General features: G+C 41.2%; 1 protein-coding gene across 1 annotated transcript; it reads right to left on the bottom strand.

Moving 5' to 3' along the window:
• Positions 1 to 37492: 37492 nt before the first annotated feature.
• LOC147432707 (uncharacterized) lies at positions 37493 to 58535 on the bottom strand. The gene is made up of 9 exons (XM_086492556.1): positions 58030 to 58535; positions 56699 to 56786; positions 56505 to 56619; positions 56264 to 56373; positions 38367 to 38461; positions 38203 to 38279; positions 38049 to 38123; positions 37921 to 37983; positions 37493 to 37850 (listed from the first exon to the last, which is right to left on the bottom strand). The coding sequence occupies exons 1-9, from the start codon at positions 58402 to 58404 to the stop codon at positions 37712 to 37714; spliced, it is 1137 nt and encodes a 378-aa protein (XP_086348682.1). The 5' UTR covers positions 58405 to 58535; the 3' UTR covers positions 37493 to 37711.
• Positions 58536 to 72089: the final 13554 nt, after the last annotated feature.

Raw genomic sequence — 72089 nt, 5'->3', positions numbered from 1 at the left:
TGGTAGAGTCAGGTACCGGGCTTGTCGGTCCAATAGGAAAAGGTTAAGAGTGATCGCCGATGAGAGGCGCACTCTAACTGGGACATTCAAGGGATTAGTTGGCTAAGCATGGGCGCCCAAGTGTGAATGGGGTGAGCTCATATAAAAGCCAACTAAACCTAAAATACACGCATTCTCTCATTTGTGCAATGCAAGAAGAGTGCTCTTGCTCCATCTCCTCGTGTACTAGTGTGTGTGTGTGTGTGTGTGTGTGTGTGTACTTGAGAGAGAGGGTGTGTGGGTGATCGAGCATTGCGGTGGCACGACGGCGGTGAAGCGGTTGAGCGCGACGTAGCGGCGTCTCCTTCTTCTTCGCAGCGAGGAATCCTCCACGGCAGGAGCAGAGAACGGTGAGTGACACACCATTGCCCTCTTTTGAGCTTACTAGTTAAGCTAGTTGTGTGCATGGAGCCGTCTGTGGCTCACACACAGTGTTAGGCAAGTCCCTTGCTTCGACAGTGCGGCAAGGAGCGCACACACACAAAGACACAAATATAACATACACACACACACACACACACACACACACACACACACACACACACACACACACACACACACACACACACAGAGACACACACACACACTCACAAACACACAGACACACAAGTATAACACACACACATACACACACAGACAAATATAACACACACACATACACACAGAGACACAAATATAACATACACACACACACACAGACACACACAGAGACACACACACTCACAAACACACAGACACACAAATATAACATACACACACACACACATACAGACACACACACACAGCCTCTCTCTCTCTCTCTCTCTCTCTCTCTCTCTCTCTATATATATATATATATATATATATATATATATATATATATATATATATATATATATATATATATATATATATATATATATATATATATATATATATATATATATATATATATATATATATACTAAAGGCGCGCGTAGAGAGGCACAACTGGTGTGCATGTCTCTATGCGCGCCTTTAGTACTGTGCATCCACCAGTGTATGTGTTTATGTGTGTATGTGTGAGTGTTATAGAGAGAGGATGTAAGGCGGGGGAAAGAGAGAGAGACAGAGAGTCTTTCTGTTACCTTATACTAACAGCGCGCGGAGGTGTTTTTTGAGGTCAAAACATGCTCCACGCGCGCCGTTAGTAATGGGAGTCTCTCACTCTCTCTCACTCTCTCTTTAAATATGCTAAGCTATAGAAAGGAGACGGAGAGAGAGAGAGAGAGAGAGAGAGAGAGAGAGAGAGAGAGAGAGAGAGAGAAAGAGAGAGAGAGAGAGAGAGAGAGAGAGAGAGAGAGAGAGAGAGAGACTCCTCTATTTGTATACAGTGAAATGGCTAGAACAAAAGCCACTGCAAGGAAGGCAGGCAAGGGACCAGGATTAGCAGCTAAGGCAAGTAGCACATCTGCAACCCCAAAGAAGAGACCTGGAAAACCCAATAAAATTCTGAAATGTCCAAGGGTGAAGAAGTTACAAACCTGCATGGGACTTTTCAAAGAAATCAGAAAGGCACAGAAATATGTAGATTTATGCATACCAAAGCTGCCCTTTCAGAGGATGGTGAGGTCCATATGTGAAGAAGCTACCTGGGGCACCAAAAGGTGGAAGGTGGTGGCATTGATGGCTCTACAAGAAGCAGTAGAGTACTTCCTATTGGAGTACTTCAGTGACATCACCATTGTTGCAGCCCATGCCCACAGGGTTACAATAATGGACAAAGATAGTGAGACACTGAAAAGAATAAGGTGGAGGTATGACAAACTACTGGTCCCCAATGTCTGCAGGGATAAGAAAATGAGGGAAATTTTGTTATACCCCCCTGAGCTAGTGCCACAACTCACAGTTGTAGATGTCACACATGATGTGAATACAAGGGCAAGGGCAGAGACTATTGCTCGCCAAACAGAGGACATGAGGGAAGCAGAGCTTAAGGAGAAAGCAAAAGTAGCAGTGGAGTCCCAGAGGCAAACAGAATGCAATGTGACCCTGTCCATAGAGGCAAGCAATCAAGAAACTCTACTTTCAATAAAGGATGGTTTGCTTGCACAAATACCATTTGTAGATGGAGCCAGAAAGCTAGCTCTGGAAAAAGTGGACATTAATTTATTGCAGAATCCAGATTCTCAGATTTCAGACACAATTATCTATGCTTGTCTTAAGTAAGTGTTACTATCTTGCTAGCTTTGAAAACTCAGATAATAGGTTTGCTAACCAGGTATACTCTCTGCAGCTTGATCAAAAGTCAACTCCCACTGCACACCCACACGGAGGTGTTTCTTCTTGATCCACAAATGTCAGTGATTATTAGACAGAAGAACAGTCCATATGGGACCTTTGAGAGTTAGTGTCTCCATTGTGCTATGCTGGAAGTTACTGTCATCATCTTTCCATATGAGAACAACCATCACTGGAGTCTCATATGCCTTGATGTTGACCAACCAGCACTGTGGGTGTTCAATTCAATAAGAGGAACCCACCCTGAAATTAAGATGTAAGTGTTATGTATCAAAAAGTGTTTCTTATAGATATCCATGTAAATTTGAAGCATCAAGCTAACATCTTGATACTGCTTTGTGCAGTTGTATAAAGAGGTTGTTGCTTGCCTATGGCAAGCTATGTGGAAGGTATGAACTATACAAGGCCCCGATCAAAGATGTACCTGTCCCAAATCAAACCGATGGAAATTCTTGCGGCTGGAGATGTCTTCTCCATGCAGAATATGTCCTGCAAAGCTACTTTGCATTAAAACCTTTCATGACTAAGGTAACCATTTGGCAATGCATTCAGTCAGTTTTGGTTTAGTTTATAGAAGAATTCTCACCATGTGGTCTTTCAATTTTGCAGAGTGCTTTAAAAACCTACACATATGATTATTTGCAAAGATATCGGGTAAGTTTAATACAACACCTGCTTAGTATGTCTAGCCCCAAAGAGCCTGAAGATAGCGGCTTGGATGACCGCACTATTGATATGACAATACATGACGTGCCACCACGACAAACCCCTGCATCCGATACAGTGGAATCACAACGGGCCGAGGGGGTCATATCAGCAGAAGATGAAAGAGCCAAGGATGAGGAAAGGTCAAATGAGCATATGGAAGGTGCTAGTGTACAACCAGAGGAGACAATGAAAGAGCCAAGTCAGCCAGTGCAGGAGCCAAAAGAGCCAAGTCAGCCAGTGGAGGAGCCAAAAGAGCCTATGGATGAAACCCAAGATGAGGAAAGCAGGCCTATAGATGAGCAAAAGCATATGGATGAGGAAAGCAGGCCTAGGAATGAGCAAACTGATATGGATCAGGCAAGGATGGATGAGGCAAGGATGGATGAGGCAAGGATGTATGAGGCAAGCCGATCAACCGAGGCAGAGGAAAATACCTTGGAGGAAACCTTGAATGAGGAAGAAAGAGCCATGGGGGAGACCCCTGATGAAGATGTGAATGATGACTATGAAGATGTGAATGATGAAGCTAAAGCAGAGGAGAGCAACGACATCAACACTACAAAGACCCAGTATGGACCCTTGCTACCTGTAGATACGGTTGTTTCGGTAATGTCTATTCAAGTATGGCAAAATATGTTCAGCTTCTAGCTACTTATATGTACTTGTTAACTTTTATAAAGGTTGATTATCTTGGACCTCAATGGATTGCTGCTGATGTGCGTGCCTCTCGGTGACACAGAACCCTTTGAGGATTTGCAAACGTTTCGGATGGGAACTTGTCGAGTCGTGGTTCGTCCAGGAACCAAGGAATTTATTCAGTTTCTTCTTCCGCGCTTCAGAGTTGCCATATGGTCTTCAATGCAAAGGCAAAACTTGTCGCCACTAGTTACAATAGTTTGCAGTGTATGCGGCACTCACGCGTCAAATTTTGCCTTTTTGTATGATCAAAGAAAATGCATTACCGTCGAGGGCCACTACCACCCTAAAAAACCACACTTACCTCTTTTGTACAAACCGTTTAGCCAAATCGGTGTACCCTTTGATGCGACTAATACACTACTGATTGATGATACTCCTGAAAAGGGAGAACTAAATCCGCCGGGAACAACTATCTCACCACCTTCTTTCAAGGGGCATTCCTTCGATTTTTACCTTGAAGACATTCTGATTCCATACTTACAAAAATTGTATCTCAGTCCATTGTTCACGGACGAGTTTGTACTTTCTAATGAATTAAGATGACTCTTCTATCATGTCTTTGTGTTGTCTAACATTGAGAGAGAGAGAGAGAGAGAGAGAGAGAGAGAGAGAGAGAGAGAGAGAGAGATTTGACATGGTAAAGAAATGCATTTCAAGCACACTTAGTCACAGGGCACAATTGACAAATGAGCTCAAAAAACTTCATGTATTGAAAGTCATTTGTATACACTTGGGTTCACAAGAATATATGTTACATTGACACTACTTCAACCTGACCATCCAACTCTTTGCACAAAATATCTTTTTCCCTTCGCCGCATCACCTTACGGCCAGCTAGGAAAAAGGAAAAATCTGATAAGTCCCTGTCCATTGACTCTTCAATTATGTCATGCCGCAACTGCTGAAGACTGCATAGCTCCCTTATTGTAACCACCAACAGTAGGCCATGCTCTTTATCAATCACTTCCACATCCACAGTAGGATTATCTTCCAAACCTGCAGAAACCTAGTCCATAGGAATGTACTTACCATTGAGCATTTGTGATCGCATATACCAAAACGAGAGTAACAGTGATTGTCTTGCAATCATGTACTTGACAACTAGAGTATCAAGCGCAACCTCGCACCGTAAGCCAATCTCTTCCTTTACATACCATCCTCTGTCAAGAAGTTTGTCACAGGATGACTGCTGAAATGACTTGCACATGAACATAGTTTTCGTAACACGGATGTTGTAGCTATGAAACAACTCTATGAAGAGTGCAGCAGGACAAAAGTTTGCAATTCTAACCAGTTTGGTGGGAATAGAGCTACGTAGAGACCTCTGTATATCCTTGTAGAGATTACTTTGCATTGCCTCCACCATTGTTTCCTCGGGAACTGGCCAGTCCACAGTGTTCCAATCGGTTGGTAGAGGCACTTTCACCAACATGCCATTCTTATTCCCTGAGCTGAGTTGGTAGAAGTGGTCATAAAAAAATATTCCTTCATCAGCCAGGTTTTTGCTGCTCCTCAGTGAATACTATAGAGAACCAATGTGGGTATGAACAACAAGGAAGAGGCCTATTATGCACTCCACAGGCTCCCATTGCTCATAAGAAGAGGGATAAACATCTGCAATATATATAAGAAGAGTTAAACTAAGAGTATCAATAAGTAAAAATGACAAATCTAATGTAATTGATCTGTGAAGAATGGAGACATTGCTCATAAGAAGAGGGAGAAACATTGAAAAATATATAAGAAAAGTTATAATGAGAGTATCAGTAAGTTCAGATGTCAAGAGTACTTACAGATCAAATGAAGTTCAGATGTCAAGAGTACTTACAATTGCAACGTGGTTGATGTATATCTGATATATTTCCACCGTTTGCTATCACGTCTGGATGGGTAAACACATGCTGAACAAGAACTTCCTTTACATATCTTTTGCCAATTTCAACTTTGAAATCCAACACTCTGGCCTTCCATGCTGAGCGGTAAACGTTGATACCACTAGACCTCTTGGGTCTTCTTGGTTGCATGAGGACCCATGAACCTTTGTTTATCCTTTGTCCAACCCATTGGTTCTCTGCACTTATTGAAGTTGATATTGTAATTGAGGATATGCTACTACTTGGCCTTCTAGGCAAAGTGCAGCTGTTGGTTGTTGGTGTGAGAGACAGTAAACACCTGGAGCTTCTTGGGCGAGAAGACGTGGAAGCCATAGCTCTCAGAGAAAAGCTTTAGTGGAGGGAGATTCACTTTGAAATCATTCTAATGGAGGGAAAGTGTTTTAGAATTCCAATATCTTGTGCGGGCTTAATGGTCACCCTCCAGTACGTTAATGACCATAAGAGAATATCAGAAGTGGGACCACTGGCAAGCACCTAACAGCTCGGTAAAAGGAAGGAAATTACGATGCCACAATCCTAGATTCGTGAAAGTTTTATGCTATTTTCCTATTTTTTGAGTCTTTCCACGTACTTTCCTACGTAACGTAGCCTTCGTGCTCATTTGACGCGCTCTATTTTTCTCTCTCTTCATATGGCCCTCCAAATGACCTCCGAAATTTCCTAATGGAAAAGTGACCTCCAGCTAATCCAGCATGTGCTTGTTCTATAATGGGAATATATTCGTCTTCATTTGCACAAAGACGCAGATGTTTATCCTTTTCTCTTTGATACGATTCGCATAGTCCCTTGCTTCAGTTTCAATTGCTCTTTGGCGGCGTTTTCTCATATCCTTAGAAAATGTTTGGCTTGATAAGTAAGTAACTAAATAGTTACTCCACTTAGAAACAAGTGATATTTGAAACAATGTCACATGAGGTATGGGTGCTTGTTTTTGGCATTGATGAAAATTTGTTACAAATGAGTGAACATCACTTCTCATAGTTGGCCAAAATACTCCAAGTCTCAAGATCTGTTGCATAGTTTGGTCTTCCGCAAAGTGAAGTCCTACTATAGTAATATGTGCTTGACTTAGGTATTGGGTTTTCTCCTAAGGATTGATACATAAGAGTAATATTCCATCTCGATTTCTTTTGTATATCCTTCTAGCTAGTAATTAATACATAGCCGTTTGCTCAATTAATCGGATTGTAATAGGAAGTGGTATTTGCGAGTCTACTTGAGCTATGGTCATCAAGGATACCATATTTTTTTACCATCGAGGTATCATTTCCACGGAGAACAGATATGCATCCGGTAGATCATCGTCTACTCCCTTTGGTGGTTCTCTTGATATAATCCTTGACAAATGATCTGCTTTTTTGTGAGTGGTGCCCTTTTATGCAACTACAGTGAAATAAAATTCCAAAAGAATGATGAACCATCTCACTATTCTTCCTGTGTTGCATGGCTTGTTGACCAAGTACAATAATTCTTGGTGGTCCACAAAGAACACAAATTTGTTAGCTAATAGGTAATGTCTATACTTTTTTATGGCATAGATCATTCTTAATCCATCCCTTTCTGTGGTTGTATAGTTTTTCTCTGCCATATTCAAATGTCTACTAGCATAATAAATAGGAAAATAAATTTTTCCGTCTCCTGGTTGAGCTAGGATACACTCAATGGCAAAATTGGAAGCATCTACATGTATACGGAATATCTTATTCCAATCTGGTGCTTTCAATATCGGAGCTGAAATGAGAGATTGCTTAAGCTTCATGAAGGATTCTCACACTCATCAGTCCATTGAAAGAGTGTAATCAAGTTGTACATGGATTTTGCAATTATAGCGTACCTGTAAATGAATTGTCTATAATATCCACAATGTCCCATGAAAGCTTGAACCCCTTTGACTATTGTCGATCTAGAAAAATCAGCATTAACATGAATTTAATTCATATCAGTAGCTATGCCATTTTTAGACACTGTATGTCCAAGAATTTTTCCTTGTTTGTCCATAAAAGTGCACTTTTCAGGATTTAAGCAAATTCTTTAAAGTCTACATTTTTCGAATACCTTTTTGAGGTGTTCAAAATGATCACCCTGGATTGATGAATGTACACATAGATCATCCATATGTACTTCCAAGAAATTTCGAAGGTATTCCTTAAAAGCATGGCTTATCAATCTCTAAAAGGTGGCAAGAAAATTAGTTAACCCAAAAGGCATAACCCGATAGGCAAAATGCCCCATTCAGTTGCAAAGGCAGTTTTATGTTGATCTTTGGGATCAACCAAAAGTTAATGGTATCCCGAAAATCCATCCAAAAAGTTGTCAGCTTCTTTTCTTGCAACTCATTCTAAAACATGCTCAGTGATTGGAAGAGGAAAGTTGTCTCTAATGGTAGCTGCATTCACTTTCTTGAGATTGACACACACCCTTAGTTTTTTATTTTTCTTGGGTACTACCACAATTGGAGACACCCAATCTATGTGTTCAATTTCATAAATGAATTCGGCCTCCTTTAGCTTTTCAATCTCTTCTTTGATCTTTCTGGAAAATGTTTCATTATAAGTATACGGCCTTTGTCTACTTGGTTACGCATCATCTCTCATAGGTATGGTATGTTGACAGATTTTTGGATGAACACCCTTGCGATCCTTATAAGACCAAGCAAAGATATCTCAATACTCTTTCAGTAAGCTTAACAAAAGCTCTTCTTCTTCTTCTTCAGTCAAGTCGTTTGCAATTTAGACAGGTCTAGGCTCTTCTCTTGGTTTGGCCAGATCTATCTTCTTTGCGTTTTCAGGTCCTTGGTAGAACTTGCCCTCTTTTCGTAGTTCCCTAATAGGTTCTTCGACTATGATCTTGGAGAGTATATTTCTTATAATGGGATGGAACACTCATTACATCTTTACCTTCCTCCTTAGTGGTTTCCATTTCAATTGTATATATCTCCTTTAGAGCTTTCTTCCTTGTCCTGGTATTTAAGTTTTGCTTGAGTTTTCTTTTTCGTTTTGCTCAATATTTTTGATATTTTTTGCTTTTTGTTTAAAGGATATCTACCAGTGATTTTGTCTTTGATACAATCATGTGTGTCTCTTTGCATCAGAAACTGTGTTCTACTGGAGGCTGATGACAATGGTCTAGATTTCAAGTTTTTTGTGTCCCTTTTTCTTCTATACCATTTCTGTCTTCTTAGTTTCTCATTTGGAAAGTCAAAAAACTTTCCTTCCCTCCTCTCATGAGTAGTTTAGCTCTCACATGTTCTTTTTCTGACCCCAAATCATTTGAGGTAGCTGAATGTTCTTCTAACTCATCTATTGCATCATAGTAAAGGTCTGAAAAGACTTGTTGAGCCTTCATTAAGTCCTTGGATTCTTGAATTTTGTCTTCAATGTGAAGGGTTGAGATCATTTGTATGGGAGTCATGTCATAGCCATCCTCATTGAAAAATTGAGTAGTCATAGACGTATTTACACATATATCCATTGTTGCTAAAATTTGAGTCCACTCAAATGGCTCAAACAAATGCTCTGGAAGGGGGTTCAAGTACATAGGCTTCATTTGTGCAATCCCTTTCTAAGATACATTCTTCTCATTTTAAGCTCCCGTTTTTTGAGGCTCCGCACATCCAAATAGGTATGTCTTTGTTCAACCAAGATGGAAGTTTAGTTTCAGTCGTTAGTTTCAGTCGAAGAGATTGAGTCAAATTCTTGTATGGACATTTTCATAACATCTCTATTAGTGTGATCTTTTAGATTAACCCTTCTTATTGATCCCACTTGCTTCAAGTATAGGTAATTGTTTCTTCAAACCTGGATAAGTTGTACTTATCGCATGATTTGTCTTTTCAAGATGATTTCATAATTGAGTTTCTTTCCAAAGTCTACTATTGCAAAAGTGTGTTGATAATCAATTTCACAAGAACTAACTATCACTTTTTCAAGCAATCCTAAGGGTTTTTTGAAGTGTCCATCAGCCAATTGCAATTTCATTCGAGTTTGTTTAATGGCTGGTCTTCCCCATGATTCCCATACCGCTTTCGTGGCTATGGATATGCATGTCCCACTATCTAGTATTGCCATGGTTTCTATATCATTGTATCTCACTGAAAGGGTTGTGTTTTCTTTTTCCCCTTCGTAGTATTCTCCGACTTTGTTCATTGGAACGGATCAAGTCTCTTTGTTATCCATTTCGTGTTTCAACTTTTCCAAAATTTTCACAATTAGCCCTGTTATCCCTACCTTCTCTAGAGTTTTTTCTAGATCATTCCATAGATATGGTCTGATTTTTAATAGTTCTCCTAAAGTAAGAGTGCATTGAATGGTTATAGACATGATTGAATGGATGTTGTCTACCTTTAGGGTCTGTTCCGCTCTTTTTATTTGAGTGGTTTTACACACTATGGATTCATCTTCGTTATCTTCCAAGTACGAGGATAGTGTTTTTAGAGTCATTGGTTTAGACATTCCTGAAGCTTCAAAGCCGCAATCCCCATACAAGGATTGTACATCCATGTCTATATCAGGAGGTAGATTGTCTAACCAAACTTCCTCTATAGGAGCTGACTTCAAAGTTCGGCTCCCATCATTAATCTGTCTAAATTTTTCCCATAAGTGTCCTGGCCAGTCTTCTTCTACGAATGGAATTTCATCTAAGACATCTTCACTCTCAGGCACTATGAGTTCTAGCTCTTTTGTTTTAAGGTGGGGTTCTACCACCACTTTGGATTTTTCTTTACATATTCCTTCCACAAGCTCCTCAGGTTTTGCTTTACTCTCGAGCATGGGTTTTTGTTTTTCCAGCATCTCTTGAGTAATTCTTACCAAATTTTGATAAGCTTCAAGCTTTAGCTGCTTTCATATATGGAGAAGGATAGTTTTTTCATTTATTTTTTTATGTTTTGGTATGCTTTAAGTCCCGCTCGATAAGCTTCCAAGGCTGCATTGATTGGCTCAAAAATTTTGTCTACCAAAATTGATCCTCCAGATTTCCCTCTGGTTTCCTTGATTTCACTTCCAGTTTCTTTCACTCTTTCCTGCAATAGTTTCTTTGCTTTCTCCTTGATTTCATCCCTTTGTTTCTGTTTTATCATCTCATGCATAATCCTTATGCTCCTCTTGGTCTTTTGAGCGGAAATTTTAGTATTCCCGAATCATTAGAGGAGTTATGTTTATTTTTATTAGCCTGGGCTCTGGTGGTTACCTTGATTGGAACAATAGGTTCACTCTCCGATAAGCTAATAGGTATCACTTGGACTATGTTCACTACTGTTTTACCCTTGTTTAAAGGGTTTCTTGGACAATCTTTGGGGAAGTGTCCTCCCTTTTTGCAACATTGCATACAAAAAGCTTCAACTGGATTGATGTTCTTGTCATGCTCTGGGCATTCATTTTTCCAATGATCATCTGCACCATAGTTATGATAGTTTCCAATTCTTGGCTTAATCGTGGGTCTTACCATCGAAGGTCTAACACCTTGATTAGCTACATAGTACATTGGTGCAAGTTGTGGTGTAGTATAAGTCACAGGTTCTTCCATTGGTGGTGGATGTGAATTATATTAATCTCCTTCTACCATTACTGTAGATGGACTAGGCTCAGCATAGGGTGTAATAGGCACTAGTGCTTGTTCATCTATGACTCCCTCTGAATGCATGTACTTTACAGGCACTTCATTTTGTCCAGGATATGGAGGTTGTTGACCCAACACAAGTCGAGGTCTTTCCATACCCATCAGTGGTCTTTGAGCTGGGGCCATATTAGGCTGATATCTATACATGGGTTGTCCTCATGGACTTATAGGCACGTATTGAGCATTCCCATCATACTTTGGTCGGTAATAGCACTCATTGGTCTCATGGTTGGTCCATTTACCCTCAATTGCACACCATCTCTGCGGCCTAATTGGTTGTCCCTGTTGAGGTATCCCTTGCCCTGGTCCCCTCATAGGTGCTTTTTGCATGTCATTCATCCTTTTGAGCATGTCTTCTATGACTGTAAGCGGTACTACAGCAGCCGTTCCCACTTGTGTTGGTTTGGTGGATGTTGTTTTCTCACTTTGATTATCCTTAGGAACATCTTCTTCATTGAAAATATCACAATTTTCTCCTAAGTCAATAGCATCTGACACACACTCTTCTAGGGTCATATGCTTCTTGCTATACAGTATATCATGAAGTTCTCTGTTTAGCAATCCCTCTAGAAACAATGATACTAATCTTTCTTCTACAGGTATCTCTAGTTTTGGACATCTTGCAATGTATCATTTCATTCTACTTGCACAATCCCTAACAGACTCACCTTGTTTCTGTTTGAAGCTATAGATTTGAGCTACCGTATTATGTTTGATCCCCATTTTGGAACATGCATCTACAAATCCTTGAGCTAATGCATTTAAGTCCATGATTGACGTTGGTGGAATGTTTTGGAATCATGTCAGTGCTTTTCCTTCTAATGTCATTCCAAATCCCTCGAATTGAGTATAAAAATCAAATATGCGTTCTGCTCTTAGCACTTGTTTAAAGCTTGCTAAGTGGTCATATGGATCCCCAGATTCACTGTATTTTTTTACCCATTTTTTTGAAAATCAGCTGGTCTGACACGTCTATTTGGTTTAACTCCCAATCCCTTAGCAGTTGGTCCTATTCTGAGTCCTTCAAACCAATCTGTTGGAAATAGTGACTCATGTAGCCCTGGATTGGCTTTAGTGTCACCCCGTTTTCCTCGTGATGAGGTAGTTTCTGGTTTGTTAACATTCCTCTCAAAAGATCTCTCGTGGAGTTCATCTCTTGGAATAGTTTCTGGTCCTTGGTCCAATATCCAATCCCTTATGGAGTACCCTTGGCATTTGGTTTGTTCCACCTCCTCAGGACTCATCATAACAAAGTTACTATTATAACAATCCCTAAATAGGTAGGTTGGTAGATCTGTTGAACCCTTGTCTTTGATTTTAAAGATATAGTTGATCTTCATGGGTGTTAATTGTCGTGATTTGGCATGAGAAGTCCAGAGAAGATCTTTGACATTTCTATCCTCCCAAAAATAGACTCCAATCCTAGGATTATCCGTGCTAAGCCATTTCAAAGGCTTCAAATCAACTTGGTCATATCCCTCGACTTTTAAAGTCGGTGGTCCTTCTTTTGTTGCCATATCTGGAATTATGGTATTTACTTCTAATCCCCATTTGTCTATCACATCAAGGTTTTCAACTTGTAAATACTGAGTTCTGTTTTTATCCATATACATTTTTCCTTGTTTGTTTGTCCTGATTTCCTCTTCAAACTCTATGTCATGGTCATCAATGCAAATAGCATACTCTTCATTAGAATCCAGGTAAACCTGAGCTCCATGGTGATTAGTCTTATAAAAGGTGAGTATGTGCTTATAACGCACTATTGTTCCAGTTTTTGAACGAGTTGAATAGGAAGGAATTTCAAATGCTGATTCTAAAAAAGTGTCTGAGACTTCTTCAAAGATAGTGTCCAAGTGATCGCCTTGATTCACACTCTCTTCAGTGGATACTCTACTAGTGGTCTCTCCAAATATGCCTTGGTTTGCTAGTATATGATCAGATCTAAGGTTTATATAGACTGGTGAAGCCCTGGATAGAGTACTTATCGTCGGATTGACTTGTTATCAACTTCTTCTACTTGACTTGATCGCAACTTCTGTGAAGCTTTTAATTCCTTGTCTGCAACTTGATTCCTGTATCAATTTTAATCAAGTTAGCTAATCTTTCACAAAGATTGTATAATTTTTGTAAACTATTGCGATTGGTCTATGTGTATCTCTTCAAATTGAGCTAATTGAGTCAGTACTGAGACTTTCAGATTCTACTTTTGCAAAAAGCCAAAGGACTAATCTGCAACCTACAAACTGAGTGAACATGTACTAATTTGAATCAGATTGAACCCAAAAATTTCTGATGGCCTTGTATAATGTTGGTCTAACACTGTACAAGCTCAAAAGTCCAAAATGGTGTCTCTGTGTATCAGAAGTAAATAATCGTGATTATTTACTTTTTTTAATTTTTTACACTTTTTGGCTTGATTTGCCAAGTACTCAACTTGTTTAGGTCTCTGGACAAGTTTCATTTAGTTTGACAAAATTTGTTCAAGTTATCAACTATTTCCTGTCCGCACACTCAGTAACAGATGTAAATAATCACGATTATTTATTCTTCTTATTTTTATGCAATTTTTTTTCAGTATTTTGACATAGATTTGTTAAGCAGCTTAACTTAAACTCCCTAGCCAAGTTTCATCAAGTTTGGATAATTCCTATTCAAATGGTCAACAGTTTTGTGTTTGCAGACTAACTTTGCAAATTTGGCCCCAATTTTTCAATCCCTTGATCCAAATCTTACCAAATTTGATTTGTGGGCTTAGTATAACATGTTAAAACTGGTGGTATGCTGGGTTGGTCAAAAAAGTTGAAAAATGGGACAAAAGTAAATAATCGTGATTATTTACTTCTAGCAAATTTTTGCATCTTTTTTATCAATTGAGCATGTATACTTGTTTTACACATCAATATAAGCCTATGAGAACAAATTTTTTCAAATTTACACTCAAGTTCTCAACAATCAGTACAGATTCAGTTTCTACCAAGTTCTTGTTCAGTTTGGTGATCCAAATTCTATGGGCCTTTAAAAAAGATGTTTGTACACATGCATAGAGTCTCTAGTATCAACCTTGGTCACTTTTGAGTTGAAAGTAAATAATCATGATTATTTACTTTAGGCCTAAACTGAGCACTTTTTTCAGTTTTTTCACTGGACATTCTTTTTATGATTTATTTTAAGCCTCTGAGTCAAGTCAAAACTTAATTTGGCCTAAAATGTCGAGAAAAAGTAAATAATTTGAGTCTTTGCAAACTCTTGAAATTTTACCTCAAATGCATCCTTAAGCTTACCCACTGGTTCATACAACTTTTAAAGCATACTCTCCAATCGAATTCAATGGTGGACAATCTTCTGGTGCTATTTCTAGCCGTAGATGTAAAATTTTGCAACTTCACATAAACAACTCACAGTTGATTCTTTTGGATAGAGCAATGTTCTAAGGTTCCACCTCGGATTCTACTTACCCTACTCCTAGGTTCTACTGCAATGGGGTTGTGGAAAGTGTCCACAAACACTCGTTTTCTTAATTTTTTATGGTTTTCTGAGCCTTGATCTTAAGACTTGTCTTGTCCATCAATCATTCTCAAAATCATAATCTAATTCTACAGTTCTACAATCCTAGAAGATACTTAGCAAGTACAACCTACTTGCAAGCTACCTCTACACAGCAAAAGATGACAATCTTAAGCTATGCGATCTTAAAAAGAAATTTTTGACTCTAGGAGATCCTAGAGAAAGTTAAAGGATAACTTCACAAGGAGTTCGTGCTTTTCTCTAGTTTAGGTCTCTTCAATCTCCGACAGCGGCGCCAAATGTGGAACGGGTGTCTAACCTCACTCCTATCTTATTGCAGACATAGCGAGAACAACAAATATAATTGTCAATCCATGGTACGAAGCTGACTCGAATAGTGCATAGATGCTACAAGAGGTTGTCAATCTCTTGGAAAACAACAAACAAGTCACATCTAACTCAAACTACACTCAAATGACAGAAATCACCAAAAGCTAATCGCTCATCGGCAAATAAATCACAACCATTACAGCATCAAACGACATCCAAACGTTACAAAATTTCTAGGACATGTTTATAAGACCTAAGCATGCATGCTTATGGTCCCAAATTCACTTAGGTCAAGTGAAAAAATCACGATTATTAACAGCAGTGAGTTTTCGACCTAGTCGTTTTTGACCCAGAATGCATCTAACTGCTTAGCAATGATGTCCCAATACCCCGTCTATACTTGATTTATGATTTTGAAGCTTAAATTCCTACTTATGATGAAATTAGGCCGTGGATCGGCGACATCAAAGCTACGGACTACCATGAAATTCTTACATCAATGCGTAGAGCTCTTACCTGTGGTTGCAACAACTGACGGCACTACAATGTGACAACCGGAAAGGAAATAGGAAGCGCGAGAAGGAGAGAAGTGAGATCCATTAGCTCACACTGTGTTTCTATTATCCAATAACTTAGAAAATACTTACAAAAATTGGCTTTTATATCTTAGCCAAGGTTTTTGTGGTCAAAACTAATAATCTGGGAGCTCTAACTAAAAACAAGTTGATACAATCTGGAAGCTTGTAGCCCTGGCTCATCAATTACATTGTTTATCTGGAAAGTAGGAGTTACAACATTCTTGATTCATCAAAATAATAAGTGTTTTTACAATAAGAGCTCTGAAAAATGTTATCTGAGTTAGCTTGCTGCTAACAAAGGAGTCTACAAAGATAAGAATAAACTCTCTCCTGAAAGTTAGAGAGTTTTTGCAAAGACAACAAATGTTTCAAGTGCGGGGAGCAGGGACATGGCTATCGTACCTGCCCCAAATAAATACATGCAATGAGCCACCTAGGGCTTCTACGGTTGAAGCTCCAAAACAGGATACTCATTGCACAGGATCATCCCTTGTCTATGCTTGGGGAAATGTAAGAAGACATGATGCCTTTATCCTTCTTGACCCTGGCTCTACTCACAACTTCATATCAACGAAGTTGGCCTCTAAGCTAAAGCTTTTGAGATGGGAGAAAATGTGACTGCCGATGGGGATTTCAAGGGACAACACGCCTCCGTTACTCCCTTGATTGGAAAATTGAGGCTTCATGTCCAAAGCTACGTCGACAAAAGGAAGACTTTTTCATCTCCTCTCTCCAACATAAAGATGTTATCTTAGGGGCACCATGGTTCAACTGCATGGCTACCAATATGAAGTTCCCTGAAAGGAGAATTTATTTCAAGTATAGGAAAAAGAACATGTACATAGATGCTAATGAGTTGGACCGTACTATACCCCTTGTAAATACGCTTGCTTTTGATAAGTCAATGAAAACCTCAGTTTTCGTGTACATGATTTTTGTCAAAGAGTCCATAAATGATCCTAATGTTTTATCAAATCAAAGTGGTAGGAATCAAGAGAAATTAGAGTTATCTGATTTCCTAAATAAATTCCAAGATGTTTTTATTGTTGACATCCCTGGAGAGTTACCTCCAAAATGAGGGGATGATGACCATACATAGAGCTTCTACATGGGAGCTCACCGCCCAATAAGCCTCCCTATCGAGTTTCACAAGCGCAACAAGAGGAGATCATGTACATGAACTCGTTGAAAAGGGATGGTGAGGACTAGCTCCTCTCCTTTCTGTTCACCAGTTCTTCTAGTGCAAAAGAAAGATGGCACATACCACATATGTGTTGACTATAGGCCACTAAATAGGATTACTATCAAAAATAGATTTTTTGTACCACGGGTAGGGAGATCTATTTGATCAACTGGAAGGCTCTATCTACTTCAGTAGGATTGACCTTAAAAGTGGCTATCATCAAATAAGGATAGTCAATGAACATATTGTAAAGACCGCTTTTTGCACAACGGTTGGTTTTTATGAATATCTTGTCATGCCTTTTGGCTTGACAAATTCTCCAGCCACATTCAACCATTTAATAGAGAAATTTTTAGACCCTATTGCAAGTAAACTGGAGTATTCTTTGATGATATCATCATCTACTCCAATTCTCTCGAGGAGCATAACCAACACCTCCAGGTAATCTTTCAAGTTTTGAGAGAGAATAAACTTTTCATTAATCAAAAGAAGAGTGAATTTTGCTTGCAAGAGATTCAAAACCTAGGTCATATTATCTCTTGGAATGGCATCTGTATAGATCCAACCAAGCTAGAGGTAATAAAAGGATGGCCTAACCCAAGGAATCTACATGAGCTACGAAGATTTATTGGTATGTGTGCATACTATAGACGCTTCATAGAAAAATTCTCGCAAATAGCAGGACCATTACATGACTTAACAAAAAAAACGTTTACATGGATTGCAAAAGAGAAAAATTGCTTTTGAGAAGCTCAAAGAGAAGCTTTCCTCTCAACCTGTGCTTACACCAGCGAATCTCTCAAAACCATTTGAGGTCCAATGTGATACTTGTGGAGATTTCCTTGGAGCAGTCTTGCTTCAAGAAGGGCATGCCATAGCATACAAGAGTCAAACGCCATAGTATTGGGCATATAAAAAAAGGAGCTAAGAGTTGTTCTACATGCCCTTGACACATGGAAGCATTATCTTTTGGGGACTCCATTCATCCTAGAACACATCACCAAAGACTTAATTACTTCATGAAGCAAACCAAGCTCTCCAACAAACAAATGAGATAGACAAATTTTATGTTGGAAGCATTATCTTTGGAGGACTCCACAAACAGTTCACCAAAGTCTTACGTATTTCATGACGCAAACCAAGCTCTCCAACAAACAAATGAGGTGGACAAATTTTCCTTTGCAGTTTAACTTTCATATTGCTCACATTGCTTGCAAGCACAATTACGTGGCTAATGCACTATCACGACGACCAAGGGAAAATGCGGTGTCTATAGCAGCTCACAATGATCTATCTTCCATGATAGAGGAGTATGCTACTAAGCCCAATTTCAAAGATGTCATTTCATCCCTTGCCTTATGGAAGAAGGAGGAATCATTCACCTTTCAGGATGGTTATCTCCTCTATGGCAATAGGCTATGTGTTACTAACTCACTTTGTGAGAAAGTGATGTACGAATCTCATGCTCCTCCTTATGCCGAAATGTACTATGGGCACCCTCCGTTCCGATCAAGGGGGGAGGGGAGTATATGTCTCATGAATTTAATGCATTTTTGGCTAGTGGTGGGATAAAACACCAATGTACAGTGCCTTATACGCCTCACCAAAATGGTGTTGCTGAGAGGAAAACATGTCACTGACGTAAATGGCACGATGTATGGTCAAAAGTCAAGCTTTGCCGCATTCTTTTTGGCTTGAGGCCATCATGTGTGCCACTTATGTACTTAACAGGTGTCCTACGAAAGCTTTGCAGTCTATTACTCCATATGAAGCATGGCATGATAGAAAGCCTTCTATTGAGCACATGCGTGTTTTTGGCTGTTTGGCATATGCTTTGGTGCCACAAGTGCATCGTAGAAAATTGGATGATAAGGCTGTCAAATGTATTTTTGTTGGTTATAGTGCTAAAAGCAAAGGTTACAAGTTGTATCATCCGCAAACAAAATGTATTCTGGTTTTTCGCGATGTAGTGTTTGTGGAAGATTATGTTGAGCCCTTGCTGTCATGTACTAGAGGCAGTAATGTAAGCTCACAGGACATTTATGACACTTTGTTGCCTCTTTTCAGTGGTGGAAATACGAATGTAAGTTCCAATGAGTCAAATGTACAGCCTATGGGGGTTTCTGAAAATGTTTTAGATCAGCCTATTACTAATGCAGATGTACATGATGTACCTGATGAGGAAAGGGCTGAGAATGATCAGGCTAAAGGTGTGCCTAAATGGATGGTGCATACTTTTCTTGACAGTAAATTGGATGCACCTTTGTCTAGTTATACTCGTTCAAGTTCTCGCCATGCATCTTATGCATCAAATCATTATGCTTTTGCTATGTCTGGCTTACATGATGTTGAGGAATCTCTACTTTTCATGAAGCACAGAATTCAAAAAATTGGATGGTGGCTGCAGTGCAATCTGAATATGATGCACTTATAGAAAATGACACATGGACTTTATGTGATTTGCCTCCTATAAAAAAGGCCATTGGTACAAAGTGAGTTTACAAGTTGAAACGCAAGCCGGATGGTGAGATTGATCGCTATAAGGCTTGACTTGTTGCAACGGGTTATGCACAGCAGAAAGGCATAGATTATGAAGAGACTTTTTCTCCCACTTGTTGTATGACTATTGTACGTTTTCTATGTGCATTGGCAACTCATTTTTCTTGGGATGTACATCAATCTGACATTGTTATTGCTTTCTTGAATGGTGACATATTTGAGGAAGTTTATGTAGCGCAGCCTCACGGTTTTGTCAAGAAAGGACAAGAGGATAAAGTGTGCAAATGTAACAAATCTTTGTATGGGTTGAAGCAATCTCCTCATGCTTGGTATGAGAAGGCTCACACTCATTTGGTCAAACGAGGCTTTTGTAACAGTCCAAAAGAAAGCACATTGTATGTAAAGCATGAGGGTGATGTACTTCTCATTGTGGCTCTCATGTGGATGATTTTTTATCATTGGACCAAACGAGAGACGTATTGCTGAATTCAAGGATGATTTGAATGCTTCTCTCAAGATGGAATATTTGGGGTTGTTGCATCATTACTTGGGTCTACAGTTTAAGCAGTGTGATGGTGGTATTGCCTTGTGTCAGAAAAGTTACATATAGACATTGCTATGTAAGTTTGGACTTGAGGATTCAAAACCTATCGCCACTCACATGGAAACAAGTTTGAAGTTGAGTCTTCATGATGCTGGTGATCTTGCAAATGTCACTCTTTACCAAATTTTTGTTGGATGCCTCATTTATGTATGCAGCACAAGGTTGGATATTCAATTTGTAGTCTCATAGATCATCATATTTATACATAGCCCAGGGTCTAATCATTGGTAGGCTATCAAGAGGATTTTTCTTTGCTTGAGTGGCACTTTACATCTTGGCTTGTTTCATCCCAAGGGGGGATCATTGCCGCCAAACTTATATGCTTTTTCGGACTCAGATTGGGCTAGTTTTTTTGACACACGAGTTTCCACAAGTGGTTTTTGTTTCATGCTTGGCAGTTCATGTATATCATGGTTGAGCAAGAAGCAACCTACTATGGCCAGTTCTAGTTATGAGGTTGGTTATAGGGTAGTCTTCACAACTACGATTGAGTGTGTATGGCTCAGAGGCCTTATGGCTGATTTGAGTGTTGGACAAGACACTACCAACACTGACTACACTAACATTTAGAGTGCATTGGCAGTTGCGAGGAACCCAGTTTTTCATGCTTGAACAAAGCACATGGAGGTGCATTACCACTATGTCAGGGAGAGGCTCTCAGCAGGAGAGATCAACTTGGCCTATGTGTGAACATACGACAACCTTGCAAATCTTTTCACAAAGACATTGTCTCGTGAGAAGTTCGAAGCTTTCTGTAAATCTTTGGGCTTACTCCCCTTTGTGGATTGCGCATGTCCTCAAGGCATGGCACTTCTTGTTACTCTATGTGCCAGCTCTCTTTCACCGCAGTGACTCCAAGGGGCATTTGTTACCATGTAGTAGTGATGTGTGTAAACACACTTAGGACCGTCGGGGCATTTTTTTTCTCACTATGAGGTTTTTTCCCCCGTCATATTGTTTATGTTGAGATGTCGAGCTCTACATCTTGAGCTGGCATCCACTACGGGTCTTGGCCACTTACGGCATTTACTCACTGGCGTGTTGGGTGACCGACACGGAGGATCTCTGCCAGTGATTCTACAGCTGGACTACACTTATAGTGCCAGCCTAGTACGCTTCTAGCGAGTTCACACTTAGTGACCGCATGTACATATATGCTACTTTTCAGTTTTAGCACTTAGTCATTTTGTACTCTCTTTTCTGTGAGAAGAAGAAGAAGCTTTCCATCTTTGTGTGGTGTGTGCTTGTCTTGTGTAGCTCTCTTGCATCCTCTTTCTTTCCATGGTATCAGACCCTGGTGTAGGCAAGAGAGGCTAAGAGAGCAAGAGCATCACAATCCCTTCGTTCGCAATCCACGACAAGTTTCGTACAAGTACAGTGGTTTTTCGTACAAGTTTCTGAACAGGTCTCCAAAGTGCAGTACACAGAGATTTACTGTACAAGTACAGTGGTTGTATGTACACTTGATTGTGGACACTCGTTGAGTGTAGAAAGCGTTACAGGTACCACGATAGCAGGTTCAACAGATTTGCAGGTTTTTGCAGATTGCAACTATTTTGTCTTAGTGCTTCAAGATGTCTGACGGTTTCAGTCAGATTGTCATTGAGAAGCTTGAGAAAAATAACTACCTTGCATGGAAGTTCAGAATAACAAATTTCCTAAAAGGAAAAGGTTATTGGGACTATGTAGAAGGAGACAATGAAAAGGAACTAGAGATTCCCGAGGCAAATGCTACAGCAGAACAAAGGAAAGCTTTGAGGGACCGGCAACAAGGCCAGAGCAAAGTGATGTATTGGCTTTCTATGAGCATCACAGATGGCATGATGGGCTATCTACAGGATGCTGAAACCCCCGCCATTGCATGGAAAAACTTAGGCAGAGTGTTCGAGGTGAACACCAAGGCCAGGAAGCTTCAACTAAAGTCGGAGCTAAATCAGGTTAAGAGGAACAACCTCTCAATCAATGATTATGCTTTGAAGATCAAGAGTATCATTGAGGCTCTTGGATCTATTAAAGTCTCAGTGGAAGACGATGACATTGTCCGTGCATGCTTGGATGGTCTAGGAGATGAGTATGTACATTTCAGGTCTTCCATGAATACAAGAGACGACATCCCCGTGTTCCAAGATTTGATTTCTATGCTTATTCTTGAGGAGAAGAACCTTGACACATCTTCTTCTCATGGCAGAAATAATTCTGAACAGGCCTTCTATTCTAACTCCAACAGAGGTAGAGGTAGAGGTCATGGTCGAGGCCCAAGGGGTTGCAGGGGCCAATTTCAAGAAGGTCAATCAAATCAAAACAATATAGGTGGCAGGGGAAACCAGTCTCAAGGCAGGGGGAGACAAAGAGGTCGTGGTACAGGATCAAGCAGGCAGCAACATACTGCAGATAGCAGAGAATGTTGGGCTTGTGGTGAAAGAGGTCACATGTCACGTGACTGTCCAAAGGGAAAAGCAAGTGGAAAGAGAGAACGGGGCAACTATGCATCTACTAGCAGAGATGCAGATGACAGCAAAAACGAGCGCATGTTTGTTATGCAGCATGTAATGAATACAATGACTGCAGAGAATTCCACCCAAGATGATGTTTGGTATGTGGATTCAGGTGCCTCTAATCACATGACGTCTCGTGGAGAGTGGTTTAGAGATATGCGCAAACCAGATGTGTCAGGCTATGTGCAGACAGGAGATGGCACAGCTCACCCCATTGCTCATGTAGGGGACATACCTCTAAATACGAAGAGTGGGAAATCAAAGTACTTAGCAGATGTACTTCATGTCCCAAACATTACAAAGAATCTTGTTTCTGTTGGACAAATGGTTGAGCAAGGTTTGCAGGTTCGCTTCAATCCAAATGGCTGTTATGTAGAAGATTTCCAGAATGGCTATAAGCTGATCACAGAGGGCAAATGTGTGGGCAGAATGTTTATGCTGAATGTAGACATGCCTGAGGTAAAAGCTGCATTATTTGCACAGGACACAGGTGTTGTGGCTGATGTTGACATTTGGCACAAACGCATTGGCCATGTCAATGAGCAGAGATTGCGCAGCATGCAATCAAAACAGATTGTAAAAGGTTTGCCCAAATTCAAGGTCGATGGTATGCATAAAGTGTGTGCAGCATGCCAGTTTGGAAAACAGTCAAAGGGCTCATTTCCACATGAGCGCAATGTATGTAAAAAGCCACTTGAGGTGGTGCACACAAATGTTTGGGGTCCAACTGATACTGCAAGTATACATGGTTGCAGGTATTATGTTTCTTTCATTGATGACCATACAAGGAAAGTATGGGTCTACTTCATGCGTAACAAAAGTGAAGTGTTTGGTCACTTTCAGGACTTCAAAGTCATGATTGAGAAGGAGACAGATATGCAAATCAAGACATTGACGTCGGATGGAGGGGGAGAGTACTTCTCCAATGATTTTTCAGATTTTCTGCGAATGCATGGTATACACAGGCAGTTTACATGCAGATATACTCCACAGCAGAATGGGGTCGCAGAAAGGAAAAACAGGCACATTGCAGAGGTTGCACGTGCATTGATGAATGAGAAGAACATGCCTCATCATTTCTGGACTGAAGCTGTAAATACAGATGTGTATATTATGAACAGGACACCTACAGCTGTGGTGCATGATGTAACACCTGAGGAAAAGTTTACAGGTACAAAGCCTGATTTGGCACACTTGAAAGTGTTTGGCTGCATAGCTTACGTGCATATACCAGATGAGTTGCGTAGGAAATTGGATCCTAAAGTAGAGAAATGTATTCTTGTGGGATATTCCCTTGAACAAAAGTGGTACATGTGCTACAATCCTACTACACGAGAATTACGAGTGAGCAGAGATGTAGTCTTTGATGAGATGAGCAGCTGGTACAGTAATGCACATGGCACTATTGGGGCTGATGTAAAAGATGATGTCGTTGTACAAAATGTGAGGCCACAGTCACAGGTTTTGAGTGGACCACAAGAGTCCTCTTCTCGTGGCTCTTTTGAGAAGCCATGGAATGGTAGACTACGTACGCAGGTTACTCCACCAGTAGGTACAGGGAATGTATCACGAAAAGGAAAGGAAAAGGTTGATGAACCTCCCTTTATGGCTAATGCATCATCAGGTTTTTCACATGTAGACATGGATTCAGATGGTTCTGAACAAAGTCTTGATGAGGAATTTGGAATTCCGGATGTCAGGACACCTGGTGTAAGGAAAGTACAAGAAGATGCTAGAGGGCAAAGGAGTGACCCAGGACCGCGCAGATCTAACAGAGTCAGAATTCCAGTTCAGAAATTGACTTATGATGGGTATCTAGCTCATCACCAAGCCTACATGGCTAAGGTGATACAGGATGTGGAGTCCACATGTTTTGAGGATGCAGTTGGAAATGTGCATTGGGATGATGCAATGAATGAAGAGATGGCTGCATTGGAAGCAAACGACACATGGGAGTTGGTGCCATTGCCAAGTGGAAAGAAAGCTATTAGCTGTAAATGGGTGTATAAAACTAAGCATAAGGTTGATGGTAACATTGAGCGTCACAAGGCAAGGCTGGTCGCAAAGGGTTATGCACAGATGTATGGCATAGACTATGAGGAGACCTTTGCTCCAGTGGCAAAGATGACCACTGTGAGAGCTGTCATAGCAGTGGCTGCATCTAGAGGATGGATTATGCATCAAATGGATGTAAAGAATGCCTTCTTGAATGGTGAGTTGCAAGAGGAAGTGTATATGGATCAGCCACCTGGTTATGTCAATCCAGGTTACCCAGATTATGTATGCAAGCTTCTCAAAGCTTTGTATGGTTTGAAGCAGGGCTCTAGAGCATGGTATGACAGGATTGTCAAGTATCTTGTCAGTATTGGGTTTAGGAGAGCTCATGTTGATCATTCACTCTATGTACGTGAGAGTGATGTGGGGATTGTGGTCATTACCATATATGTAGATGACCTTATTATTGTGGGTGACAATGCTATGGAGATTGACCATGTGAAGGGTCTCCTCAAACAGGAGTTTGAAATGAAAGATTTGGGCGAGTTGCGCTACTTTCTTGGCATTGAGGTGATCAGGACTCCAGAGGGTGTATGGTTGTCACAGAGACAATATGCTTTGGACATGTTGTCAAAGTATGGTATGGCTGATTGTAAGCCAATTTCTATTCCCTTGGATGTGAATGCAAAGCTGAGTGCAGAGAAGGGTGATGTTTTTGAGGATGTCAAGATGTACAGGAAGATTGAGGGTAGTCTAATCTACTTGACTATCACGAGGCCAGACTTGAGCTACACAGTAGGCTTGGAGAGTCAGTTCATGCAGCTTCCAAGGAAGCCACATTTGGATGGAGTACGACGCACACTTCGGTATGTGCAAGGGACTCTTGACTATGCATTGTTCTATGTAGCAGATGTGCCATTAGCATTGTATGGGTATACAGATGCAGATTGGGCAGGTAGCATTGTTGATAGGAGATCTACGAGTGGCTTCATGTTCTCTTTTGGGAGTGTTGTTGTTACTTGGAGCAGCAAAAAGCAGCCTACGGTTGCTTTATCGAGCACAGAGGCCGAGTACAGAGGTGCAGCAGTTGCAGCGTGCGAGGTAGCTTGGCTACGCACATTACTTGAGGACTTGGGAGTGCAGATGGACCAGCAGATTGTCATCCATTGTGACAACCTCAGCAGCATGCAGTTGGCTAGGAACCCAGTGTTCCATGCTAGGACCAAGCACATAGAGGTCCATTACCACTACGTTCGAGAGCGAGTGTTGGCGGGCGACATCGACTTGGTCTACGTCAGCACAGAGGAGCAGATAGCGGATATCTTTACCAACGTCCTCGGAGCTGAGAAGCTTCGACGTTTCTGGACTATGCTTGGACTCTACGACATGCAGAGCTCGAGGGGGAGTGTTGAGATGTCGAGCTCTACATCTTGAGCTGGCATCCACTATGAGTCTTGGCCGCTTATGGAATGGCGTGTCAGGTGACCGACACGGAGGATCTCTGCCAGTGATTCTACAGCTGGACTACACTTATAGTGCCAGCCTAGTACGCTTCTAGCGAGTTCACACTTAGTGACCGCATGTACATATGTGCTACTTTTCAGTTTTAGCACTTAGTCATTTTGTACTCTCTTTTCTGTGAGAAGAAGAAGAAGCTTTCCATCTTTGTGTGGTGTGTGCTTGTTTTGTGTAGCTCTCTTGCATCCTCTTTCTTTACAGTATATACGCCCATCATTCTATGGCTACCTATCTTTCTATTTCACACTGATTAATACACTCTCTGTTGTGTGCCTTGAGCTTCCTTTGTTTTCTCCAAGCTGTGTGTGTTTTCTTGAAACCCTAATTCCAACAATAATATCTACTATCCCAAATGATTTTCTCATATTAAACTGATCATTTAATGTGGGAAAATGAATGGGAACAAGAGTTAGAATATATATATGTGCTTTTAGATCTATCTCGGCATAAGACCAAAGGGACAGAAGGCTATATCTCATTGAGGGTCTAAAAAGAGATGGTCTACCAAAGAGTAATGAGTAGATAATGGCCCTTAAAAGAACTTAGGGTTAGCTTCATTGAAGACCTCCATGCTAAAATTCCTTAGACCTAGGACCTTTAGGTACTTTAGACCTTAGGCAAGCTAAGCATGTGCTTGAGGTGCTTGAGCTAACTAAGGTGCTTGAGGTGCTTAATGACCAAGGTGCTTGAGGTGCTTGAAAGTCAAGAAGGTGACTACAAAGGAGTGGGCAAGCCCTAAGAGTAGGGGATGAGAGAGAATACACTCCCACACACTCAAGAGTCACCCTTTCCACAAGAGGCATAAAGAACACATATCAAGGCCTTAGCTAGGTTACCATCATAGTGTGCCTCAATCCTATTGCATGGCCTTTAGTGTTAAGTATGGAGCCTGATTTACCCTTGTAATTTTCTATGGTAAAAGCACACATTTGTAAGGCCCCCATTATGAGGAGAAGCCATCGTGCGTGAAGGAAAATCACTCACCGGAAACCAAAATTTTCACAGACAAGAATCAGGGGCAACTTTAGAGGCCTCGGGGGCGGAGGCCCCCGAGACTTTTTTTTTCGCCAGAATATTCCTTTTCGCCGGAATATTATGGCCGGACGGCGGTCGGAAAGTGGTCGGAAAACAACCGGTCGGTTGGCTGGTGGCCGGTAGTCAATGGCCGGTGGTCGGAAGTCAATGGCCGGCGGCCGGTGGCCGAATTCAAAAGCGGACTTGTCTTCTTAGGGCGGCCACACATGGGCGGATTGGAGGGTCCGATTTGGACTTATTCACACAAGGGCGGCTACACATGGCTGTCTCTCATAAGAGAGGGAAGCCCTTTTGGCCTATAAAAGGAGGCCATTTCTACACACATTTTATAGTGTGAAGTTGATGCAACAAGGTGAGTGTGAGGTGGTGAGAGTGAAGCAAGGCGGGATCTCTATCAAGGGTTTAATCCCTTTGTAAACTACTTCTTCTTTTGAAGTGCTAAAGCCATTGAGTGGCTGCTTTCCCGTGGACGTAGCTCACATTGGGTGAACCTCGTATATCGTCTGTACTCTCTCTCTCTCTCTCTCTCTCTCTCTCTCTCTCTCTCTCTCTCTCTACTCTATAATCTCTTGTGTGTGAAATCTATCTCTCTCTATTAAGTAATCTACTCAAAAATCTATTTAGCTACGTCTTATTTCCTAACAACTGGTATCAAAGCAAGGTTTGCTCGTAGCTAAATTATCTCAAGGAAAGGATTCCTTGAATTGAGTGGGAGTTATGCCGGAGAAAGGGAAGCTCAAGATTGAGAAGTTCAACGGCAAAAACTACCAACATTGGAAGATGCAGATTGAAGACTATCTCTACCAGAAGGACCTCTATTTGCTACTAGGCGGTCTTGCGAAGAAGCCCGCAACAATGGCAGATGAAGCATGGATTGTCCTTGATCGAAAGGCACTGAGAACAATCCGGTTAAGCTTGGCGTCAACGGTGGCCTTCAATGTTTCGGAGATGAAGACCACGGAGGACTTAATGAAGTCACTTGACGACTTCTACGAGAAACCATCGGCATCCAATAAGGTATTTCTTATGAAGCGCTTGTTCAATCTAAAGATGGCAGAGAATGGTTCAGTTGCAGAACACCTAAATGACTTTAACACAAACATAAGTCAACTTCGATCAGTGAAAATCAATTTCGATGATGAAGTGCGAGCTCTCCTTATACTATCATCTCTACCAGATAGTTGGGACAGCCTTGTGATGGCAGTAAGTAATTCTATCTCTGGCACAAATACTCTTAAGTTTGATGATGTTGTGGGTGTTCTCCTAAGCGAGGAAATGCGAAGGAGAAGCACAGGAGAATCATTAAGTGCTGCACTATCAGTGGAAACAAGAGGAAGGCCTAAGGAGAGGTTCAAAAACCAAAAGGGTTGTGATCGCTCAAGGCGGAGCAAGTCACGCACAAAGTCAGTTCTTGAATGTTGGAACTGCAGCAAGAAGGGCCACGTCAAGAAGGATTGCTGGTCCAAGAAGAAGAAGGAGACAGAGTCTCAAGACAACAAGCCAACATCGGAGGTCAATGTGGCAGGTAAAGTAGAGCAAGATGCTCTAATTCTCTCATTAGACAATGTGTCTAATTCCTAGATAGTAGATTATGGGGCTTCATTCCATGCGACACCACACAAGCAACATTTCCAAGACTACACCAAAGGTAATTTTGGGTATGTATACTTGGGAGATGATGAAGCTTGTGAGATTGTCGGCAAAGGTACAGTTTCAAAACTGCTAACGAAAATGAATGGAAGCTTAAAGATGTTAGGCATGTTCCTTCTCTTCGCAAAAATTTGATCTCTACAGGACAATTGGACGATGAAGGTCACAACATTGCATTCGGAAACAAACGGTGGAAGATCTCAAAGGGATCTTTGGTGGTTGCCAAGGGAGAAAAAGTCGGTACACTTTTCTTGTACTGTTAGCACGCAACCTTCAGCTTGTGCAACAACTACAGAAGTTGACAGTGCGGTGTGGCACTACCGACTTGGGCATATGAGTGCCAAAGGAATGCAAATCCTTCAAACAAAGAAGCTTCTACCAGGTTTGAAAGAAGTGGACTTAGAGTTCTGTGAAGATTGTGTTTATGGTAAACAAAAGAGGGTAAAATTTCAAAAATCAGGAAATGAAAGAAAAAATAAAAAACTTGAGTTGGTTCATTCTGATGTTTGGGGTCCTGCAAGTACACCATTACTTGGTGGCTCATTGTACTATGTAACATTCATAGACGATGCGACTAGAAAAACATGGGTTTAGGTCATGAAGAATAAATCCGATGTATTTTCCATATTTCAAAGGTGTAAAGCCTTTGTGGAGAATGAAACAGGTACCAAGGTTAAATGCCTCAGATCCGACAATGGAAGCGAATATTGCAGCCAAGTTTTTGAAAGCTTTTGTGCTAACAATGGCATTCGGAGGCAAAGGACAACCCCAAGGACATCTCAACAAAATAGGATTTCGGAAAGGATGAACAGGACAATCATGGAACGAGCACGAAGCATGCGGCTACATGCAGGCCTACCGCTTGAGCTTTGGGCGGAAGTTGTAAGTACGTCTGTGTACTTAATCAATCGGTCACCCTCAACGGCATTGGATGGGGGAGTTCCAGAAGAGGCATGGACAGGTAAACCGGTGAATTATGCATTTCTCAAAGTGTTTGGGTGTGAAGCTTTCATGCACATAGATAGAAGCCTAAGATCAAAGCTAGATGCAAAGTCCAAAAAGTGTTTCTTCATTGGCTATGGAGAAGGAGACTTTGGGTATCGCCTATGGAATCCTGAAGATGGTAAAATCTTAAGGAGTAGGGATGTAATTTTTAACGAACAAAATATGTACAAAGATTACTTGGAAAGAAAACAAACAAAAGAAACAGGTGATGAGTACATGGAGCTTGAGGACAGTGAAGACTCAAGTACTGCAAACGGTGACAATGTGCAACAACGTCAACCAAATGAGGAGTCTCAACCTATTCCCCGAAGATCTACAAGAGCAAGTAGACCTCCAGAAAGGTTTGTTCCTTCCTTCAACCATCTCTTGATCTCAGATTCTGGAGAGCCGGAATCATACGAAGAAGCTATGCAACATGAATCCAAAGAAGAATGGACGAAGAGCATGCAAGTGGAGATGGACTCACTACATCGCAACCAAACATGGGAGTTGGTTGAGTTGCCTAAAGGTAAGCAGGCACTTCAAAACAAATGGGTGTACAAGCTGAAGGAAGAAGAAGGTGGGAAGAAAAGGTACAAGTCTAGGCTTGTGGTAAAAGGTTTTTCTCAAAAGAAAGGTATTGACTTCAATGAAATATTTTCTCCTGTTGTAAAAATGAACTCAATTAGACTTGTCTTAAGCCTTGTGGCTGCTCATGATCTAAATCTCGAGCAAATGGATGTAAATACGGCATTCCCTCACGGTGACTTAGAGGAGGAAATCTATATGCTTCAACCAAAGGGGTATGAAGTAAAAGGTAAGGAGAAAATGATTTGCAGATTAAAGAAGAGCTTGTATGGTTTAAAGCAAGCATCAAGACAATGGTACTTGAAGTTTGATCGATGGATGTTGGATCATGGATTCACAAGATGCAACTCGGATCACTGCGTCTACACGAAGAATTTGGGAGATGGGAAATTCATCATCCTAATGTTGTATGTTGATGACATGTTGATTGCAAGTGCTAACATGCAGGACATCAAAGACCTAAAAGAGGAGCTGTCCAAATCTTTTTCAATGAAAGATTTAGGTGCTGCAAAGAGGATACTTGGTATGAAAATATCAAGGGACGGGATGAAGAAGACAATAAAGCTATCTCAAGAAGATTACATCAAGAAGGTACTAGAAAGGTTTGCAATGCAAAATGCAAAACCAGTTTCTACACCTTTGGTTGGTCATTTTAAACTAACGAAAGATATGTGTCCAAAGACACAAGAGGAGATAGCCTATATGTCTAAAGTTCCATATGCTGCAGCGGTAGGTTCTCTAATGTATGCTATGGTCTCGACAAGGCCAGACATTGCACATGCAGTGGGAGTTGTGAGTAGGTTCATGGACAACCCAGGTAAAGAGCATTGGCAAGCTGTGAAGTGGATACTTAGGTATCTAAAAGGTACAACAACAAATGCTTTGTATTTTGGAGGAACTGATATTTTTCTAGAAGGGTATGTTGATGCAGATATGGCAGGTGACAAAGATACTCGAAGGAGCACTACTGGCTATGTGTTCGCGGTTGGAGCCACAGCAGTAAGCTGGGCTTCAAAGCTGCAGAAAGTGGTTTCACTCTCTACCACGGAAGCAGAGTATGTAGCAATGACGGAGGAAAGCAAAGAAATTTTGTGGCTTCACAGATTCTTAGAAGAGCTTGGATTCAAACAAGACAATTGTGTCTTGTACAGTGATAGCCAAAGCGCTATCCATCTTGCGAAGAAATCAGTCTTTCATTCAAGGACAAAGCACATTGAGGTGAGATATCACTTCATACGCACTCTTTTGGAAGAGGGGCAACTAAAGCTAGGAAAGGTGCATACAAGCGAAAATCCTGCAGACATGTTTACAAAGGTGGTCAACAAGGAGAAGTTGAGATTTTGCTCATCTTCAATCTTGTTTTCTCAGGGCGGCCACACATGGGCGGATTGGAGGGTCCGATTTGGACTTATTCGCACAAGGGCGGCTACACATGGCTGTCTCTCATAAGAGAGGGCAGCCCTTTTGGCCTATAAAAGGAGACCATTTCTACACACATTTTATAGTGTGAAGTTGATGCAACAAGGTGAGTGTGAGGTGGTGAGAGTGAAGCAAGGCGGGAGCTCTATCAAGGGTTTAATCCCTTTGTAAACTACTTCTTCTTTTGAAGTGCTATAGCCACTGAGTGGCTGCTTTCCCGTGGACGTAGCCCACATTGGGTGAACCACGTATATCGTGTGTACTCTCTCTCTCTCTCTCTCTCTCTCTCTCTCTCTCTCTCTCTCTCTAATCTCTTGTGTGAAATCTATCTCTCTCCATTAAGTAATCTACTCAAAAATCTATTTAGCTACGTCTTATTTCCTAACATTTAGGGAGGTCCAATGAGACTTTAAAATAATTAAATAATTGATCAAGCTCTCTCTCTCTCTCAAAAGGGGAAAGGAGGAAACTTGTCCAAATGCTTCCTCTATTGCTTGATATGACCAAAAGCTTGTGATTGCAGGCTAAGCTTGGCGAGGGCCAATGAGGTGAAAGCAAGGGCTAAGAGTGAGAGGGGTTGACCAAAGCTAGTAGGGGGTTTCCTTTTTGGCACTTACCCTCACACACACTCACACATTCTCTCATGTGTTGAGCAAGAACGCCTTCTCCTTCTCCAAGCTTGAGAAATTGAGAGCCTACACCAACACCTCTTGGCTATGGAATGCAAATCCAACCAAGAGTCAAGCTTCAAAGCAATGCTTATTATCTTCTTCATCTCCATTACTATGCTATGCTATGCTCTAAGAGTAATGATATGTGAGGAGACTACTTCTTAAAACATCTTCTTCTCTTCCTTTCCCTCACTCCCTGCTAGCTCTCTCCACCTTGGAAGGTGCTTGAGGTCTTGGGATTGAGGCCGGGGACAAGTTCATGCTATTGCAAGTTCACTACGGGTAAAATATTGGTGTATGAATCTTAACATCTTCATAGCATCAACAAGGTCTCAAGGAACACAAAGAATGTATTGTACCAAGTCTCTCTTTATGGGAGAATCTATAATACAAAAGCCTTTTGGAGGGGGGGGACCGGCTCCAAGTAAATCCGGTCCTCAATTGTTGTTAATTTTTCTAGTTCTCTCAGTCTGTTGCAAATATTGTTCATGCCAAGCTAACTAGGTATAATGTTTATTTTTCTACCTTCAATGAAGTACTCTCTCTATGTTCATGAAGAATTTTCTTAAGGAAATGCTCACTACTGTCACTCTAATTTCGCTACAATCAATGTTATTAGCCATATACCGTTACACCATGATCTTATGTTACGACACTTTCCATTACAAATCCACAGCATGATGATGCCAACTTTGCAATCAAAAGCACGTGAAGGAGCTAATTTGGCTGTAAATTTTCAGCTAACAAAAGGGTGACTTGTGGCTACGATTTCATTACAAAGAAGTCTCTGTTTTGCATTTTTGCATTATGGAGGGAGCTAATGGTAATGTGCTTCACTTTTGTCATGAAGAACACTTCAGAACTCGCAATTTTCAGCTAATGGTAATGGAGATCTCTTTATAGGAAGTGGCTACAACCTTGAGTTGGTGTGTTTCTATCTATGGAGGACTTTGTTTTGACCGTGGAGCGGCCTTTGTCGATGTTCAGTTAACCAACCAGGTCTGGGTGTACTCACTAGTTGGTCGTTAGGGGAGTTTACTATAGACCATAAGATTTTCTTCATTAGGTATCCTCTTATTTTGGCTTACTACCTATGAAAACCCATCTTGTTGAACTTTCTATTCCCTTCTCTCCCATTGTGCTTTGGAGTGGTCTTTACACTTAGGTGCTTTGGTTGAAATTTTACCATCCACTTGGGGTTTAATTAAAAATTCTATTTTATTATTGACTGGTTTAGGGTTAATTGCCAAATCCTAGTCAAATCAAATTCGATGGAGACTCTCTAAGCCCGGTATCTAAACTATTCACAAGTGCATAACCACAAGATCATCCCCATCGATAAATACAACATACAAATCCATTTTGATAATTATGTTTGGATGCCAAAAAAAATCCCCTTAATTGTGTGTGTGTGTGTGTGTGTGTGTGTGTGTGTGTGTGTGTGTGTGAGAGAGAGAGAGAGAGAGAGAGAGAGAGAGAGAGAGAGATTAATGAAAATGAAATGAAATGTTATATCAACATCTTCAAAAGGCCAAAATGACCTATGAGACCAAAAAGGTACAATGCGGTGAAACTAATACAATGTCTGAGTACCAAAAAATGAAAAGGTACTAAAAAAGGGGTAGTATAGAATCATAAATTGCTAGATGTGAACTAAGAAACTAGCTAGAACTGTGTAGGATATGAGTAGGGGGTTGAAAGTAGTGGCTGAGGGCTAATACAACACAATGTAAGAGCTGATACAAATGTTGGTACAAGATGAGTACAGTGTACAATCCTCAAAAGAGCTAAATCATAGGAGATCCATCATCGGTCGTCGCTGGCGGATCTCATCAATCTCCTCCATGGTTAGTAGTCTGATGGGCACCATGCATGTTGGGCCAGAGTGATCCAAATCCTCTGATGCAACCTCCGTCGATGTCGTGTAGTCATCCACAATCATGGGCAATTGGATCTCCCTAGCTCGGTCACTCGATTGATCAGTGTGCCATTGGTGTGAGGAGAATGTGAGCTCTATTGTGGTGGCTGCTCCTCTGATTGCCCAATGTCCGCTCTAAAGAAGTTTGTGATCCGTCTCGTTAGCCTCTCCTCTCATAAAGCTCTCTCTATGTCTACGCAGCTCGAGCAAAAACAATCCCAAATATCTATGGTCCTCATACCCCATGACTCTAGAGAGTGGTCCAAAGCCCTCTCTGAACAGGCAGTGAAAGCCGCCACGTATCTTATAGTAAACAGGGCAGTGGCATGTGTAGTGCAACTCTGTCTGAAGCTCCATGTGACATAGGGGACATGTCATGGTCTCCGTTGGTACTCCGATGTATCTACCAATCTCGATCCAAAGCTCGTGTGAAGATATGCGTATCTGGTCAATAGCACATCGTATCCCATGAGATAAGTGGGTGTCCATGTATCCGAGTCTCATCACAAAACCATCCTTGGTAAGCTAGAGGAGATGCTCTCTATAGAAAGCCATCTTCGTGCCCAGCTCATGTGCCGACTGCATCCAAGTCCTCCTGATATCTAGCTGACTCAAGTCCTGGTGGAGGAGCCTGGTGATCTAGATTGTGTAAACGTCAGAGGGGGTGCATCCCAGGGGGATTCACCATGTAAAACTTACCGCACCACGTAAGTGCAAGGGAGGGGGTTTTTTTACAAGTTACATAAGCGTATAAGTTAGGGGTAGGCCCCCAATAATTTATCTCCCAAGCTTAAAAATAAGGGAGGGGATATCATATTTAAAAAGGGGGGGGGAGAAGTGAGAAAAAGAAAAAAAAAGAGGAAGTTTTTGTGTTTCAAAATCATGGCTTCCCAAAAGAGTCTACCCTCGAACTTGTGAGTCAATAGCTACAAGGATACATACAAGAACTAACACTGCTTTGTATCAATTGCTTGTTTTGTGATTATAGTTCATTTGTTGAAGGATGAAAGCTATAAAGAGTTTGTATAGATGCAAGTTTACATGGGGAGCCTAACACAACTTTATAACCATGTTTTTGAGTAATTTAGATGGGTCAAAATTGGACGAGTAGCTAGAGTGCAGGTTGAATGGGCACATAGTTTGAAAGTCAAACTAAGACACATTGAGGGTACATTTAGTTATCAATAAAAGTGGTTTCTTAACATGTTGCCAGTCACTATGCTACACGCTCTTTGAATAGTTTCACTCAGTTAGATCATGTGAAACCTATATTTTATATGTAAGATAGGGGTATGATAGTTTTTTGCACCGATTGTCGTATAAGCGTAAAAAGAGGGAATCATATTCTTTAATATGAGTCGTATATAGAGGTTTTATCAAAGTTGTTCGCTCGCAGGTGGCGTCCTATTTTGTAAATAGAGTGAATCCCCCAGAGGTGACATCCAATGAATACTAGAAGGGGGGCAATTTGTCCATGCTCAACCCATGTATTTGAAACCATGATGTCATCTCCACATACTATCATGATGTATCTCCTTGCATAGCTAATTGTCGAGAGGACTCAAGTGCTAGGTGGGCATATCTATCTCTTGGGAGGTCCCACAAGCGGCATATAAAGAAGACTGATCTGGTAAGCGCCTCAATCACTAGTGGGGGGGCAACTAGCTCTGCTCAAATAATGTCATGTGGTACCGAAGCCGTGTTTCTAATAAGCCATGAGATCATAGAGACCAGAGGCTTCTTCATGTCTCCCCATCCATCGGTGCGACCCGACCTCCCGTGATGGTCCAATGAAGGTCCCCATATCTAAACTCCATAGAGCAATGGGGAAGCCACCAGAGGGTCAAAAAGCCAAAGCTTCGTCCAAGGCTCCCGAGAGAGACAGACAGAGAGAGAGAGAGAGAGAGAGAGAGAGAGAGAGAGAGAGAGAGAGAGAGAGATTCATTCGTGGTTGCCAAAACAATTTATAAACCTTCTCTTTAGAAATTCTATAATCTACCAGTGGGATAGGACCCGTGGGTGGAGTTGACATTAGGAAACTGTAACATAGAGCCCTCTGTAGAAGATGGCACTAGAGTGTGTAACATAGTCCTCTTAACAAAACATTGCATCGGGTGCTACTTTAGTGATTACCAGGCTTAAACCATTCCTTACAGACCTGGCTGGTAAACTGAGGTGAGCTCATTTTTTTTTGAGATCCAGAGGAGTTTTTACACACTAATAAAGTAACAAAGTGCGTCTTACAGAGGAAGTAATTAAAGATGCAAAATTAGAGGAAATTGATCGAACTTACGCACAAAACCAATACCAGACGATCTAGACTAGTGATAGTTGGTAAATACCACCCGATACTCCATCAAATTGGTCAATGAGAGGATGAGTATTAACCCAGGCAATGACTCAGTTGGAGGTGCAACTGGGAGATTTAACCAACTGCTTAATTAATATGCTAGGGAGAGACTAGGAGAGATAATAAATGGAATCCTTTCGCACCAATGCAAACCTATCCTCCCCTAATCCCAAGCTAACTAGTCAAGAAGGGCAGCGGCTCCTGGTGTTGGCCAAGGGCATGCCCAAACTCAATTATTACTGTGCTAATTAGAAATAAGTTCCCAGGGCTAAGAACTTCTCTGAGTAAACAATACTATCACCTTGATACCAATTGTTAGAGCTTCTGACGGATTAATTAAAGGAGCATTCATAATTAGTAGAAAACTCAATTGAATTAGAGCAGTGTTTACAAGATAGCTCCATAATATAGGAGTAAATACTGCAAGGGCCAGTATAACTAGTGTAGTACATCCCATGTGGATCCAAGAATCCCTCCAAAATGAGCAGCTACAAAGAGGGGTCGACCCTAGAAGTGTGGGACTCTCTTTGGCAAGACATATGCGCCTTAGCAAGAGCACAGCGATCACATGGCCAACACAAGACTCTCTTGCACATGCTGACTAGACGAGGGATGGTACACACATTGAGATGCAATGAATAACACGATAGGGGTGTTGGTGCATGGGATAAAGTCCACAGTCCCAACACAATGCACTCTGACAACTTTTGTAGTACTTTTTATCTCTAAAGCTTTGCCCTTTTTTCCAGATAGCCAAGGAACACCCATGAACACTGATCTGGTCTCACAGGAAAATTTCGACTACTAGGACAATTATAAAGCTCTCTCTCTCTCTCTCTCTCTCTCTCTCTCTCTCTCTCATGTCAAGCCATGCTTTCCTACCATCTCTGCACTAATCTGTGGACGATTTCAAAAATTCAAGTTATCACTCACTACATGACATCCAAGAAAAAAGAAACCGAAGTAAACCTCAGGTGAGAAATTAACTGCTTGTAGATTCCAAGTACATCAGAGAGCTCTTCTTGTACCACAAGTGGAGAACTGTACTTTTATGAGGTACCTGCAACGTGCTGAAAATTGTCATATGGCTAACAGACAGTGACTGGTTAGCCTCAAGGTACATAAAAGGATGATAGTGCAGTCCGGTATTCACTCTAGAAAACACTTCAAGCTATTAATTTCCATTGTGACAGAGCAGTTCCGGTGCATAGCGGCGTACAAGGTCATCTAATTTCTCCAAAAATCCCCTAGTCCGATTCTCGCCCAGATGCTTTGCCAATTGCTTCCACCGAAGCAGACACGTTTGTCCAGACCTGCATTAAGGAAAATTCAATAATTGGGCTTTCATCAGCTAAGTCCAAAAAGACTGCTCACGAAATTTACCTGTGAGGCAAGAGGCTATTCCAATCCACTTCTTCTTCCATGCATGCACCAGATTCTAGCAGACTGTTCAAGGATTAGGCCCAAAAAAACGCGCCTTGTCTCTAAACCCAATGTCACAATAGATGTACCTTTCAAGTAGCAGAAAATCATCTTTACTGGCCCATAGACCATCAGTGACCATGGCAGCTGACAGATTCCCATACCTAGAAAATCAATACATTGCAAGAGATTGTCACTGCTGGTCCAATTAAGTACAGCATAACTTCCTCCAAGCATACAAACCATTTATTACAGCAATTCGCATGACTGTGAGTTCCAATTGCGTCCGCTACCTTGTCCCAACTGATGTTATCACGAAGCTGCCATACAAGAGAAATGACACAAGATGAGGTAATAATTTGGCTTAGGGGCTGCAAAGATAGAAAAATGTAATCATTGTTGCGTACAAGTTGACGGCTGCTTTTGTCCTCCAGCATTTTGAACCGCAAGCAAGATTGTACCAAATCTGAAAGCTCCTGCAATTCTTCCCTGGTCCATACACCTGGTGAACTAAATGTACTGAGTAACTCCTCAAACTGCTTCCTGTACGGTGAGCATTTCAAACCTAAAGCATCACATATATGCTTTTTTGAGAGATGCCAAAACATTACTGTAAAAGAGACCTTCCCTTGCCTACAGGCCCAACTACTCTTTGAACCTTTGCTCCCAATGTCACAAACCGCTGACGTGTCAAGTCACTAAAGAACAGAGCCAACCTTCAAACCCCGACGGAGGGGCCTAAACCCTAGAAGAAGCAAAAGCAACAGAAGAAGTTTTACCAACTTGCAAAGTCTTGCCGAGTGGCCTATTTTTAAAGAAGAGTTCCCACCAACTTATGGGACCCTGCCCGATGGGGCCCAAATGACATAAAGGCATCAAAATAATGAAGGACCAGCGCGTACACAACTGATGATTTGGCAGCAGATGTACGGAATTCCACAATTTACGCTGACATGCTAACATGGCAGATTGTACGGAATTCCACGTTTTATGCTGGCAGTGCCACGTGGCACCTGTATGGATTTCTGCATTTTGCGAGCTGGCAGCTTTTGAACAAGATGCTTTTAAACCTGTTGCTTTTGAGTTTACTGCTTGTTGACCGCTGGGTCAACAACACAACATAACTCAAGTTTCGTACCAAAGTCTTATCTTTTGCGAGTTATGAAATGCTGCGGATTATGGCTATAAACGTCATTTTTAATGAGTAGTTATTCTAGTTTCAGAAGCCGGGGTGCAATGGCACTTCCAGATTGTAAATACAAAGCCATTTGACCCTTTCAACCCCATTTTTGGTTAAACCTAAGGTAGCCTTAGTATATAAGGTACCTAGGTCATTTTGTAAAAAGACTTTTATCATAATCAAGTTTTAGCGCTGCCGTCTACTGTGTGAGAGAGAGAAAGAGAGTGAGTGTGAGCTTCATCCTCCCGCTACGCCCGGCTCGCTCAACGCATTGGAGATCCGACTGCACCATTGCTGTAGGCTCGAGGAGAGCTACGCGACGACGCCAAGCATTCCACGCGAGACGAAGCGCACACGCTGACGCATCTACGAGCTATTTGTGGCCGTAAGTGTATCAAACGATGTTTGTTTTCTGCGTGCTAGTAGTCTATAGAATCATGGCGACATAAGCTACGCATAGGTACTCATAAATTTCAGTTTCGGGCACTTTCAAAATTCTGTTCTGTCATCCTACGCGTTTTCCGCAGATGGGTTTAGAGTCAGGGTTTTGAGTGTAGAAGCTTAGGGACAGGTGTATCCTAGTGAGGGGATGGTGTTCCTTAAGTTTCATATGATTCTGGCATGATTAGGTGAGTTACCTTCCATATGTGTGTATGTGGCTAGGTGGTGTAGTTGAGAGCAGTGAGGTTCTTGATTGTGGTTTAGTTGGCCTTCCTGAGTGTTGTATGTGTAGGATGGTCTCAGCTTGACAAGCTAAAGAGATTTCCTCCGTGTGCCTATCGTGTCATCTGTGTCTTCGATTGACATTATGTTGATCTAGGTAGTGTTTGCATGCACTTCATCGGTGTGTGAGTCGCTTCCCGTCCAACATTGGCGCCGCTGCCGGGGACACAAGGACCTAAGTAGGTTTCCTACTAACACTCGTGTGATGGTTGCTTGATTTAGTTTCGGCTAAAGAAAGCATTTTTCTTAAGTGGATCCGGAAGAGGATATTCCGCGATCAAGTGGATAGCAAGGAAGCGTGTGTCTTGCCGAGGGTGTGCGACTAGATAGGTTTAGTTAGGATCTGTGGATTAGAGTAGTTGTTGGTGGTCGAGTGATTTGTGAGGTGATAAAAGCGTTTACTAGTCCGTGTGTGGCAGTGAAGCATTTTTCTACTCATAGATGCAAAACCCCATATGATTTGTAGGAGTAGCTTTAGGTAAGTGATCCGATTCTGATCTAGAGCTATTCAGCATTGAATTATTTGCTAAAGTGCTTGATTGCATTTGAAATCACGGAAAAGTGTGCTTTTGAGGGTAAAAATGCATTAAACAAGCTTTTGTGAATATTTTTGTATGACTGACTGATGTTGTGCATATAAAAGAGCATTTGCAAGGGTTCTGTGAAGAAAACCTGCAATTCTGTAAACATAGACATCCTACGCGTAGGATGTCTCAAGGGGGTTCTGGAGACCAAATTTTGAAATTCTGAGTTGACCAGTATGTTCAGAGGGTAGGTTTTACCCTAATAACATATTGACTTGAGTGTTTTTCCCTATTTTTGTTGACCAAAAGCCAAAAGGCGGAGTCAGAAAATGCAAAATTTCAGCAAAGGCTTAATTGAGTGATTTTTGCATGTTTTTGCAATTGTGAAGCATACTTGCACTTGCTGAGAGCATAAGGAAGCATCAGGGACACTTCAGTCTCAAAAAATCAGAAGTAGACATCCTATGCGTAGAATGTCTACAGGGTGATCTGGACATTTTTTTGAAAATCTGAGGTTACCAGTGTGTTCAGAAGGTAGGTTTTACCCTATTTTCACCTGGAAAGTGGAAATTTGACCAAATTTTGACAGATCAAAGCCAAAAGACGAGAATTGCCAGACATCCTACCCAAATTGTGCCCAAGGCATAATTTTAGAGACCAAACCATAGGATGACTTCATGTGCATGTTGTACATGATGTTTTGAGTGCATGTGAGAGTTTTCACCTCATTTGGGTGAGAAAATTGAGTTCAAAGCGGACTTTAGCACTTTTGACTAAAAAAAAAGCAAGAACAGCTAAAATTTGGGACTTTTGAAATCCAAACCAAAATTTAAGCATACCATTGGGTTACTGACATCAAGGGGAAGTTGTGGGACAAGTCTGGGGTCAAACAAGCCAAAAAGACATCCTACGCGTAGGATGTCTTATGTGTGATTTAAGACTCTAAACACATTTCTGAGCATACCACAGTGATCAGCACCTTAAGGAGAGTCTCTGGTTAGACTTGTAGACAATCGACGAGTTAGACCATCCCAAGTCTAGAAATGGGTAAACAGAAAATACTCCGGAGATAAAGATCCGAGAGATCACGTAGCCGCTTTTAGAAGAGTGATTAGAGCAGAGGAAGTTTCAGATTTTGCGACACAGTTTGCGGGATTTGGATTGACTCTAAAAGATGATGCAGCTACATGGTTCAACTCGGTGGAAAAAGGGGATTTTGAGACCCTAGATGAGCTGTTTGAGGAGTTTATTGAAGAATTCTTGCCAAAAGGCATTGCTCACAACACGGTTTCGCAAATCCATAGATTCAAACAAAAAGAGGATGAATCAGTACGCAAAGCATCATTACGACTCAAGAGATATGTTAAGCTCTGTCCGAGAGCGGAATTACCTACGCCAGCACGACTGATGCTGATCTTTATCCAGGGAATGAGACATACAGGCCTTCAAAAGGATCTGCATATGATAAGGAGGATGACGCTAAACGAGTTGATCAAAGAAGCTCTTTATCTAGTGGATAACTGTGAGGCATACAAAGAAAAGGACTTAAAGAGTGAAGGAGATGACACATCCTCTCAGCACAGTGTTTCACAGATAAGTGAGTCCATTGCCAAGCCAACGGCACCTATTGATCAAGAAAAGCTTATCGACGACTTGGTCAAGAGGTTGATTCCTCTTGTAAGGTCTGATTCGGGAGAGCCAAAGTGGTGTGAAATTGAGAGAAAATGGACGAACCATACGGGGAAAGAGTGCTATTTTAGCATGGAAAATGCTAGGTAGAGGTATGTACAACCTGTTCCAGAAGCACCTACTCCACGATACATTACGGGGAATGCGCCAGCACCAGTAGGAGTTTTAAGGCCACAGCTTGTCTTAGGACAACAACTTCCGCTGCTAGGTGCTGAAGGAGTACGAGCGGAAGTGCGACGCGAGAGAGAGTGCGAGAAGAAGAGCACGACGATATGGTGAACTCGCTCTACTGTAATGTGTAGAACATAGTGAGTTCTTATTAGGTTTTTACAAAAGAATATGTGTACATACCTGGCGGCCCGCCCACTTACCTGGGCGACCACATTGGGCTTTATACCCCAACAACCTCCCACTTAAAGTCCAATGTGGTACTTTAAGTGTGAGAGAAGCTACTATACAAGCTAATATACAAGAGATGTAGAGAAGTGATGTACTACCCTACACCTAACTGCTTGCGAAAATGCGCAAAGCTCTCTGAGGGAAGTCCTTTTGTAAGTAGATCAGCAGGATTTTCTGTGGTGTGAACTTTGACAAGCTGAAGTTGCTTATCCTCGAGCATTTCCCTAATGAAATGATACTTCACATCCACATGCTTTGTCTTTGAGTGATAAACTGGATTGCAAGCCAATTGTATAGCCCTTTGACTATCACAATATAACACAGGCATCTCTTCTTTGATTCCCAAATCTGTTACTAGTCGATTAAGCCAAATTGATTCTTTGCATGCCTCTGATGCTGCAACATATTCAGCCTCTGTAGTAGACTGAGTAACACAATCTTGTGATCTAGAACGCCATGATACTGCTCCACCAGCCAATGTAAAGACATACCCTGACGTAGACCTTCGGTTGTCTAAGTCACCTGCATAATCTAAGTCTGTAAAACCCTTTACACTTAGCTCCTGACTCCCATAGCATATACGCATACTCTTTGTAGCTTTCAGGTATCTCAATATTCCTTTCACTATCTCCCAATGTTTCTTGCCTGGGTTTGACATGTATCGACTTACTACTCCCACTGCAAATGCAATGGCAGGGCGAGTAGCAATCATTGCATACATTAAACTACCCACTGCAGACGCATATGGAATCTTATCCATTTCAACCTGTTCTTCCTCAGACATAGGACAATCTTGTTTGCTAAGTTTCACATATGGTGGCAATGGAACACTCAATGCCTTTTCCTTCTCCATATTGAAACGTTGCAAAACCTTGTCAATATACTCTGTTTGAGATAACCAAATCAACTTCTTTGATCTGTCTCTCTCAATGCGCATACCAAGTATGTGACTTGCCTCACCCATGTCTTTCATGTCAAACGATTTTGCCATCTTTGACTTCAAAGCTGAAATTTCTTCCAAGTGCTTGCCAGCAATCAACATGTCATCCACATACAAAATAAGGATCAGCCAACTACCATCCTTAGCCTTCTTTGTATATAGACAGTGATCGAACTCACTACGTTTGTAGCCTTGAGAAAGCATAAACTTGTGGAATTTATGGTACCATGCCCTCGGTGATTGTTTTAAGCCATAAAGACTCTTTAACAACTGGCATACCCAATCTTCCTTGCCTTTCTCAACAAACCCTTCTTGCTGCTGCATGTAAATTTCCACATCTAAATCACCATGCAAGAACACTGTCTTGACATCCATTTGGTGCAACACCAAATCTAATATGGCAATCAATGCAAGAAAGCATCTCAATGTAGTCATCTTGACCACCGGAGAGAAGACTTCATCAAAGTCAATGCCTTGTTCTTGCTTAAAGCCCTTGGCAACAAGCCTTGCTTTGTACTTTGGTTGACTATCATGAGCGGTGATCTTATACCTGTAAACCCATTTACAAGGTAGAGCCTTTTTGCCCTGTGGTAATTTAACTAGCTTCCATGTCTTGTTTTTATGCAGAGCTGTCATCTCTGACTGCATGGCCAATTGCCAATTCCCGGAGTCCTTCATTTGCACTGCTTCCTTGTAACATGAAGGCTCATTGCAATCAGTCAACATGACAAGTTCATAGATGGAACAAACATATCAGGAGGTTGCGTGACACGTCCAGATCTACGCACAATAGGTGTCTCAGGCTCAGCCACAACCTGTGGTTCCACTCTATCCTGTCCTTGCTCCTCTTAAACCCTGACATTTTGTCTTGCACGTGCAGGTCCATCTTCTTGGAAGACAACTCTTCTAATCTCCTCAACCCTCTCTGGTTTAGAATGATATTTGGATTCATTAAAGTGAACATCATTGCTGCGGACAACCTTTCTGGATTCGGGATCCCAAAGTCTATACCCCATCTCACCAGAATTACCATAGCCTAGAAAGATGCACTTTCTACTCTTTGGCTCAAGTTTGTTCCTAAATTCCTTTGGAACGTGAGTATATGCCTCACAGCCAAAGACTCTGAGATGCTTGTATGAGGGCATTTTGCCTGACCATACCATCTCTGGCACTGAATCCTTCTGCAAAACCTTGCTAGGAGATCTATTTACAAGATGAACAGTTGTTGATACAGCTTCTCCCCAAAACCCATTTGGCAGCTGTGCATTAGACAACATACTTCTGACCTTCTCTTGTATGGTCCTATTCATCCTCTCAGCAACACCATTTTGAGGAGGATTGTAAGGAGCAGTAAGTTCACGTTTTATACCTTTTGACTCACAAAAGTCCTGAAAGGTCTTTGAAACATACTCTCCACCATTGTCAGTGCGTAAGCATTTAAGCTTCTTGCCACTCTGATTCTCCACAAGTGTCACAAACATTTTGAAAACACTAAACGCTTCATCCTTGTGCTTGAGAAAGTAAACCCATACCTTCCTCGAGTAATCATCTATAAATGTCATAAAGTAAGAAGCTCCCCCTAGAGATAGGTTAGGCATAGGTCCACACAAATCACTATGAACAAGTGCCAACTGTGTATCTCTTCTACTGCTTCTATGCTTATGTGGCTGCTGTGTTTGATTACCATACAAACAATGTTCACAGAATTCAAAATCATTAAATGAAAAGCCAGGCAAATAACCAGAACGAGAAAAGATTTCCATTCCCTTCTTGGACATATGTCCTAACCGGCTATGCCACAAAGAAACGTTCGGCTGCTCGATTACATTGATTACATTTTTAGAGACATTTGATACATAAATCATGTAAAGTCCTCCAGACTTTACTCCATGTGCTACTGTCATAGAACCCTTGGATATCTTCCACATGTTCTGTCCAAAAGTGGTGACGTAGCCAGCATCATCAAGTAAACCTGTGCTGATCAAGCTCTTTGTAATTGCGGGAACATGTCTCACATTCTTCAGCGTGAAAGAAGAGCCATTCTGAAACTTCAATTGAACATCTCCAACACCTAAGATCTCACATGTCTGCCCATTGCCTAGCCGAACATGATCTTTAGTGGTCACATAAGAAGTAAACCACTCCTTGTTTGGAGACACATGAAGTGATGCCCCTGAGTCTATAATCCAGTCACTCAGTGTATTTCCATCAGATGTTGTAAGAAGAGTTGAGTCCGTTGTATTCTTCAAGAAGTAGATGTCTCCTGACACTAGACTGTCATCCTCTGCAACAGTGTTTGTCACATTTATTTCTTGAATCTTTACTGAGGACTTGTTCTTCTCACCATGGTCTTCAGCTTTCTCTTTGCCTTTTTCTGCTTTCCATTCTCTGCAATCTCTTTTCATGTGACCCTTCTTGCCACAATGGTAGCATTCTATGTAACTCTTGCCTTTAGCACTACGAGACTTGCTACAAGACTGATTCCTCTTTCCACCTTTGTACTTTTCTTTGGTCCTTCCCCTGACAACTAAGACTGTTCCTTTGCCATTGTCCATTGTCTTTCTATTGGTTTCTTCAGTAAGCAGACTTCCTTCTACACCTGCTATGTTCAAACCATCTGGAGGTGCAGAATTACTCAAAGCTGTGCGAAAAGTGTCCCAACTTTCCAGCAATGTGATCAACAGGAACATAGCTCTAACAGATTCATCAAACTTGACACCTTGAGCTGACAACTGACTATAGATTGTGTTGAATTCATTCAGATGATTGGACATAGGTGTCCCTTCTTTCATCTTCAAGTCAACAAGCTTCTTAAGCCAATATACCTGTGAAGCTGCACTCTGCTTCTCATAAAGATCACTCAACTTTAACCATGCTTGATAAGCCGACATCTCGTCTGCTACATTGAAGTAAACGCTTTCTGCCAAAGTCAGCATAATGGTAGAAAGTGCCAATTCATCCATTTCGCTCCATTCATCTTCGTCCATATCTTCTGGTTTTATCCCCTTGAGCTTTATAGGTTTTATCTGCTTCTTTTGTACCAACACGTACCAAATCTACTTCTTCCACAATGGGAAATTGGTTCCATCCAGCTTCTTGATATTGTAAAGAGCAGTGTCCTGTGATCCAACCATAGCTACGCTTCACAGTAGTTTACTTTCCTGGGAAAAATTCGACAGAGTTTCCCTTGTAAACTGACCTCTGAACCAATATCAACCTGTCAAATGAACCAAGAAAGCTTCACATTCTGCAGAAATTTTGGCAGAGTCTCCGTTGTAAAATGGCTCTGGTGTACTAAAAACAGACCAAAAAACAGCTCAAAAAACACTGTCTCTCTGACACTGTAAGCTGCGGGTAAACCTGTCCTGCACTTGTACTGTCTCTCACTGTCCCGTCACAGTCCTATAAGCATAGACTGCGACAATGCCTCAACGGCAGTAAAGCAAAGATGCAATTGCAACTGTCTAACTCACAATCAATACATCCTAGCTGCCTATCTAAGGGTGCTCGAGGGATCGCTCCAAGACCTGTATCACCGAAAGGATCTCAACATTCGAGAATCCCCCAGCTCAATAAAACCTCACTCGACCCTCGACAAAGGCTGCAGTAAATCTGACAGTACATAGACTTCCCACAAAGTCATACATCCACAAATTTTCCACTGTATGCTGTAACCGCTGCGGCGGTTGTTTGCTGCGTGACTCACAGCCAGCAAACCCTCAACAGACATACATCATCTCTCACAATACATCCCATGTGTAAGTATCTGCAATGTCAGGATGAAATCTAAAATATCAAGCAGCAAACACAAGCTACCTGATGAACTAGTGGATGTCGCCTACAGTCTGTGTGTAGATGCGTCCGTGTCGTATGTGACACGCCTCCAAGAACTGTGAGCCGTCCTTCGATGTGTAGACAGCCACAAATCAACACTCTGGGAGTGTCGATATCCTCAGCACCTGCAGTCGTAGGCCGAAAACCCCAAATTTGCAGAGTCGGATCTGCACCCGCCGAGACCACGTAGTCGAAAATGGCCTGTGCAGACCTTTGTCGAAGCCGAACGGTGGCCGAGATAACCTCAGAATGAAATTCTGAGAACACCAAGCCCTTTGGGCTTTCCCACAGGATTTGTGGCCGTGTCTTCGCCTGTCAAATTTCACTCCAATCTGAGCTGGTGACTCTAGCCTCCTGCAGTGCCGCCCCGAGCCTCGATCTGAGCTCTGATACGAGTTGAAGGAGTACGAGCGGAAGTGCGACGCGAGAGAGAGTGCGAGAAGAAGAGCACGACGATATGGTGAACTCGCTCTACTATAATGTGTAGAGCATAGTGAGTTCTTATTAGGTTTTTACAAAAGAATGTGTACATACCTGGCAGCCCGCCCACTTACTTGGGCGACCACATTGGGCTTTATACCCCAACAGGTGCTAGAATGCCGGTAGACATGAGATACATGCCAATGATGGAAGCATCAAATAAACCAACGCCAGTACCAACTACAATGTGGTATAGCAACCAAAGTGAGTACTACCCTTCGGAGCAACAAAATGTGAGAGAAACACATAGAGTGGTGAGGCCGGTACAACCTCCACCTCCTGGGTTTCAGTCAAAAGAAAGAAGGTATGAAATGGACGAAAGGACATTGCGATTCATTGCAAATAGCGGCTTATCTAGGTCAAAGCTTGCTTATAGCCAAGAGGAAATGCTAAAAGAATCTCCTCAACCAGAGAGAGATTGTCACAAAAGTCGTGACAACCACTTGGTCAAACAATGTCCTCATATGGAGATCACTGAAGTAAATGCCTATTGTCTTGAGTCTGGCATCACTCACTTGATCCCCGATTGCCCAAAAAACCCAAACCAGATCAGGAAAATCACAGCAAATGTATTAGGGCTTGTTCAGCTACCTAGTAGCTCAGAAAATGAAAATGTCGTACCAGTTCAAGTGGTTACGAGAGCACAAGCTCAAAAGAAAGCTGATGAGAATCCAGAGACAAAGAACATGGAAAGTGACACGAGTCCAAAGACAGATGATGGACCAAAGACAGACGCACCTAGTGAGAAAACCAAGAGCAAACGAAATAGTTGGAAAGCTAGAAAGACTAGGATGAAAGCACGCAGGGAACGAGAGAAAAAATCCCTAGCTGAGAAGCTTACCGAAGCTGAAGAGAAGATAAAACAACATGAGGAAAAGAAGGCACCTTCTCTTACACAGATGGTTAAACCTCTAGAAGAACCATCCACGGATGAGAAACCGAGAAGTGCTAGTTCAAGAGGATCTGTGTTAGTAGAGAAGGTTGATGAGACATTAGATGCCCTCTTGAAAGCCTATGATGCGAGGCTCAAAAACAACCAAACCCAAGAACAGAGGTGGATGACATATCCCTATGCGGAATTAGAAAAGCAAAGGTTGGAAATGTATAGGAAAATGATTCAAACAGCCCAATCTTTACTAGAACCACCAGTTGCAAAACCTGAGGATGTGATCCGTGTCATGCCTACACAAATAATCCCACCAAACCAGGAACTAAAAGAGCCAGATTCTAGTCATAAGCACAGACCAAACCTCAAAGACCCAGCCTTAGAACCAAGGATAGTACTGAATACCACGGATAACTCTTCCGAGGGATTTCACCAAGCTATACTTGAGGATAGTAAAGAGGTAGATGGTCTTGACGAATTGTGGAAACAAGTCAGAGAGGCCAATGAAGCCGATGACCTAAGAAGACGAGTAGACAAGACTGGTGATGAACGAGGAGTGTTTCTACCACCAATAGAGGAATTTGAGATTGGATCTCAAATGAATTTAGACGTGCAATCGTGTTGGGGCGACAAAGGATCTGTACAATCTATGGATAGTCAACCCCATTCGCTAAGAACACTACCGTCCTACATGGGAGAGTACGAGACCAAGTCAGAAGTGGTTGCAGTCCCATCATAGAGACTGTCTCCCAACAAGGCCATCGATTCAAAGGGGCTAGTAGATATTCTATCTACCCCAGTCACCTGTACAATAATGTTAGCCGAGTTGCTCAGAATAAGACCAAACATGTGGGCTAATGTGGGTAAATGTCTAGAGAAATTTGGTGTAAAAACCCCAATGACTCAAATTGAGGAAGACATCAAAGAGCTTGAAATGCCTCAACTAAATACTAGGCCAGTGCCATTAAACAAGGTAGGCGAGTATTACGAGGGAGAAGATGGAAACACCACCCTTCCTGTGGAATTCAATGGTGTACAAACCATGGCAATCCTTGACAGTGGAGCTGGTGTGGCCATTGCAACCCAAGAGGTTTGGAAAAAATGGGGAAAACCTGCCTTGATATCCACACGAATGACCCTACAGCTTGCAGACGGACACAAGGAAAAGCCCCTAGGACTGCTAGAAAAAGTAATTGTTGCTTCTTGTGGCATTGAATATGAACACACTTTTGCTGTTGTTGACTTTGGCAAGAAGAACAACTATGAAATCATTCTGGGAAGACCATTCATGCGACAATTAAAAATGGTCCAAGATTGGGGTTATGACCATATATACTTGAGACATATGGAAACCATAACAAAGATAAACTTGAGGGACCATAGCTGCAGGGATGTGACGAGAACACCGGTTGAGGAGTTTGATTCCGCCACAGTAGCAGGATCAACACTTCCAACTTGGTTAGGTAAGCCTAAAGAACTGTGGATGTGTGGAGCTTCACAATGTGGTAGCTTGAAACGTGAGGAATGTATCCTAGAGCGAGCTATAGAGGATATGGACTATATCCCAGAACCATTTCCTGAAGAAGAGTTAGAGCCTTTTGGATGGGAACACATCTTGGCTACTCTGGACGTGTGCGCCGTGGAGGATGCTCCCACAACAAAGTTTTGTGATGAAAATGGCTATGATGTCGTTCCTTATTTTGCAGTGAGTGTAATCCAGGAAAACGAAGAGATCCAGACATCAACAAGCTCTCGAAATAAGGAGCAAACAAAGAAATGTGGAGAATCAAAAGATGAAGAAGACGACGAGTTCTATGACTTTGTAGAACACTTCGAGCTTCAAGAAGATCAACGACCCAGGAATCAATGTCATCGCTACACAAGTAAAGTGCATCAAAAGTGGATTCCAAAGTCCTTGGTGAAGACACAGCCACCACAAGCATCCTCATACAGGGCTCCTAATAAGGATGCAAAGACTCAACTAGGAGGAATACGACCAGAGCAACGAGCTAACAATGCTCTAATCAATGGGCTAGAAAAGTCCTCCAAGAAACTACCACCCACGAGCAAACAGACAGTAACTTTCCACTACCAGCCAAAAAATCAAGGGAAAGTACAAGAAGTCAACCTTGCTGAGGATAGTAGCGATAGTGATGAATCTTACGACATCCCCTATCATCAACTCAGGCCATCACTATCACCAACCCCTTCAGCAACAACCATGACAAGTCAAAAGAACAGGACAACAAGTCAAAGCCAAAAAGCTCAACAAATCTGGATACCAAAAAGCCAAATCGGCCAAAAACAGATATGGATCAAGAAGACAAAGATCTCTAATGACAAATCACAAGATCCAACACCAAAACAAAAGCAAGGAAACCGTGCACGAACGGGTAAGAATATCACAAAGTCGCAAGCTTTCACAACTCAAGTTTGGGCTCCAAAGAAGTTGATTCAAGCACAAAAAAGTCAGGAATTCATTTGGATTCCAAAACAACCACAGTATCAACTTTCAAAGCCTGAATCCCGTCACCAACCAAGCGTACAAGGGCCGAAGCAAAGACCACTGTCGACTCACACAACAACAAGGTGGATCCCAAAGAAGTCTCTTCAAACACAAACGAAGCACGGGCAAGTATGGGTTCCCAAACGAGAGCCAGCAACAAAACAACCAATAATCGCAAAGAAATGGGTCCCAAAGAAGAACAACAAAACTGTTGTCAGTGCATCGCCGCTTGAATTCTTACAATTCTTCCTACGATTACAGTACAGTTAGAAGAGAGCAAGTCGCTTCAATCAAGCAACGATACAAGAGCTTCAAAGACCATTACATTGCTTAGAATAGGAAGCCTCGCCAACAAATGCCAATAAGCAAATTGCTTATACCCACATCTTGTACAACATAAATCTTTTCCATGCATTGACTGTGCATGCATAATAGGGCTACATTACAAGGCCTGCATAGGCACAACTTTTTGCCCAAGCACAACACATACCCTTTGCGATACCCTGTCGTAAAGGATGACTCCAAATAGGAAGGGGAGAGGCATTCTGAATGCGGACCTAACATTATGACTATTAGAGGGCAATGTTTTGTGAGATGCATTGAATTTTTGCGTTTTATTGTGATAATTTTTGACAAAATTTAGAGTATATGCCCTCATAGTAGTGTTACAGAGGAGTATGGGGACAAAATCCATATATGAGCCCCTAGGGACATGTGTATAGTGTACATAGCATTTAGATTTCTATTTGAATGATTTTTCTTTTGTTGAGTTGTTTTAAGATTTTTTTTGTTTATTATTAAGAAAAAAATTAAAAAATCCATAATCCACATGAAGCAAAGACTGACGAGAGGCCTGAGCACTACAAAGAGAAGAAGGTACAGGGAAACGATGAAACTTCACGAAGTATGTCTCAGCAGCCACTACAACAGCCGAAGAACTTGTCACAAAGCAGTGTCAACAGGCAACCGACAAGTCATAATAGTCAGAGTCGAGTAGCTACGCCACAAAATGAGTGAGGTGTTAGTCCCAAAGCTTCAAGTAATATTCTCTGTGGTCTAAGCGTCTTAGCTATTCTAGGTACTGCTCAAGCTGGAAGAGTTGAGCATATTTACGTTGTGTCACTCATGCTTGTATAGGTGAGCAAAAGAGTCGAAGTCTTAAGTACTTAAGTCTGGTGAAGTGAAGGAGAAGGTTCAAAAGACACTCACGTACTGAGCACAGTGAGATACGAGTGGAGAAACTTCTACATCGAAAACCCTTCTTGGAAAGGTGGAAGCTATTGAGACATCTTTTGATGTCACATGTGCTACATTTATTCCTCGAAACACCCATCATCTCCTTCTTTCACATTGCGTGCTTTTGCTGACAGATTTCTCATATGCATATAGAGTGTCCCATAATTGGCACTTGCATCAAGCACTCTTTCCGTGTTTCACCCAAGCACTCACCTTTCATGAACATGTACTTCACGTTCAACTGCTCAACTCCAATAAGAGCGTATACCAAAGGCATTTTTTTCCCACCGGGTTTTTCCCTTCGGTCATCCAGGTTTTAGACCCTAATCTAAAGACACCTATCACCATCCTCTTGTACATATTCCTTCTACATCAACAATAAGGAAATGCTACTCAAATCAATTGACAAATGAATTGGAACACCAATTTCATATCATAGCATGCTTCTCCTCAATGGCGAGTCGAAGAATGGCCTACAATGACAAAGCTGCAGACAACACTAACAACATGATTGCACAAGAACAAAGAAGTCCCCAATGAAGAAGAGCAGACATAAAAGTAATCAGAGGATCTCAAAAGATAAATGGTTATGATGATAGATGTCCGCTCTAATGGATCATAGTTCTTGTTGTGGTTCGACAAAGATACAAGCAGTGCAACAGATGAAGCCAAAACAACAGCAAAGTGTTGACAGCTGGGTCAACAACACAACATAACTCCTTACAAAGTTGTCATTGGCTCACAAGATCAGAAAGACAATCACTCAATTCTACAGATTGTAGAAGTTGTTTTTGAGAATCACAAATACTCCGAATTGACAGATTTGCTGGAGCAAGTGATGGATGGAGCTTTCTCTATCGATGATGATAAGAGTCAAGTTAAACGACATTGGGTTCTTTTTGAATTTAGATCTGGCAGTAGACCTATAATGACAGAAACAGATGCTGCAGCTCGGAGCGTGGATGTGAAAAACATAAAGTTCGTCATCAATTATGATTTTCCTGAATCATGTGAAGACTATGTACATCGGATTGGACGAACAAGACAAGCTACTGCAAAGGCTATAGTCTATACTTTCTTTCCAACAACAAAACGACAGCAAAGACCACATCGCTATCGACAATCAGGTCATGTCGGGGACGACATGAACGCGAAAGGGGGGAATGTTGACCGCTGGGTCAACAACACAACATAACTCAAGTTTCGTACCAAAGTCTTATCTTTTGCGAGTTATGAAATGCTGCGGATTATGGCTATAAACGTCATTTTTAATGAGTAGTTATTCTAGTTTCAGAAGCCGGGGTGCAATGGCACTTCCAGATTGTAAATACAAAGCCATTTGACCCTTTCAACCCCATTTTTGGTTAAACCTAAGGTAGCCTTAGTATATAAGGTACCTAGGTCATTTTGTAAAAAGACTTTTATCATAATCAAGTTTTAGCGCTGCCGTCTACTGTGTGTGAGAGAGAAAGAGAGTGAGTGTGAGCTTCATCCTCCCGCTACGCCCGGCTCGCTCAACGCATTGGAGATCCGACTGCACCATTGCTGTAGGCTCGAGGAGAGCTACGCGACGACGCCAAGCATTCCACGCGAGACGAAGCGCACACGCTGACGCATCTACGAGCTATTTGTGGCCGTAAGTGTATCAAACGATGTCTGTTTTCTACGTGCTAGTAGTCTATAGAATCATGGCGACGTAAGCTACGCATAGGTACTCATAAATTTCAGTTTCGGACACTTTCAAAATTTTGTTCTGTCATCCTACGCGTTTTCCGCAGATGGGTTTAGAGTCAGGGTTTTGAGTGTAGAAGCTTAGGGGCAGGTGTATCCTAGTGAGGGGATGGTGTTCCTTAAGTTTCGTATGATTCTGGCATGATTAGGTGAGTTACCTTCCGTATGAGGTTCTTGATTGTGGTTTAGTTGGCCTTCCTGAGTGTTGTATGTGTAGGATGGTCTCAACCTGACAAGCTAAAGAGATTTCCTCCGTGTGCCTATCGTGTCATCTGTGTCCTCGATTGACATTATGTTGATCTAGGTAGTGTTTGCATGCACTTCATGGGTGTGTGAGTCGCTTCCCGTCCTACACTGCTTTTCATGTAATTGCTTTTGAGGCCAAGGGGATTTAAATATGTGCAGAGGATAAGGTGCAGAGTGCGAGTACCCGCATTGTGCTGAGTTGAAGTAATATAAAGAAATACCGAAAGAGGCGCCAAGGTTTGGGGCCAATACTCTCTGGGATGGAATTCCGCTACTCCGTGTCGCGTGTGCTCTCTCTCATTCAGTTTCAATTGTTATTGAAGTGCTAAAAGTCTGTTCACTCTGTTCTTTTCTATTGGCACGTGGTGCCCGTCTTGTGACACCCAATGCCTCTCCCAATAAATCTTCATTTAAGAGATTATACATATAAGGTCTACAATCACACAAAGGAACATTGGTGCTAGAGCATTATGTTCACCTTCCAAATGTTTTTGCTTACAAGCTTCTCATCACACGTACACTGGCCCTTTGTCACAACTGTGGTGACGTGGCATGAACCCTGTACACCCTAAAGGGGCTACTAAAGAGGCCGGACCGCAAAAAGACCGTGCACCAAAAATCCGGAAGAGAAAGCCTCTAGCCATCCCTGCCAATGATCAATAGGGCTATGGCATTCTTCAACCTGCAAGCACAAGTAGTATGTGGTGCAAATGTAAAAGTGAGGCGAAAACCGCCCAACACACCCACCAAACCAATTCCAAATTTAAATCACCCATCAAACAGGAGAAAAAGCAAAAAAGAACAAACAGTAAACAAGCTAAATAGGCAAACATACACACACACACACCTCAACCACAAGCAGTCATGCAAAACGCACTCACCCCAAGCATATGCAGATCCACAAGCACAAGCATCACACAAACGCAGTAAGGCGCATACAAGCAAGATAAACAAACAGAAACCATGAGAAATAAAGGAAAATACTTGTGTAAGAACAACAAACAAAACGAAAGGAGAGAAACCGACGTAGGCAGCACAAGTGACATAAGAGGGGAACACGTCACTTGCGGTTCTGTAAATCTTAAGCGACCACCGTAGTTAAAAGTACGGTGCTTGCTTAAAGTTGGGAACCGTTCGTCACAGTGGAAAATCTCTCTCTCTCTCTCTCTCTCTCTCTCTCTCTCTCTCTCTCTCTCTCTCTCTCTCTCTCTCTCTCCTTCCACTACACACCAACAATTGGCTCATGCATAAGGCTGAAAAAAGGAAGGGCCACTGAGAGACCGAATCCCACATTGAAGTAGCAATATGAAACCAGGCGGCAGACATTTCCATTTCACTAAGAACCAAACATCTGCACTTAGGAATTTGGAAGTGCAAGAAAAGCGCATAGTAACAAACCATTCCTTATGGCATATGCACACCAAGAATCAAAATCTACATAGGAGCACCAACTAAAATCTGTCAAGGAACCCCATCTTCAAAATGGCTGCTCAAAAAATTGTCAACCAACCTCCCACACAAACAAGGGCTAACACGGATAAAGCTATTGATTCAGTATCGAAGCCGAAGCCCTTGCATGAAGCAAGCAGATTGGCAGCACATAAGCCTACTCTCCCTTTGCATTGAAAAATAGGTGCTATTTCATGGAGGCTTTAAGGAAAGACTGTGTGGATGGGCCCGGCTTCATTTCTCCAGATCTAGAAGAAGCGATATATCATTCATTGGGTAAAATAAACCTACAGAAGAGGCCATCTAAAAGTTAAAACTTTCATTAGTAGGCTTGTTAATTGCTATAACCAGCACTTTGTGAATGCTCAAGCTTCATGCTTCATTGCTCATAGCAGGTATACAGAAGAGGGTTTGCATTATGAAATTTTCCTTACGATCAGAATATCAATAAGCACAAACTGTACAAAAACCAAAAAATCACCTGTAGCTTTTGCTCGGCCCATGCATCGCCACTTTTCCATAATGGAGATTCGGCTCCTACCGATCAAAGTTGAGAGATATTTCCACTGATTCTCATGCTTTTTTTGTAAGCTTCCTTGCAAGTATTCAAGACGAAAAGAAATGAGTGCTTAACCTGAAACAGATTCACAGCTTTTGTGGCTAGAGGGCACTCGCTATGATTCAGGAATAACATGAGTAAAAGCAAAGACAGAAGTATATACCAACGCAAAAGTTGTGTCTCCCCTTTTGACCAGCGTCCTAAGAATGACCCTTTATCAAAAAGTTTAAGGGCACGACGCCGAAGTGATGTACAAGGTCGATGTGGTAGAGACCTTTCTGAAAATGAAGGCTTCATCAAAAAATCTCCATTTCAAAGGAATAAGTGAAATGTGTCGATTTGGGCAGAAAAACCTACTTATTACACTCCAGCAACCGTACGCCTCTACATACTTTCTGCTATCCAGCATTCTTTCAAGGCCCTCCTCTTCTTCCCACTTTTTTTCCTAGTGATGCCACAACAATGAAAAACTTTCAATTGAGCGAGTTCCTATGGACTACTTGAAGGAGACAAAAGAAGCATACGCACAATGGAGCAATAACACAGAGGGCGTGTGTCAAAAGACAAACAGCAACATACTGACAACTGCACAATGGCCAGACCACTAGGTGGAGAAGAAACACTGACCCCGATTCCCAAACTCGGTGCCCCTTGTGGTATGTCTTCTATTTTAACTTAGGCATGGAGTGCCAGTACAACTCTAATCTTCTCAGGTGGTCATGCTTTTGTACACTATAGAATATACATAAGACTTATGTGAACTGGAGTACCCAAACACCATCTAAGTATGCCAGCTCGTCTTGCCAAAATCTATAATTGAGCTGTTCTATGGGAAATGTAAAAGCAAAGCACCACAAAGTTCTTGGCTTGGAAATGCTCCAACCACAGCCTTTACATCATGAAAGGCTTCCTTGGCTGGAACAACCCTTTGAAGCTAGATGCATAATGCTGCTCGAGTGTTTACCATTAGCCACAACATTTGATTATTCTCAACAAGCTCAACCTCAAGTGTCCTAGACATCACCAATGCTTTAACACATCCAGATTCCATGCGTTATATGCTAGGTGGTCTGAAAAGCAGCCAAAAAATGAGCACTACATTTCCACTCCTCAAGTATAAAATTTCATTGGAAGACTAGCCATCCCTAGACCCCACTTTTGCTCGTAAATTGACGTGTTTTCAAAGCTCGTGTTGATATCTTGATCAATAGTTTTTTCATAACCATGCCCATTATACCAATAACAAATCATGCAAGAATTTCCTACTCTCAATAAAATATTCAATCAACCATGTTAACCTCTTGACCTATACTATTTTCATAACCATGCCCATTATACTACTTAAAAAACTATGCAAGAATTTCCTACTCTCGATAAAATGTAAGGATCGAGAGGAAATTCTGCTGAATTGACAACAACTATAGTAAGATCTCAACAAAACTGAAAGTTTTGTTGAACTGGTTCAGCTTGTCCCTTCATACAATCTGTGTACCATAATTATCTGTCCCCTCAGAGTCTCAAACTTTTCGGCTGATCCCATCAACATAATTTTCTTTGCTGTATTATGAAACATCCAGTTGAATGGTATTTTATGAATAGATATACCCATGCGTGTGTGCATGTGTGTGTTACAAGTCTGTAAATTACAAGTACCAGCCTCGAGCATGACAAATAACTTTATGACTAACCTTAATGTATCGCCGAACCTCATCCATTAGAATAGCATCCTCTTCCTTCGTGAAACGATATCCATAAATTTCTTCCACTTCAGGCATGGGCACACGAGAACAGTCTTGAACTAGAGCTTCAATGGGGTCTTGACTTTTGCCCATTCGTCGGTGCCGGGAAGTTACACGTTTCTTTCTCTTCTTCGTCTTGCTTCCAAACCTGACCGAAGTTTTTTGGCCAGCTTGAGAGACAGTCCTCGCTTTGATCAGCACCCCAGGTGTGCGTATAGAGTCCCCAAGTTTCCTGCCTTCACCCTCAACAATCTGGCTATCAGCATTTGGTCTCCTTGATGACTCGCCGCACTGCACATCTTTTCTGTTTGAAAGTTTCACCATGTCAGGTCAGAGTCTGTGATATCGTCGCAACTCCCCCGTCACCTTGTCTCCGCACCTTGCAGCGACTTCACAAATGACAATGAAAATGTCTGCACAATTTTATACCTAGCAAAATGTCCTTGAAATTTTATATTTGGCAACTTTACATCGAAGATTGGGCTTCCCTAGGGAGAAGATGATGGTATTGCAAGCTCATGGGATGCAATATTTCATTTTCATGGCCACAAATGTTGGGGTATAAAGCCCAATGTGGTTGCCCAGGTAAGTGGGCGGGCCGCCAGGTGTGTACACATATTCTTTTGTTAAAACCTAATAAGAACTCACTATGTTCTACACATTACAGTAGAGCGAGTTCACCATATCATCGTGCTCTTCTTCTCGCACTCTCTCCCGCGTTGCACTTCCGTTCGTACTCCTTCAACTGGTATCAGAGCTCAGATCGAGGCTCGGGGCAGCACTGCAGGAAGCTAGAGTCACCAGCTCAGATTGGAGTGAAATTCGACAGGCAAAGACACGGCCCCAAATCTTGTGGGAAAGCCCATAGGGCTTGGTGTGCAAAGAATTTTATTCTGAGGTCATCTCGGTCACTGTTCGGCTTCGACAAAGGTCTGCGCAGGCCATTTTCGACTACGTGGTCTCAGCGGGTGCAGATCCGACTCTGCAAATTTGGGGTTTTCGGCCTACGAATGCAGGTGCTGAGGATATCGACACTCCCAGAGTGTTGATTTGTGGCTGTCTACACATCGAAGGACGGCTCACAGTTCTTGGAGGCGTGTCACATACGACACGGGCGCATCTACACACAGACTGTAGGCGACATCCACTAGTTCATCAGGTAGCTTGTGTTTGCTGCTTGATATTTTAGATTTCATCCTGACATTGCAGATACTTACACATGGGATGTATTGTGAGAGATGATGTATGTCTGTTGAGGGTTTGCTGGCTGTGAGTCACGCAGCAAACAACCGCCGCAGCGGTTACAGCATACAGTGAAAAATTTGTGGATGTATGACTTTGTGGGAAGTCTATGTACTGTCAGATTTACTGCAGCCTTTGTCGAGGGTCGAGTGAGGTTTTATTGAGCTGGGGGATTCTCGAATGTTGAGATCCTTTCGGTGATACAGGTCTTGGAGCGATCCCTCGAGCACCCTCAGATAGGCAGCTAGGATGTATTGACTGTGAGTTAGACAGTTGCAATTGCATCTTTGCTTTACTGCCGTTGAGGCATTGTTGCAGTCTATGCTTACAGGACAGTGACAGGACAGTCAGAGAGAGTACAGGTGCAGGACAGGTTTACCCACAGCTTACAATGTTAGAGAGACAGTGGTTTTTTGAGCTGTTTTTTGGTCTGTTTTTTAGTACACCAGAGCCATTTTACAAAGGAGACTCTGCCGAAATTTATGTAGAATCTGAAGCTTTCTTGGTTCATTTGACAGGTTGATATTGGTTCAGAGGTCAGTTTACAGGGGAAACTCTGCCGAATTTTTCCCAGGAAAGTAAACCACTGTGAAGCGTAGCTATGGCTGGATCACAGGACACTGCTCTTTACAATATCAAGAAGCTGGATGGAACCAATTTCCCATTGTGGAAGAAGCAGATTTGGCACGTGTTGGTACAAAAGAAGCAGATAAAACCTATAAAGCTCAAGGGGATAAAACCAGAAGATATGGACGAAGATGAATGGAGCGAAATGGATAAATTGGCACCTTCTACCATTATGCTGACTTTGGCAAAAAGCGTTTACTTCAATGTAGCAGACGAGATGTCGGCTTATCAAGCATGGTTAAAGCTGAGTGATCTTTATGAGAAGCAGAGTGCAACTTCACAGGTATACTGGCTTAAGAAGCTTGTTGACTTGAAGATGAAAGAAGGGACACCTATGTCCAATCATCTGAATGAATTCAACACAATCTATAGTCAGTTGTCAGCTCAAGGTGTCAAGTTTGATGAACCTGTTAGAGCTATGTTCCTGTTGATCACATTGCCGAAAAGTTGGGACACTTTTTGCACAGCTTTGAGTAATTCTGCACCTCCAGATGGTTTGAACATAGCAGGTGTAGAAGGAAGTCTGCTTACTGAAGAAACCAATAGAAAGACAATGGACCAAGGCAAAGGAACAACCTTAGTTGTGAGTGGAAGGACCAAAGAAAAGTACAAAGGTGGAAAGAGGAATCAGTCTCGTAGCAAGTCTCGTAGTGCTAAAGGCAAGAGTTACATAGAATGCTACCATTGTGGCAAGAAGGGTCACATGAAAAGAGACTACAGAGAATGGAAAGCAGAAAAAGGCAAAGAGAAAGCTGAAGACCATGGTGAGAAGAACAAGTCCTCAGTGAAGATTCAAGAAATAAATGTGACAAACACTGTTGCAGAGGATGATAGTCTAGTGTCAGGAGACATCTACTTCTTGAAGAATACAATGGACTCAGCTCTTCTTACAGCATCTGATGGAAATGCACTGAGTGACTGGATTATAGACTCAGGGGCATCACTTCATGTGTCTCCAAACAAGGAGTGGTTTACCTCTTATGTGACCACTAAAGATCATGTTCGGCTAGGCAATGGGCAGACATGTGAGATCTTAGGTGTTGGAGATGTTCAATGGAAGTTTCAGAATGGCTCTTCTTTCACGCTGAAGAATGTGAGACATGTTCCCGCAATTACAAAGAGCTTGATCAGCACAGGTTTACTTGATGATGCTGGCTACGTCACCACTTTTGGACAGAACATGTGGAAGATATCCAGGGGTTCTATGAGAGTAGCACATGGAGTAAAGTCTGGAGGACTTTACATGATTTATGTATCAAATGTCTCTAAAAATGTAATCAATGTAACCGAGCAGTCGAACGTTTCTTTGTGGCATAGCCGGTTAGGACATATGTCCAAGAAGAAAATGGAAATCTTTTCTCGTTCTGGTTATTTCCCTGGCTTTTCATTTAATGATTTTGAATTCTGTGAACATTGTCTGTATGGTAAGCAAACACAGCAGCCACATAAGCATAGAAGCAGTAGAAGAGATACACAGTTGGCACTTGTTCATAGTGATTTGTGTGGACCTATGCCTAACCTATCTCTAGGGGGAGCTTCTTACTTTATGACATTTATAGATGATTACTCGAGGAAAGTATGGGTTTACTTTCTCAAGCACAAGGATGAAGCGTTTAGTGTTTTCAAAACGTTTGTGACACTTGTGCAGAATGAGAGTGGCAAGAAGCTTAAATGCTTACGCACTGACAATGGTGGAGAGTATGTTTCAAAGGCCTTTCAGGACTTTTGTGAGTCAAAAGGTATAAAACGTGAACTTACTGCTCCTTACAATCCTCCTCAAAATGGTGTTGCTGAGAGGATGAATAGGACCATACAAGAGAAGGTCAGAAGTATGTTGTCTAATGCACAGCTGCCAAATGGGTTTTGGGCTGAAGCTGTATCAACAGTTGTTCATCTTGTAAATAGATCTCCTAGCAAGGTTTTGCAAAAGGATTCAGTGCCAGAGATGGTATGGTTAGGAAAAATGCCCTCATACAAGCATCTCAGAGTCTTTGGCTGTGAGGCATATACTCACGTTCCAAAGGAATTTAGGAACAAACTTGAGCCAAAGAGTAGAAAGTGCATCTTTCTAGGCTATGGTAATTCCGGTGAGATGGGGTACAGACTTTGGGATCCCGAATCCAGAAAGGTTGTCCGCAGCAATGATGTTCACTTTAATGAATCCAAATATCATTCTAAACCAGAGAGGGTTGAGGAGATTAGAAGAGTTGTCTTCCAAGAAGATGGACCTGCACGTGCAAGACAAAATGTCAGAGCTCAAGAGGAGCAAGGACAGGATAGAGTGGAACCACAGGTTGTGGTTGAGCCTGAGCCACCTATTGTGCATAGATCTGGACATGTCACGCGACTTCCTGATACGTTTGTTCCATCTATGAACTATGTCATGTTGACTGATTGCAATGAGCCTTCATGTTACAAGGAAGCATTGCAAATGAAGGACTCCGGGAATCGGCAATTGGCCATGCAGTCAAAGATGACAGCTCTGCATAAAAACAAGACATGGAAGCTAGTTAAATTACCACAGGGCAAAAAGGCTCTACCTTGTAAATGGGTTTACAGGTATAAGATCACCGCTCATGATAGTCAGCCAAAGTACAAAGCAAGGCTTGTTGCCAAGGGCTTTAAGCAAGAACAAGGCATTGACTTTGATGAAGTCTTCTCTCCGGTGGTCAAGATGACTACATTACCTTGTAAATGGGTTTACAGGTATAAGATCACCGCTCATGATAGTCAGCCAAAGTACAAAGCAAGGCTTGTTGCCAAGGGCTTTAAGCAAGAACAAGGCATTGACTTTGATGAAGTCTTCTCTCCGGTGGTCAAGATGACTACATTGAGATGCTTTCTTGCATTGGTTGCCATATTAGATTTGGTGTTGCACCAAATGGATGTCAAGACAGCGTTCTTGCATGGTGATTTAGATGTGGAAATTCACATGCAGCAGCCAGAAGGGTTTGTTGAGAAAGGAAAGGAAGATTGGGTATGTCAGTTGTTAAAGAGTCTTTATGGCTTAAAACAATCACCGAAGGCATGGTACGATAAATTCCACAAGTTTATGCTTTCTCAAGGCTACAAACGTAGTGAGTTCGATCATTGTCTATATACAAAGAAGGCTAAGGATGGTAGTTGGCTGATCCTTATTTTGTATGTGGATGACATGTTGATTGCTGGCAAGCACTTGGAAGAAATTTCAGCTTTGAAGTCAAAGATGGCAAAATCGTTTCACATGAAAGACATGGGTGAGGCAAGTCATATACTTGGTATGCGCATTGAGAGAGACAGATCAAAGAAGTTGATTTGGTTATCTCAAACAGAGTATATTGACAACGTTTTGCAACGTTTCAATATGGAGAAGGGAAAGGCACTGAGTGTTCCATTGCCACCATATGTGAAACTTAGCGAACAAGATCGTCCCGTGTCTGAAGAAGAACAGGCTGAAATGGATAAGATTCCATATGCGTCTGCAGTGGGTAGTTTGATGTATGCAATGATTGCTACTCGCCCAGACATTGCATTTGTAGTGGGAGTAGTAAGTCGATACATGTCAAACCCAGGCAAGAAACATTGGGAGGCAGTGAAAGGAATATTGAGATACCTGAAAGCTACAAAGAGTATGCGTATATGCTATGGGAGTCAGGAGCTAAGTGTAAAGGGTTTTACAGACTCAGATTATGCAGGTGACTTAGACAACCGAAGGTCTACGTCAGGGTATGTCTTTACATTGGCTGGTGGAGCAGTATCATGGCGTTCTAGATTACAAGATTGTGTTACTCAGTCTACTACAGAGGCTGAATATGTTGCAGCATCAGAGGCATGCAAAGAATCAATTTGGCTTAATCGACTAGTAACAGACTTGGGAATCAAAGAAGAGATGCCTGTGTTATATTGTGATAGTCAAAGTGCTATACAATTGGCTCGCAATCCAGTTTATCACTCAAAGACAAAGCATGTGGATGTGAAGTATCATTTCATCAGGGAAATGCTCGAGGATAAGCAACTTCAGCTTGTCAAAGTTCACACCACAGAAAATCCTGCTGATCTACTTACAAAAGGACTTCCCTCAGAGAGCTTTGCGCATTTTCACAAGCAGTTAGGTGTAGGGTAGTACACCACTTCTCTACATCTCTTGTATATTAGCTTGTATAGTAGCTTCTCTCACACTTAAAGTACCACATTGGACTTTAAGTGGGAGGTTGTTGGGGTATAAAGCCCAATGTGGTCGCCCAGGTAAGTGGGCGGGCCGCCAGGTATGTACACATATTCTTTTGTTAAAACCTAATAAGAACTCACTATGCTCTACACATTACAGTAGAGCGAGTTCACCATATCGTCGTGCTCTTCTTCTCGCACTCTCTCTCGCGTCGCACTTCCGCTCGTACTCCTTCAACAAATGCCTTTATTTGTGAAGCTTGTTGATGAATTTTTTTGTCGGAAGGAACTCAAAGACAAATTCATGTTATTCACAAAGAATGAACTAAGAAAAACTTGGAGCAATCCATCAAAAATTGGTACTAGTAACCCACCCCCCACCTGTGGGTTCTGTGTACCTTTATATTTCTGCTCTTTTTAATCCAATTCAACTTTCTCGAAAAAAAACTAAAAAAATTTGGTACTGGTCTATTTTGAGAGTATTTTGGAATTTTAGGGATATTTTGGGAATATCCACCATGTTGAGAAGATAGGTTGAATGCAGAGGGCAATAGGTACGAAAATCAAATGCTTCAATCTGGGCTAAGAACGCTAGCTTTTCCTCTTGCAAACCTCAGCCAAAGTATGAGCAAAGGGTTGCTTTTATAGCGGTTTTGGGACCTTGAGTTTTGTTGGTCCCCAATTAATTTGTGTGAGAGAAAAGCAAACATTGAGTCCAAAGAGAATAGCAAGATATCCAATGTAATATCACGTGGAAGCCCCGATGTGATGGTACTCGAGAGCTAGAGATATATGGTAGAGAGAGAGAGAGAGAGAGAGAGAGAGAGAGAGAGAGAGAGAGAGAGAGAGAGAGAGAGAGAGAGAGAATACTCAGATCAATTCCAAGAGAGAGAGGAGAAGACTCTACTCAACTATAGGGACATTACTACCAGGGCAACTCTTCAAGTGTGGAGAATCCTCTCTTGAACCCAACCTATGTTCATGCTCTGACAGCCTCTCTCTCTGCCCAAGGACTGAGATGTTCAACCACAGAAGCATAAGGCTTGGCCAATGTGTTGCATATCATGATGGTGTGAGACTATTTGCCCTTCTTCTTACTCTTACACTTGTCTTTTAAGGATTTTAATTCATCAGATGGCAATTCTAATTAATATAAGTTGGTAGTCTCCTCCAAATTGTTATCCTTATATTTTTTCTTTTATTCTAACTTCTATTCTTTGGCTATCATGTGATTAGTTGTTGGGTTAGATTGGTAATCTCAAACCCCTTCAGCTTCTCGTTGTTGGAGCCATTGAGAAAATAAGACCTCATATTTTTGTTAGAGTCTAGATGCTCCCATTGCTTGGCCAAGTCTTTGATATAATCTGTAACTTATCTAGCTAAGCTCAAAAAGGATTTATTTCTAAATTCTATATGCACTAATTGTTGCACAAACGCCTTCCTCAAACTTTAAGAGGTGTACATCTTGTAGCCTAGATAGTGGTAGTACACTTCCTGGCTCCATTCTTAAGAGGTGGTGGAGCTCCACATAATTGGTTGATTTTATCTTCTTTAAAGCTACCCATTCGTCAAGTTCCTGGACACTACATCTGGATTAGCTATCTTCCTGCCTCTGAAGGTTTGAAAGCATGATTTCAAATCCACCTCTTTTCTTTTATGAGTGTCTCATTTTATTGGCATGTGTCCATCCTTAGTGCTAACATTGGTTAGTCCATGCAGAGTTGTTGCTTTATCCTCTACTTTGCTTTTTCACCTTATGCACACTCTCTCAATCCCTTTGTCTTCATGAGACTATTTTGAGTGTCTTCTTGCATAGGGTGAACCATCAATGTGTTTGTCATCATAGTAGCTAGTCGTAGCTTCAGTACCCCCCTTCTTCGTTCAAACCTTCTAAATTCTCTCTTAGATTGAGTAAAATGGTGTCTATTTTTCCAATTTGGGGAGTTATCATTATATCTATGATGGGTTCCTCTAATCAATCTATATTAGTTGTCAGCATCATGAGACTCTATGGCGGAGGGGACTTGATCATTATATCTATGATCTTCTAATTGATCGGTAATGGTTGTCATCATTGTGAGACTCCATGGCAAAGGGGATTTGATCATCATCCTCTTGGGCTACTAGTAATTTATTAGGCCTCGCTCCATGCCTATGTGATTAACAAGACTTGCATTATAGCAAAAGCATTGAACTAATCTGATTGAGACCCTCTTGAGACTAAACTAAAAGATGAGGACTATAGGGAATTAGAAAACTAAAAGAAAATTGAGACTAGAAGAAGCCAATATATTATAGCCTATATAGATGCAAAGAAAGGCTCAAGATACAAAAATAGATATTAGAAGTTCAAACATACAAGACTAAAAAATATTTGACACAAAGTATTTTACAACTACTAGTAGCTCCAAGACTCAAAGCAAAGTTATAGCGATAGCACTATAATAGCAACCATATATGAGTAATTTATCCCAGCTTCTATTAGAGGTTATTGATTGTTTACATTTTTTTTTCTATCTTCAATAAGTCTTTGCACTTAAGGGCCTTCTTCGCTAGGTATTTGTATCCTAACACCTGAATGTTTGATAATGATGTCGAAGTTGTCACAATTCCCAAGTCAAATGGCAACAAGAGATTAGAGTATAAACTAGGTCATTCAATAAGTAACTACTACTTTTAAAGAAAAACAAGTGATCTTTTCTATTGTAGAAGCAAACACACAAGACAAAGCACTTTCAAAATCACGCCTCACGCATGCGGCTTTTTAGGAAAGACAAGCGTTGTAGGAGTAATTGGTATATGTGGTCATACATTTTAACCCCCCTTTCAAAGTCAATGGATCTCTCAAAAGCTCCATCAGAGTAATGGCTTAGAAGTTTCACTTTTGGCTCTTTGATTTCTCTCTACTATCAATCCTTATCCATACCTTGTCAAATTGTTTAGATTGCTTATATAATCTTATTTCTTCTTGTAAACCTGAGTAATTTCATCATAATAAGAGGTGGCAAGAAAATATGCAATTGATTGATCGAGGGGGATGGTTGATACCTAATGTTGTGTGAAATTCACTTTATTTTTTGTTATTTCAATTGTTTCTTTCATGTTTGGTGCTTACTTTTATTGTAGAATGATTAATTTATTGATTTTATTATGATTAATAAGGTTTGAGTGGTATCAAAGCCTTGGAAACACTCCAAAAATTGTGTAGAAGTCATTTACAAGTGGCTCTCTTTCCTAAATATTCTAAGAATATAAGCTTTTCTGTTTCAAATGCTATCAACCACAAGTATGTGTGAGTAGTTCCATGGAGTGGTGACAATGGTTGAAGAAAAATAAGTAAAAGCACTCCATGCATCAAGCGTCTACTAAAAATTTCAAAATCTCCGCCATAAATTCAACTCACAACCCCTTCTACAATTTGTACAAGGCTAGAGGATGCTTCTTAAATACTTCAATTTCTTCTTTATAGGACTTGAAGACAATAACGAAGTTGAAGTACACAACATGGAGACAAAATATATGGATGGCTTTGACGATGGTTATCATGAGCAAGAAGGTGACTTAGACGATCGAGATAACACCACTACTATTCCTCAATTACATATTCTTTTTCATATGCAAGTAAAGATTAGTGATGATTCTTTTTAATTGGTGCATGATGATGGAAACACACATGATTTTATTTTGTGTATTGCATAAAAGCTAAAAGTTAATATTACTCCTACAAATTATAAAATAAAAGCATCTTTTGAAGGAACCAAAGGAAAAGTGTGTAAAGTTGGTAAAAGGTTTGCAATACCAATTAGAAGACTTCATTACACCACGAGATTTTCATGTTGCATTATTGCAAAACACTGATTTTTTAGGTTTGTCTTGGAAACACCACTTTTGATCCAAAAGAATGAATTATCACACATGAGAATAAACCTTATATGTGACAAGCACTCCCAATGCTAGAACTAGAACATCTTCTTAGTCATACCCAGACTAAATCGCTAGCTTGAAAGGATCGTAATTTTTTTTTTGGTTCTTATGAATTGAATGGCAATATATGAGGATAATTTATCTCTTTCTTAAGGAGATTTTTGAACAAAGTATTAAAGAAATTTTAGTTGAAGAACAATCTCCACAATTACTTTCCTCTAGAGTAGAGAACCATACAATAGTGTTACTCCCAGGTAGAGTTTGGTTATCATCAAGGCCACATGGTGCAAAGTGATGTTCATAAAACTATAGTTTGTAAACAATTTGAACATTATGAGTTCCTTGTCATGTCGTTTGGTTGAAAAAGGTGCTACCCCCCGTTTCATGCATTATGAATTGCATCTTCTTGAATCATCAAGGTTGTGTGGTGGTTTTCTTTGATGACATTTGTTGATATTTTAGGATCGTTTTATAGAGAGATTAGATTCAAAACAATGAACACATAGTGGACACAAAACTTTGATTATGATTATGAGAAGAGAGAGGCTTATATATCCAAAAACATAAGTCTATTGCATAAGCAGTGATTTCAAGTGATGGTGACCTAATCCATGATGTCATAAGAGGTGAGAGGGGTTTCCCATAGGGTAGAACTGACCTATAGCTAGAGAGTGTTTCCCATAGAACTAAGCTAAAGAGTAGGTGAGTTTGTTTCAAGACCCTCCCTTAAATTCTACATGTCTGAGCTTGTCTAAGTGTACCTTGCTAAGTGTGATTGGGATTTTAGGTGCCGGTGTCAGTCACTGTTGCATTTGTGTGATGTGATGCAAGTAGTAGGGAGCTATTGACAAGAAAGGTGAGTACAAGTCTACGGTAAATTGCTTGTCTATAGGGTCAATAGATCCCTTAGGGATTTATTATGTGTGTAATAAAAAATATGGGAGGTCTTACCATCACATCAAAAAGGCATGGGGTAGTGTCCACAAATCCATAATGCAAAGTGATTATGTGATTTTTTACATGCCCAAGAAAAAACCATAAGGGGGAAAGAGGCTAGGTGTTTATTAATCAGTGCACCTTCCTTTTAATTTTTATGTTTGATTTTTATTATGAAGTTTTCTGAGTGATATCTCCTTCCAATAGCTTTGCCAATCTTGAAATTCATCCATGTCCAACACTTCTAGCAATTGCATCTGCGTTTTCACTTGCTTGCCTAGCGAATTCCCTCCCTCAGGCATAGAGTTTGAAATTGGCATGTTTGGGAGCCAAGAATTGATAGTCCTTAGCTTCACATTGAAAAAAAGGGGCATAGTTTGAATAAAATGACCTCGAATGAGCTAAAAACCTCATGCAACCGTGTTGAGTAGCACTTTGATAGTATGAAAGTGAGCTCCATGTGAGTAGCTCCTATCATTTTTTCATTAAATCCCTTAATATCAAAGGAAATTGAATGTTGGTGACTTCTAAAAATTGACGTAAGCACTGACATGCATTGTAGCATGAGGCCGGGTGAGATACATTCAAGTAGAGCTGATATGTGAAGAAGATCAATAGATAACTCGATGGTATCCTAGCTATAATCACAGGGGAACTCATTTGTGATGTAAGAGGGGGAAAGCCAAAAAGAAATTCCTTCTTAGGCACCAAAATTTGCATGCATTCCAGCATGAATACCATGACTTTGTTGGACAACTCATTAGGATCCTTTGCTAGAGCCTTGCATATGAGCCCATAACTAGAGAAGTTGGCTATTGAGTGATCAATGGCACAAATGATGACTATTGGCCAATTTGATTGTAGCCATATGTGAATGCCACCAGAGATGCTCTTAATGAAGGAAGCCAAAAGCTTCATGCTAAGCGAGATTCAACCCATGTTGTAGACCAAGGTTTAGCACCAGGGTTTGCACTACTTGAACATCCACTTGTAAAAAGTGTTGTTCAAGATTGAATGTTTTATCTGGTTTGATGCAACCTTGAAGTGGAGATGTTGATAGGACTTGTTTCTTTGTGGTCAACCCCAAGGATTGTGAGAGGTTGACTAAATATTAAGGGTTGAAGTCTTTATGAGTAGGTCCCAATAACCACCTATGTTTTTTGAATCATAGAGTGCAACACAAAGATGATGAAGCTACTAATGGATATGGGGTTAATGAAGAAAATCAGGTCTATGTCATGGTGTATTCCAATAAAACACTAATGTGGTCATTACAACAAAAAGAACCTAGAAGAAATAATTAGGAACAATTTTAAGCACTCTTTAAACAACCGAGGGCTTTGAGACCATGTTGATATTTTAGGACTAACTGATAGAGTGACTAGATTCAAGACAATGAACACATGTTGGGCACCAAACTTGGATTATGATTATGAGAAGAGAGAGGCTTATATGGCCAGATACATAAGTCTATAGCATAAGCAGTGATGTCGAGTGATAGTGACCTAATCAATGATGTCATAGTTAGAGGATGTGTGGGGCAGTTTCTCATAGGGTAGAGTTGTCGTGTAGCTAGAGAGTACTTCCCATATAGCTAAGCTAGAAAATAAGTGAATTTGTTTTTCAAGAACATTTTGATTTTTAGTAAGAGTGATAAAGAACATCATGCACATTTAGATTTAGTCGTTGAATTCTTGCATTTTTATTTGAATCCAAAGAAAATCTCCTTTTTCAAAATTGAGATTGAATATTTAGGTAACATTGTTTCCAGTATCAAGACTCGATTGGATCTAAAAAGGCTAATGTAATAGTGAATGGCCCATATCTCAATTGATTCATGAAATTTCTTCTCTTCTTGAACTATGTAGCTATTATAGAAAATTCATTCATAATTTCTCATATATAGCTTTACCACTGGCAAACCTTCTAAAAAGGATACATCGGTCAATTGGACTAAACAACATCAAAAATAATTTGAGACTGTCAAATATGCATCTAGAGATGCTCTTATTTTGCAAATTCTTGATTTCAGAAGACCCTTCTGTTTAGTTACAAATGATGAGCTAGTGGTTATGATATTTTTGTTTATTGATGTAAGATATCCCATTCCATATGAAAATAAAAAACCAAAACCAAATGACTTAAAGTACAACATTTAGATAAAAATTTGTTGGCTAATATGCATGCTTTGAGGTTGTGTGAACATTATTTGATGGAATCTATATTTACAATGAATATTGTCTAGAAATGCATTCGTCCTTTCCTTTCACTACCAATCATCTCTTATTGGCGTAATGAGTGGGTATCATTCATTCAAATTTTTGAATTACTCATTCAATATTATCTAGGTTATGAAAATAAGGTTGCACATGCATTTAGCTATATGTCATCAATTAATAGTATTTATGTTGTGTATTCACAAACTTTTCAAACCTGGTTGATATTTATGTTGATGACGTTAATTTTGATGTAATTTATGCCCATTTTTGTAATTCTACATCTTTTGTTCATTCAGGGCACTCTTTTCATGTTGGACATTTATTTTATGAAAAGAGATTGTGTGTTTCATTTTCATTCCATGAACTTATTCTTAGGAAATGTCCTGAAACAGCTCCTATTAGGCACCATGGAATTGCCACAATTATTTGCATAGCAGAATCTTAATTGTTTTGGTCTCACATTTGAAAAGACGTCATTATATACATTACAAAATGTTTTACATGTCAATGTATTAAGCATCATTATGGTAAGAAGTATGGTTTATTAATGTCCTTGCCTATTACTAATTCCCAAGGTAGTGAAGAGTGTGTGTGCAGTGCGGATGTGGTGCGGTGCGCATGCAGGAAGGGGAGAGGGAGAGAGTAGGCATTGTGTGGGTGGAGTAGGGCTCTAAATGAGCTACTTCTTTTTGTTGTATATATGTACACACATAAGGTGAGCAGTGGGTGAGCATCCATAGCCTCGGTGGTCGGGCAAGGCAGATACGTGATTACCCCAACAATCTCCCACTTAAGGCGAATGTGCCAATAAGTGGGTCCTACTAGCTAAGCTACTACTATGTACAAGAAAATAGGTGAGAGACTCTCTCAATCTATGCCCATTAGCTTGCTCAGTTGATCTACATGCAGTCGTAT

Source organism: Adiantum capillus-veneris, chromosome 20, assembly GCF_014529385.1.
Source record: "Adiantum capillus-veneris isolate H3 chromosome 20, ASM1452938v2, whole genome shotgun sequence".
In the NCBI taxonomy this organism is placed as follows: Eukaryota; Viridiplantae; Streptophyta; class Polypodiopsida; order Polypodiales; family Pteridaceae; genus Adiantum; species Adiantum capillus-veneris.
Note: the sequence above shows the minus strand (reverse complement) of the source record. Positions and strands in the feature narration are given on the sequence as shown.

Excerpts from the sequence above, each read along its gene's own strand:
- LOC147432707 (XM_086492556.1), bottom strand. The coding sequence starts at position 58,404 with ATGGTGAAACTTTCAAACAGAAAAGATGTGCAGTGCGGCGAGTCATCA. Across the intron at positions 38,280-38,366 it reads ACAAAAGCAGCCGTCAACTT|CTTCGTGATAACATCAGTTG; the intron begins GTACGCAACAAT and ends CTTGTATGGCAG. Across the intron at positions 37,851-37,920 it reads AATAGCCTCTTGCCTCACAG|GTCTGGACAAACGTGTCTGC; the intron begins GTAAATTTCGTG and ends TCCTTAATGCAG.